This window comes from Erythrolamprus reginae, chromosome 2 (assembly GCF_031021105.1).
Source record: "Erythrolamprus reginae isolate rEryReg1 chromosome 2, rEryReg1.hap1, whole genome shotgun sequence".
Taxonomy (NCBI): domain Eukaryota; kingdom Metazoa; phylum Chordata; class Lepidosauria; order Squamata; family Dipsadidae; genus Erythrolamprus; species Erythrolamprus reginae.
In genome coordinates, this window is record NC_091951.1 from 201,680,019 (window position 1) to 201,744,040 (window position 64,022).

General features: G+C 42.0%; 1 protein-coding gene across 1 annotated transcript; it reads left to right on the forward strand.

Annotated features, from left to right (window-relative positions):
* Positions 1–19,468: 19,468 nt before the first annotated feature.
* Positions 19,469–59,650, forward strand: MAGIX (MAGI family member, X-linked). Its single transcript, XM_070736809.1, has 9 exons — positions 19,469–19,533; positions 19,645–19,721; positions 32,918–33,463; positions 39,431–39,751; positions 46,036–46,185; positions 46,382–46,464; positions 51,807–51,950; positions 54,501–54,639; positions 58,580–59,650. The coding sequence occupies exons 1-9, from the start codon at positions 19,469–19,471 to the stop codon at positions 59,068–59,070; spliced, it is 2,016 nt and encodes a 671-aa protein (XP_070592910.1). The 3' UTR covers positions 59,071–59,650.
* Positions 59,651–64,022: the final 4,372 nt, after the last annotated feature.

Below are 64,022 nucleotides of genomic sequence, written 5' to 3' on the forward strand. Positions count from 1 at the left end.
GCCACCACCTTCTCAACAACCTTCCCCATAAAGGGAAGGTTGGAGACTGGACGATAGTTGTTAAGTACGGCTGGGTCCAGGGAGGGCTTCTTGAGGAGGGGGCGCACAAGCGCTTCTTTATAGGGTGATGGAAAAACTCCCCTCCCCAAGGAAGCGTTGGTAATCTCCGCTGATGCAATCAAGGAGGCATGGTACGCTCATCTTGCCGCCTTGAGCGCCACTTTGTAAGTCTTAATAAAAGCTCTTACAAGTGTTCGATCAGATTCAGACCTACTCTTCCTCCATCGCTTCTCTAGACGTCTCTTTTGGCGTTTCAACTCCCGGAGCTCCTCGTTGAACCATGGGGCTCTACGGGGTCTAGCGCCACATCACGTTTCCCAACTTGTGGTGGGCCCAGTAGGCTTGTGTTTCACCCTCCCCAGGCTCCAAAGGCTTCCCCCGAGCCAGGGGAGGGTGAAAATGCCCCCCCATCCCCCTGGAGGCTCTCTGGAAGCCAAAAATACCCTGCCAGAGCCTCTACGTGAGCCAAAAATCAGCTGGTTGGCACACACATGCATGTTGGAGCTGAGCTAGCTTGTGTGCCAGCAGTTATGGCTCCATGTGCCACCTGTGGCACCCGTGCCATAGGTTCGCCTTCACTGCTCTGTTGTATTTGGCTGTGGACTGTGGGTTTGTGTAGTCCAGTGGTGGTTTCAGACCAGTTCGCCCAAACCAATATCAACCCGCTGGGGACATCACAATGATGTCATGGAATCGTCCCATGGGTGCCAGTCCATAGGTGCCGCCATCTTTTTTAGAATTTTTTTGGAATTTTTTTTTTCTTCTGAGCATGAATAGGTTGCCAAGTTTCCGGTACTGTGCATGCATCACCATCTTGTTTTTGGCTTTCTTTTTGGGGTTTTATTTGCCACTGCGCATGCATACGTGCATTTCACACGCATGTGCCCAACATGGCGTGGAAGGAAGTGAACCAGCAGTGAGGTAAGTTGGAAGCCACCCCTGGTGTTGTCCTTGCCATTTGAAGAGCATCTACAAAGAAATATAGAAATATAGAAGACTGACAGCAGAAAAAGACCTCCTGGTCCGTCTAGTCTGCCCTTATACTATTTCCTGTATTTTATCTTAGGATGGATATATGTTTATCTCAGGCATGTTTAAATTCAGTTACTGCGGATTTACCAATCACGTCTGCTGGAAGTTTGTTCCAACCTTCTACTACTCTTTCAGTAAAATAATATTTTCTCACGTTGCTTCTGATGTTTCCCCCAACTAACCTCAGATTGTGCCCCCTTATTCTTGTGTTCACTTTCCTATTAAAAACACTTCCCTCCTGAACCTTATTTAGTCATTTAACATATTTAAATGCTTCGATCATGTTCCCCCTTTCCCTTCTGTCCTCCAGACTATACAGATTGAGTTCATGAAGTCTTTCCTGATAAGTTTTATGCTTAGGACCTTCCACCATTTTTGTAGCCCATCTCTGGACCCGTTCAATTTTATCAATATCTTTTTGTAGGTGAGGTCTCCAGAACTGAACACAGTATTCCAAATGGGGTCTCACCAACACTCTATACAGCAGGATCTCAATCTCCCTCTTCCTGCTTGTTATACCTCTAGCTATGCAGCCAGGCATTCTACTCACTTTCCCTACCACCTGATCGCCCTGTTCACCCATTTTGAGACTGTCAGAAATCACTACTGCGTAGGGAAATATGCAATTTTCATGCCCAATTGGACTAGTTTTGGAGATCACATGTGGGAGGTTTTTTCATAGTTGCAGGTTGCAGAGTTTAGGAGCTATTTGGGGCTATTTTAAAGAATGTACCATACAGGATCTATCAAACTGTCATGAATGATAATTGCAAAATCATTGCAGGGATGTAAATCATGCTATGCTGGCCGGCTGAGTGGGTTTGGCTGTCATTTTTGCTCCTTTGGCTATTTGCAAACTGTGGACAATGGAGGAGTTGTTGAAAAATAATTGGAGGTAACTGACAATGAACAGTCCAAATTTTACATGTTAATTCTTTATTAAACAAACATGCAAATTTTGTCAGTCTCATGAGTAAGCGGTTAGACTACAAGGAAACATTATTGTGAAGCTTGGAGAGAAAAAAGCTAATTTTAAGGAAAGGATTCAGAAAGTGTCTGGTGACGTTATAAAAGTATACTGCAACTACTGTCAGTGCCAAATTTATGCTCATAGGATGGACTTGACATCTCACACCTCGACTGACAAGGACTGCCAAAATGCAGTATCTTTTTCTAGCATGAGAATTTTGTTTTTTTGATATGGGTTATCATCAGAGAGTTGTTAATAACAGTGTTAAAACTTCTGAACTTAAATTAGCTCTGCACATTGTTCAAGTGTATCAACAGTGGATCACCTGGGGGAATTAATACACGTTATCACAAAAAAGGCTTGGCAGCATATCATACAAAGTGCACTTCTCAAGATTCATTGCAATGTTTAAATGATATGCCAGGCTCATAGAATAGAATAGAATGGAATGGAATGGAATGGAATAGAATCTATCTATCTATCTATCTATCTATCTATCTATCTATCTATCTATCTATCTATCTATCTATCTATCTATCTATCTATCTATCAGATTTGTATGCCGCCCCTCTCCGTAGACTCGGGGCGGCTCACAACATACAATAAAACAATTCAAAATAATCTAATAAATTAAAAAAAAACATTAAAAAAACCCATTATTAAACCAGACATACACACAGACATACCATACACAAATTGTATAGGCCCGAGGGGGGGGGGGGGGATGCCTCAATTCCTCCATGCCTGACAGCAGAGGTGAGTTTTAAGGAGTTTACGGAAGGCAAGGAGGGCGGGGGCAGTTCTAATCTCTGAGGGGGGAGCTGGTTCCAGAGAGTCGGGGCCGCCAAAGAGAAGGCTCTTCCCCTGGGACCCGCCATATGACATTGTTTAGTCGACAGGACCCGGAGAAGGCCAACTCTGTGGGACCTAATCGGTCACTGGGATTCATGCAGCAGAAGGTTGTCCCGGAGATATTCTGGTCTGAAGGGCTTTATAGGTCATAACCAACACTTTGAATTGTGACCCGAAATGGATCGGCAACCAATGCAGACTGCGGAGTATTGGTGTAACATGGGCATACCTGGGGAAGCCCATGATAGCTCTCGCAGCTGCATTCTGCACGATCTGAAGTTTCCGAACACTTTTCAAAGGTAGCCCCATGTAGAGAGCATTACAGTAGTCGAACCTCAAGGTGATGAGGGCATGAGTGACTGTGAGCTGTGAGTCCTGGTCCAGATAGGGCCGCAACTGGTGCACAAGGCGAACCTGGGCAAATGTCCCCCTCGCCACAGCTGAAAGATGGAATGGAATGGAACGGAACAGAACAGAATATAAATAGAATAGAATAGAATTTTATTGGCCAAGTGTGATTGGACACACAAGGAATTTATCTCTGAAAAAAATCTGATTTAACAGCAGAGAAACAAGTCTGCATCATGGTTTGTTTCTATAGTTCTAGGATGTGTAAAGTTATGACATCTTTTCTTGGAATGATTTTGGTAAGGTTGGAACAGCAAAGGTTATTTTTACTGCATTAATTAAATTCCTGAATGATAAGACACTATCAGTTGAATAATGCACAAGGCTTGGAACTGATGGGTGTAACACAATGTGTGACAATACAGATTCAGTCATAACAGAACAATTCAATTATAATTTATCTCGTCATTTAAAAATATAAAAAAACCCATGGCAACCAACTGTAAAGATAAACCAATTGCCAAACACCCCAAAATGTGACTGTGTGACTATGAGTAGTCATCAGAACTCCAGAATTGATCGTAAGTAGTTTCTGGGGAAGGTCCATTGTAACTCTGATTGATTGTTAAGTAAGTACTACCTTAGTAAAAAAAAATGAGAAAAGAATTACACCGTGGAACCATTCCTTTGAATATACAGGTGGTCCTTGACTTATGGCCAAAATTGAGCCCAATGTTTATGTTGCTAATTGAGATGTTTGTTAAGTGAATTTTGATCTATTTTATGATTTCTCTTGCCACCGTTGTTAAGTGAATCATTGTGGTTGTTAGGTTAGTAACATGATTATAAAGTGAATCTGACTTCTTCACTGACTTGACTTGTCAGAAGGTCACAAAAATGATTACAGGACCCCAGGACACTACAACCGTCATAAATATGAGTAGTTGCCAAGCATCCGAGTCACATGGCTATGGAGGACTCTGCAACGGTTGTAAGTCTGAAAAACAATTGTAAATCACTTTTCTCAGTGCTGTTGCAACTTTGAACAGTCATTAAATGAATGGTTGTATGTTGAAAACTGTCTGATTCTTATCTAAATTCATATTTAATCCTAAATCACACGGTTGTTAAGTGAATCTGACTTTCCCCATGACTTTGCTTGTCAGAAGGTCACAAAAGGTGGTCACATGATCTCAGGACACTGCAACCGTCGTAAGTACAAGTCAGTTGCCAATCATCTGAATTTTGATCACATGACCATGATCAAATGGTCCTAAGTGTAAAAATGGTTATTACTCACTTTGTTTCCCCAGTGAAATTGTAACTTTGAACAGTCACTAAATGAATTGCTGTAACTTGAGGATTATCTGCACTGTACATCAGAAATCGGACTTTATATTTCTACAACCTATTCTGTTGTACTTGTCCAGAGTGCTGTTTGAACTTGGAAAAGGTAGTGTAGTTTTTGGAGTATAAGATGCACCGGAGTATAAGATGCACCTTAGTTTTGGGGGAGGAAAACAAGAGGAAAAAATTCTGCCTCTGCCTCCCAGCAAGCAGCAAATAGTACAGATTATATACACTGTTTGCTGTGTATTCCTGTGCATGTGCCTGATCCATAGAAATAGCAAAGAATTGGAGAAATGTACTTTATGGCAGTATATTAATACCAGCAAGTTTCCTTAAATGTAGTCACATTAACTCCTCCCAATTATTTAAATAGATCTACTCCAAACATGACTAAGTCAAGGTTTAACTCAGCTGCCTTAATACTAAACAGGACACTGTCACATTTCAAAGTATACTTGTACAGATGCTGTTAAAATCGATGTGGCTTTCTGGAAGTATACATTATTCTCTGCTATTTAAAAGAAGATACAAAAGCACTGGGCTTCTTCAGATCAAGCATTTATTTTTAAAACCTGTTTCACTTTGTTAAGTTGTCTAGAACAATAATAAAGCAGTATTAAAAAGCAAGTCTAATAATTTGAACATTCTACAGACATTCATAATTATTGGCTTCCTTCCTTCCATCATTTCAGCAGTCTTAGTAGCACATTAAAATATTCCCATGCCTCTATCTTTCAGCAATTTTCCTCCTTGCAGCTAGTTTTACTTTGAGTTTACCAGATGGCCTCAAATTACCTGAGGAAATCTGAAAATGAGTTGCTTGGATTAGCAGGCTCTATTCTGTTTGCTGCAAGGAGGTAAATTGCTGGGGGGCAGAGGCCAAAGGGTGGGGGTGGTTGGGTGGGCTACATTCAGTGTATAAGACACACCCAGGTTTTTACACCCATAAGGTGTGTTTTATACTCTGAAAAATATGATAGTTTGATTAAATTGATTGAAAAATCTATGGGCTTATATTCTGCCATAACGGATTGATAAGGCAGCTAACTGCTTTAATACATGTGCAGCAATACTATCTTACGGTATGTTCTCTCTGGGTCACTCCGGAAGCTATGACCAACCCAAAAAGATAAGCCAGACACACCGGTAGAATCCAAACACAGTTTTATAATGGTAAAGAGAAAAGAAGCCAACAGAAAATGTCCTTACAAATCAGGAAAACACTGGAACTCCAAATGGATACATGAAGGCAATTGTTCATACAGAAACACAGGATCCTTAATGCCAAGACGAGGCTGTAGATAACAGATATACACCTCCCACGGGTCTTCAAGACTCCTGGGCCACGAGCCAGGAACAGAAACGCTGAGAGACAATGCAGATAACAGCAACTCCACTCTGATAACACTCCACACTGCCGAAAGAGTTTGCCTGCCTTATAAACCCTTCCCTGCTAATGAGGACCACACCCAACCCCCTGGTGTTCCTCATTCAATGCTGATAATATTTCTTCAATTGATTCCTCCTTTGATCTATGCGTCTCTGTCGCATACTAATGATAGCTTGTGCTTCGTCATCCAATGACTCCAGAGACTCCAAGCTACTGGCTTGAGAGAGCCCCTCCCCAAGGCTCCCAGGCCGTTCTTCCTCGTCACGTTCCTGACTGTAATCTCCCCTGTCCAACTGCCCAGAACTCTCCTCTTCGCTCTCATCCTCCCCCGGGCATGGAGCCAGCAGCGACGCAGCTGGTCTTTCATCTGACTCAGGCTGAACCGCAACACGGTATCAACAACAAAGCCAATAAACTTCCAATCGGTGTAGTTAATTTAGGAATTGAATTTCATGTTATGTTCAGCAGACATGAATATGGAATGCTAGCAGAAGATATTAAGGTGTGGAACCTACCTGATTGAATTATTGGAGCAAATGCAGAAAAGGTGTCCAACAAATCTTTAGCTGATTTGAGGCCATCCATCATTCTCAGTACAAAAAAACCATATTTTTCTAACTTTTTTTGTTGTCATTGTTTACTTTTTAAAAAAAGTGGTGGTATTACTAGAACAACAATGGAATGAACTTCATTCAATGTCATAGTCATACACAGATAATTTGAATGTTGAACTATTCTGGTCGATGTCATCAATCATAAGGACACAGCAGGGGAGCATATGACTAATATGAAATATAGGTTATTTTGCATTATCACTCCTGACATTGTCTTTCAATAATGCAGCATTGAAAGAATGCTTCTCTCAGATGAACCTTATCAAACAAAAACTGAAAAAACAGAATGCAACAAGAACTACCTGGAGTCAATGTTAGTCATTTGTGCATATATGTCCAGAAACCATACCTACTATATACTATTGTATGGTTATACAATCTATGTTTACTTGTTTTACATCAAACACATACAATGTCAATAATGAACATGAAGCTGGATTTCTAGACTATATTAGCTTTGTTTATGATTTACTAATATTCATAGGTAATACATCTGCAGAAGCTTTTATGGGGTCAAGCCACCATAAAATATGATTATACATTGTCTCTTCTCAAGGCACATACCGGTATATTTACCAGCAGCATGTTAGTAAATATAGTCTGGAAAACAGCTATCATATCAGTGGTAACTGCTATGCTCCTTCCTGTTTTTTTGTGAATAATAATAATAATAATAATAATAATAACAACAACAACAACAACAACAACAACATGCAACAACAACACCATACCAGGTGACAGCTGAATTGATGAAAAACAACAAGAAAAACTTAGCCAATATCATGATCTTAAAATCGAACTACAATGACTCTAGCATAAACCAGTCCAGGTGCTCCCCGTTGTAATCGGCACACTGGATGCTGTGCCAAAAGACCTCAGCCGACATTTGAAAACAATAAACATTGACAACAACATGATCTGACAACCTGCCTTCCATTGAGAACCTGTCTACTGCACGAGTCAAAAAGAGGGCGGGGAAAATATTAACTGACCCCTCGCATCCTGGACACAAACTGTTTCAACGTCGCTACAGAGCACTGCACACCAAGACAAGTAGACACAAGAACAGTTTTCCCCTGAACGCCATCACTCTACTAAACAAATAATTCCCTCAACTCTGTCAGACTTTTGACTAAATCTGCACTTCTATTTCTACTAGTTTTTCTATCACCCTTTTCCTCCCACTTAGGACTGTATGACTGTAACTTGTTGCTTGTATCCTAAGATTTTTATTAATATTGATTGTTTCCTGATTGCTTATTTGACCCCTATGGCAATCATTAAGAGTTGTACCACATGATTCTTGACAAATGTATCTTTTTTTCTTTTATGTATGCTGAGAGCATATGCACCAAGACAAATTCCTTGTGTGTCCAATCACACTTGGCCAATAAAATTCTATTCTATTCTATCTGTCAGTTGCAAAAGACTACTGTATTTGGCTCTGTGCGCATCATACAAAAATACACCACACAGTCCTAGTGTTCGACTTGTAGATATTGTGATAGAGGGAAGGGATTCGGAAGTGGGAAAGTGTTCAACTTGTGATATTGTGATACGAAATCCAGAATATATATCTTGTTTGCTGTGTATTATAGTTTTTGTGAATAAAACAACAACAACAACAACAACAACAACAACAACAACAACAACAACAACAACAACAACAGAGTTGGAATGAACCTTGGAGGTCTTCTAGTCCAACCCCCTGCTTAGGCAGGAAACCCTAGGCTACTTCAGACAGATGGTTATCCAACATCATCTTAAAAACTTCCAGTGTTGGAGCATTCACAATTTCTGGAGGCAAGCTGTTCCACTGACCAAACATTCTGACTGTCAGGAAATTTCTCCTTAGTTCTAAGTTGCTTCTCCCCTTGTTTAGTTTCCACCCATTGCTTCTTATTCTACCCTCAGGTGCTTTGGAGAATAGGTTAACTCCTATTTACCGTACAGATACCTCAGTTCTGTCAATGAGGCGAAGAGCACACGCAGCAGGCTTTCAAAAATAGAAACGGAACGCGTGCTAATAATATAATCAGCCCATTATAATAATGTAATTAACTAATAATAAAGGGCTGCCACGGGAGGCACCAGTCCCGACGCGCGCGACAGCGGCCCCTAGGGGCCGGAAAGCGCGTGACATTGGTGGCGAAAGGGCTCCGTTAGGAAAAGAGCCCCCGGTCTTGCGGATTATCTGCCGGCCGCGAGGTCCCATTGGCCAGCCCGTCCGTCCTTCTCTCCTCTCCCCGTTTCCACGAGCCTTCTTTTTCCATCGGGGAGGATAAAGCAAGCGCCGTCGTCATGGCTACAGCCGATGGTCCCTCCCCTGCTCACTGCTGCTATTTAGGGCAGCTTCAGCAGCCCAGTTGCTCCTAGCCGCCCTGGATCCTCCCGCTGCCGCCGCGGCTGCCGGTGCCGTCCCCGTCCCATCTTGCAAGGCAGGAGATCCCAAACCGGCTTCAGCGCTGGCGGCGGGGACCGGGAAAGAGGTAAGGACGTCGGTCTCCTACGGCTGCTTCCTTTTCCTTGCATGGCCATAGCTGGAGGATGGATGCCCTGTCCGGGCTGGATTGCCCGGGCTGTCCTGGCTGCAGGGAGGGAGGCTGGAGGAGGGTGAGAAGCGAAAGATCCCGGGTGGAAGGAGAGAAAAAGGGGCTGCAGGATGTCGTGGGAAAGGAGAGAGGGAATTAGAGGAAGAACTGGATTATGGCATCCTGGAAAAGTGATGGGATTTGTCCAAGGGGGGGGGGGAGAGACGGGACAAGGCCAGGGTGAGGCGGCGGGTGGTGGGAGGCCAAGCAAACGCAGAAGCTATGGGGATAATTGTCCTTTTCTGTCAGCTTTTATCCCACATGGGCCGGCTGCAACGTTTTGGACCATGTTATCTAGGGTGGAGAGTAGTGGGGAGGAAGGATCAATTGGGACAAGCCATCCCTTGGGAACATGGCTTTAGCTCTGTCACGATCGCCAGGGCAGAGGCCTGCACATGAAATCAGGACACCTCATCCCCTTCTCCATCATCATCATCATCATCATCATCGGAAGTCTCCTGTGGTCCACAGCATTCCCCTAATGTCCCAGATTTTTTCAAAAAATAAACCATTTTCAGGGGTTCCCAGGACATTTGGACTATTGCCTAGTTTGTGAAAGTGGGGTGCTGATCTTTGTCCCAGAATGATGCATGTTATGACATCCAAAGGACTGCAGGGATGTCCCCCACTCAGACAGTAATTTTAGCCTGTGTAACGGTAATAGGCAAACCAAAATGAAATCATTTTCTTGTAGGCACCTAGTGATCTGATGGCTGATAAGCAAAAAACGTGGGAGTCACTCTGGAACTGATAACAAAGATACTGCAGTACAGTACTGATTATTGGAAACTCTAGAGGATTTTTGGAATTGGGGGTTAGTACTAAAAGTTATTACCACTTTGTTTCCAGGTATGAGGCATAGAAAACAAATGGTTAGTTACTTATCTTAAGTTTTATCTGCTTGCCTGAACCCTGTGACTAAATTATGCTGGTATTATTTACCCATATTCTATCTTTCACCAGTTTTTATATATTCATTCTCAAGAATTTTATATATAATTCATTTTCAACCATTCTTTCAATGCATTATTCCCTCCCCCTCCCCCCCAAAGTTAGGGGATTGTAGATGATCAAAACATGTAAGTGGTCCAAGGTTAATTGGTGGAACAGCATATGGTGAAAACTGAAGTATTTGGAAGAGGAAAGTGATCATAACACTTATTATTTTTGTAGTATTGAAAGCATTTCTTGCAGTTGCTTTAACACAAAAGCAAAGCATTCATGGCCATAGTGAGACTTCAATAAAATGAAATAGAGAATAGGATAAATTTTATCTGAAATATTTATTTCATCTTTTGGCCACCATGCTGTGTACCATGTCTCAGAAATGTTGGCTTAACTAAAGTTATTAGTGAATGTATCTTAGGATAATTTATTAAGGCACACACAAAATTATAAGCACTATGCTGGATGAGACGAGCAGTTGCTTGAGCTGGTTTTTCTTACATTCCATAAGATTTCAGCTCCTTTCACGTAGAAAATCTATTAATCAGAAAGATGACTAACTAAAAAGCTTTTCCCTGATACGTCAGCTTTCAATATGCAGGAGCTCAATTTTTTAGTGATAGAATTTGGATGTAGCTGCCTCATCTGCAGGCTGGAGCCGTCCAGTTCAGAAAAGGCTTTTCCACTTCATTCTACACATTGTATAATCCTTTTCAGATTTATTTGAACATGCAGAGATGAAGGAATGAGATTACAGCCGCTTGATCTCCATGTGTTCAGAGCAAGATCTAAAGAATTTTTTAAAAAAAACCCATACCAATTGTGAGATGGATGCTATGTAAATTTGGAAAGTAAATAAAAAAACATTTTAAGGCTTATGGATATAAGTAGAGAGGCCTAAATGTTGATAAATATTGCAGAAGTCTCCTTTAAGAATGGATACGAGGAAGTTGGGCACATGCAATATTACTGTCCACTATATCCACTTAATACCAGAAATGGTCTTCTAAAAGAGCAAGAAATTAGATTTTCTTGACTAATTTCCTAAATTCCTAACTAAATTCCTAAATTCCTAACTAAATTCCTAAATTCCTAACTAATTTCCTAAATTCCTAACTAAATTCCTAAATTCCTAACTAAATTCCTAAATTCCTAACTAATTTCCTAAATTCCTAACTAAATTCCTAAATTCCTAACTAAATTCCTAAATTCCTAACTAATTTCCTAAATTCCTAACTAAATTCCTAATGGGAGACCACAGAAATAATTTCCCACGTACTATGAGCAAGGATTAGGAATTTTCATTTTGTGAACGTACTTCATTTTTAAACATTGTTTTTCAGCTTCCAAGAGGGCATGGCAATAAAACAAATGTTACCTAAGGGGACAGAGTAAAAATGCCAGGCCTGGTTTAAAAAAAAAAATAGAGAATGGAATCACTCATAGTAGCTGTGCTTATTAGGGTTCTTTTGCTTAAAAGAGACTCAACATTGAATTTGGGGGCTACTCTAGGAGTTGCAAAAAAATTGATTAGGGCTTCCTAGAATTGGATGGCCATAAATGACCTTTCCCAAAGCCTTTGAATTTTTCAGGCTGCATTTTTCTTAGGTGCAAATCTTTTTTTCATTTGGTGGTATTAACAGCTGATTGGCATAGGAATGATCTCCAAACATTTTCCTAAGTGTTTTATTATAGTATTATTACAGAATTATCATCATTATTCTACTATTATGGCACAGCAGCCTTTATTGCTTGAATTGCAGAGTGCTTCAGATGTTTGTAACATTTAAACCAAATATTTTTACATTTTTTACACTTAGATTAAGCATGGAGGAATATTCTATCTATAGGGACTGAATCAGTTCCTTACCCATCATGGGCAGAAATTTTTAGTGTTCCAAATTGGTCCAAATTAAGTTGGTCCTTTTTAGAAAAGTGATCCATATCAAATCAGGTCTGAATGGCATCGGATTCATTTTCTGAGTTGATTCAGATGTTTTAATCTACCGTAATCTAAGTCAAATCGCCCACTTTTAATTTATATCTCCCCTGTGGCTGTCTATGCTCAGGAAGTCTTAATATTTCAACCGGCAGTTGGAAATGATGGCAAGGCAATTACAGGGTGCCCATCTGCCTAGGATCCAACTGCTATCTACCGACTAAATTCAAGTTGACTTCTCACTTGGTAGCTGAGTTTCAGAGCAATAGATTCTATCATAGGCCTTGGTCATTTTTTAAGTCTCCCCTTTCCACCTTAAAGTGATTGGGAAATTGGGTGGTTTTAAAATGTTGGGCTAATTGCTACCATCTCCAATTCCTTATTGATCAGTCAGAACTTGCCATCTATTTTAAATGCTGCGGTTTTTGCCACCAATACCAAATACAGTGGTACCTCTACTTAAGAACTTTATTCGTTCCGTGACCAGGTTCTTAAGTAGAAAAGTTTGTAAGAAGAAGCAATTTTTCCCGTAGGAATCAATGTAAAAGCAAATAATGCGTGCAAACCCATTAGGAAAGAAATAAAAGCTCGGAATTTGGGTGGGAGGAGGAGGAGGAAGAAGAGGAGGAAGACAATTGCTGTTGAGGGAAGAAGGTGAGGCGAGGGGAATTAAAAAAAATCCAAAACTTTAAGGCTTAAAGAAAAAAGAGGGACTCAGAGGCAGTGAGGAGGATCATGCGCCTCTCATACACCCGGTGTGAGGCTACCTCCCATACACTGCGCCAGAGAGAGAAACCGAGGGGGAATGGCAGGAAACTGGCTGGGCCTTCGTGCCCCTCTCAAATTTCCTGGGAAATTTTTCCGGGCTCGTGTTCTTAAGTAGAAAATGGTTCTTAAGAAGAGGCAAAAAATCTTGAACACCCGGTTCTTATCTAGAAAAGTTCTTAAGTAGAGGCGGTTCTTAGGTAGAGGTACCACTGTACTTGGTTGTATACTACTGGGGAGAGTATAAATAAATGGCAGTGGGAAGAATGTAAATAGCAATGAAGACAATGCTCCATATATTCTTCGCTACACTATCAGGTTGCTACCCGGTATGTGCCACATGGTGCACTGGTAGTGAAAATGGAGTTGTGTGTGCAGCTCTATGTTGCCGGCGTGCGCATATGTGCATCCCAGTGAGATTTTGCTTCTGTGCATGTGTAGAAGCAAAAAAATCACCAAAATCTTAAAATGTGCATGCGCCCTCTCGCAAGCGTTTACTTCCTGCGCATGCAATCTTGCTGGGGCATGCATGGGTGCATGCTGGTGACCCGAAGTTGCACATGCATCGCACCAATAGCAGCAGTAAATAGCAAGCCTCGCCTGCTTTGCTTTCTGTCTCAGGTAGGCATAGGGCAATTCTGTTTCCCATCTGCCTCCTCTAAGATACCTCGTCTTACAAACTTAATTGGTTCCAGGACAAGGTTCATAAGGTGAAATGTTGTAAGATGAAACAATGTTTCCCATAGGAATCAATGGAAAAGCGATTAATGCGTGCAAGCCCAAAACTCAGCCCTTTTGCCAGCCGAAGCGCCCGGTTTTGCGCTTCTGGGATTCCCCTGAGGCTCCCCTCCATGGGAAACCCTACCTCCAGACTTCCGTGTTTTTGTGATGCTGCAGGGGAATCCCAGAAGGGGAATCCCAGCAGTGCAAAAACAGGTGCTTCGCTGGCAACGGAAGTCCGGAGGCGGGGCATCCCAGTGGCGACGGCTTGGGTTTGTAAAGTGAAAATTGTTTGGAAGAAGAGGCAAAAAAATCTTAAACTCTGGATTTGTATCTCGAAAAGTTTGTATGATGAGGGGTTTGTAAGACGAGGTATCACTGTAGTTCTCTTCATGCTCTCTTTTTTCTTCATAATGATTGAGTAAGGCAGAGGTAGGCAAAGTTGGCTCTTCTATGACATGTGGACTTCAACTCCCAGAATTCCTCAGCTAGTGTGATTGGCTCAGGAATTCTGGGAGTTGAAGTCCATTTGTCATAGAAGAGCCAACTTTGCCTACCCCTGGACTAAGATAACAGTGACTGAAATTTGAACCCAGATTTTTCATTCCTGGTTCCAGATTTCTATCCAGGGTGCTATAATGACTCTTAAAACTAATTTCCTTTATCTGCATAGCCATGACATGAATGCTGCACCATAATTCAACAGGAAGACCACAGAATGTGGGACAAGTATATGTAGAAAGCAGGTGAGGGATATCTTGTATATGAGAAAAATACTTATTAGCATAATAGTGATATTGTTAATATAATTTAGGATGATCTGGAGACTTTTTGCTAAAAAATACTTATGTTAAGCTTTAATAGACAAGAAGAGATCTTTAGCAATAGCAAAATTTGAAGCTGTTTGCTAAACCATAGTTATATTTATCATGGATTCTGTCTTATATGACTGATAGAAGTTTCCATTGTTTTAGACGGAGAGCTGTTCTTCCCAGGGCTTTGGACTAGAAATGGAGTCCAAGTTCTTGTACCTGAAATTTCATTCTGTGTCAGTGATCTTAAACCATAATTGCACTTAGAGGGATTTATTTATTTATTTATTCATTCAATCATTCATTCGTTCATTTATTTGATTTTCTCTCACCCTTATTACTTTGTAAGTAACTCACAGGGGCAAACATAACCAATTCTCATTCCTCTTCCTCTTTTACCCATAACAACAACCCTGAGAGGCATAGTTCCCTCTAAGCTGAGCAGTGAGCAATCGCTCACTTAAAAATCATCATCAACTCAGAGTTTTCCAAACCTGCCCAGAAGCCGAGAGGGAAAGAGTGAGAGGGAAGGAGAGAGAGAGGAAGAGAGAGAAACAGATAGAAAAAAGAGAGGAAGGAAAAGAGAAAGAAAAAGAATGGGAGTAAGGAAGAGAGAAAGAAAATCAAAATCTAGTTTGAAACTAGCTCAACTATTTAAGTGGCATTTTGATATTGATAGAGTTGCCCTATTATGAGCTCACTGTTATAGACACACAGCATTTATTTATTTATTTATTTATTTATTTATTTATTTATTTATTTATTTATTTATTTATTTATTTATTTATTTATTTATTTATTTATTTATTTATTTATTTATTTATTTATTTATTTATTTATTATTTCTGTGCCGCCCAGTCCCAAAGGGACTGCTGCTCAGACACTATACTTTTCCGCCCACCCCAAAAAAAAATTAGAGAGAACACTGCTGAGAGGTAGATTGGACTGAGTGACTGACCCAAGGTCAGCCGGTCAGATCCCCTTTGGGAGGTGGAATAAGAAGAGGGAATGACTGTGTTATACTATATTGTACATAATTTGTAACAACACAGCTTTTATGCAATTAGTACTTTGGGTAGTTATCTTTTCGTACTATCAAGCTACTGCAAAGAGAGAAGCTGTAAATTCAGGACATGTTTTTATTTTATTTTATTTTATCCATTACATTTATGTGGCCTCCCAATTTATAGAATATAATCTTGGATGACTCACAATAGCAACATTACATAAATAACTTTTAATAAGAAAAGTAAAGCTCTTAAACACACACACATACCTCAGATGCTATAACACTCTTATCCCAAATATACATGTGTTGAATCCAACAATGGCTGTTTTTCTTTTCCCTCTAGTATCTTGTGCTTAGTGCTTATTGAAAAGTAAAATCTGAGACAGGACTTTATTAAATATTTGGAGCATACCAGAAAGATACCATCCTTCACACTGGCTGCATTCTAATATATAATGCCCTTTGTTTATGATTTACTGCAGGGGTGTCAGATTCAAGGCCCAGGGGCCAGATCCGGCTCATGGGGTACTTAGATCTGGCCCAAGGGGCCACCCTGGAAATGGCCTGTGGTGCTTCTGCCAGTGAAAAGTGAGCTTGGGATGGCTGCAGGAGAGTTACAGGAGGCCGCCGCAACTGGAAATGGAGCTCGGGAGCCTGTTTTTGTTGGCAGAGCACTAGGGCCACCATAAATGCCCCCGGCATGAGTGACATTGAACTAGCCATGCCCACCCAGTCCTCCGAGATCAAAAACAACCTCACTGAAATTGAGTTTGACATCTTTGATTTATTGCGATGTGTTGAAACTCCTTATTTATTGCAGAACACCAGTTTTTGGTCTTTTTTCTTTGCAAATATTTGGAGCTTTTTTTAGGCCACCTTAATGGCCCAATTTCTCACCATTTTGAGGCAGATATCATAGAAAAGCTGTAATATAAATCCTAAAATGAGATTAACATAGTTTAAGGAACAACAATGTTGTCTGTCCAGATCTCTTCCTCAAACAATCCCTATTTGATTTGTATCGCCCACTATAGTCACACACACACACACCTCCCAAGTCAGTGGTGGCTTCCAGTCCACCTACAACATTGTTGACTCATGGTTTCCAAATTATGAATAAAATAGCAATCACATTTATATTATTTATTTATTTTATTAATTTGATTTATATGCTGCCCACTCCACAAGGACTCTTATATTCAATTCAATTCAATTTATTAGATTTGTATGCCACCCCTCTCGGAAGACTTGGGGTGGCTCACAACAGTAATAAAACAATATTATAGCGAAACAAATCTAATATTAAAAGAAGCATATAAAACCCTATCATATTAAAAAGCAAACAGCACATACATACCAAACATAAATATAAAAATATAAAAAAGCCTGGGGGAAAAGTTGTCTCAACTCCCCCATGCCTGGCGGTATAGATGGGTCTTGAGTAATTTATATACCACTTTGTAGTGCTTTACAGCCCTCTCTGAATGGTTTACAGAGTCGACATATTGTTCTCCAACAATCTGGGTCCTCATTTTACTGACCTTGGAAGGATGGAAAGCTGAGTCATCCAGGAGTCAATAAAATTTTGGTTGTGCATTATTCCAGAATGTGGTTATAATCCAGTGCAGCTGTTAGTATGCAGCTGGAATACTGTGTTCAGTTCTGGAGACCTCATCTACCAAAAGATATTGACAAAATTGAACGGGTCCAAAGACGGGCTACAAGAATGGTGGAAGGTCTTAAGCATAAAACGTATCAGGAAAGACTTCATGAACTCAACCTGTATAGTCTGGAGGACAGAAGGGAAAGGGGGGACATGATCGAAACATTTAAATATGTTAAAGGGTTAAATAAGGTTCAGGAGGGAAGTGTTTTTAATAGGAAAGTGAACACAAGAGCAAGGGGGCACAATCTGAGGTTAGTTGGGGGAAAGATCAGAAGCAACGTGAGAAAATATTATTTTACTGAAAGAATAGTAGATGCTTGGAACAAACTTCCAACAGACATGGTTGGTAAATCCACAGTAACTGAATTTAAACAGTACCTGGGATAAACATATATCCATCCCAAGATAAAATACAGGAAATATTATAAGGGCGGACTAGATGGACCATGAGGTCTTTTTCTGCCATCAATCTTCTATGTTTCTATGTTAACCATACGCCGTTCCAGAGCAAGAGATGGTTGAATCTCCTGGTGTTTTGGTTGCCCACTTAAACTTGTGGTATCCTTTACACTCCATGTTTTCTTTTTTACTTGTCAGAGGTTTTAAATGTATCCCAATGAACAGTGGAAGAAGTAATGTCCACTGATATATGTACGTATCATATATACTGTATATAATTATGGGTATACTTTAACTGCATAGAAATACAAATAATGTTGACAATTGGGAATATGCCGGTTGGGCAGGTTTATGGTGAGGGACAGGAGAATATGTAAAGCTCTGCGCTTCCAGCAAACTTTCTTTCTTTCTTCTTTGTTTGCTTGTGATTTTCATGGGCTAAGCGGTGGCGAGGGGATAGTCAAACAAACAGCAGACCACAATTGTGAATCCTGTTGCACAGGTTTAACAAGTCTGAGTCTTTCGGTTAGAGTGTATGAGCTATTTTGGAGTACACTGTCTCCATTCATAGAGTTGGAAGGGGCCTTAGAGGTCATTATTACTAGACTGTCTCTCATAGATGGCCATTTTTCCTTTGTGAAGACTTTTGGCAAATAAGAACTTGATAGTTCATGTGGCAGTCATTTCCCTTGACAGACAAATAGAAAGAAAGAACTTTCTGATCTCTAGGCTAAATCTGCTTTCCCCAGATTTTAACTCACCGGTTCTGGTCCCACCCTTTGAGATAATAGGCAATAACTTCTTTTGTACAAAACCTCTAAATACATCTGAGCATGTATTTCACACAACTGTCCTATAGGCAAAGGTATTCTGACCAGGGCTGGGTTCTAACTTAACCTTGTTGCCGATTCGTTTTCTCCCGCGCCACGTGTACATGCACAGCACTAAAAATTCACTAAAAAAGCAAAAACAAGCTGGCAGCACATGTGCCCTGCCAGAAACGTGGCTTCTACACATGTGCAGAAGGAAAAAAAAATCAGAAAAAAGGTCCCCCCAAAATTAATAAAAAAGATGGCAATGTCCACAGACCAGCACCGACAGAAACAGTTCAATGGCATCATTGTGACGTCACTAGTGGTTTGCTACTGGTGTAGGTGAATCGATCCTAAACGAATCTGATTCAGTTCTGGAGACCTCACCTACCAAAAGATATTGACAAAATTGAACGGGTCCAAAGACGGGCTACAAAAATGGTGGAAGGTCTTAAACATAAAACGTATCAGGAAAGACTTCATGAACTCAATCTGTATAGTCTGGAGGACAGAATGGAAAGGGGGGACATGATCAAAACATTTAAATATGTTAAAGGGTTAAATAAGGTTCAGGAGGGAAGTTTTTTTTAATAGGACACAAGGACAAGGGGGCACAATCTGAAGTTAGTTGGGAGAAAGATCAGAAGCAACAGGAGAAAATATTATTTTACTGAAAGAGTTGTAGATGCTTGGAACAAACTCCCAGCAGACGTGGTTGGTAAATCCACAGTAACTGAATGTAAACATGACTGGGATAAAAATATATCCATCCTAAGATAAAATACAGGAAATCGTATAAGGGCAGACTAGATGGACCATGAGGTCTTTTTCAATCTTCTATGTTTCTATGTAAGTCTTGGCTTACAGTTTCTTCACCATCCTCTGAATTTGCTTCAACTGGTCATTGTTGTCTTGGAACTGTGGTGTCCAGACTGGATCCACCACACCAAATAGCCTCTGACCAAGACAGAACTGAGCAAAACCGTCATTTCCCCCTCACCTGGACTCTGTGCCTCTGTTAATGCATCTGAAAACAGCATCCCTGTGAAGTATCTTTTGAATCATGTCAGTTTCTCCTCACAGGACAAAGTAAAGCAACCTCTGGGGGCCCTGCGAAGCCCCCCAGCTGGATGTGGGGGGCTCAACCTGGGTCCCCGAAGTGAGATCCCTGGTTGTGCTGACTGTGGCGCCGTCATGGGGGGTGCTGGCCCCCATGTCCATGACTGGAGGTCCGAACGGATTGAACCCTGTGGCATTAGGTGAGTGCAACTCAGTGGGCAGGTGAACAAAGGCCGGATTTTGAATGAGAGGGGAGATGGAAGAGAAGCTCACATAATATTCATGCCTTCTTAATGTCTTCTTTCCCAAAGCTGCAGCACACGTCAAAGCCCCCAGGTGACTTGTGAAACACGCATCCCTGCCACAGAAACCACCCCAGCTGCGGGAGGTAAGTTGTGTAGGTACACAAAGGGCAGATACTGAGGAGGTGTAGGGTAGACCGTTGCTTGGCAATTAGTTTTTAACATGAGGCTCACAAAGGATCAACAACTTTGGCTAATTTCCACCAAATTAAAATTGGAGGCAAAAGGCAAATATGGACATGGATATTACAAACAACTGTAGATGTGGGCTGGTTGCTGAATGAATCAAACGCAGTCACATGATCCAGGAGAGGCAGCTTTCAGAACTTTGGAACTGGGTCATGAGTACTCCCAGGGAGGTCCATTGTAACTTCAAACAATAACTAAACAACAGGTCGTAAGTCGAGGGCTGCTTGTACTATTCTTATTATAGTAGCAAATTCATTGGTAAACCAGTTACTACTGATATGTATAAAATATAAAATAGATTTTTCCCTTCTTAGCTCAAATCACAGAGTTTGTTAAAGCCATAAAGTAAAATCTCCAATAATAGAACTATTATGTACATCTCTTTCTAAAAAAACAAGAACAGGTATACTAAAATAAAATTAATTTATTATTATTATTATTATTATTATTATTAAAAGAAAAGAATAATCGATTAGCCAAGTTTAGTTAATGGTGTGGTTTGTTGTGTAGATGGAAGTAGAAAATACTTTGGGAGGATATTTTTGAGCCCTTATTCAAAAAGAAATACGTAATAGTCAGTTGAAATCCCTGCCTGGAAACTTCTTCAAGATCAAATAAATGATTTGATTTCCCTTGGAAGCCAATGCTTTTTTCTTCTTCTTTCCCTTTGTGTTTTTCTCCCTCCTCCCTTATTTTCCTACTCTTTTCTTTTGTATTTTATATTATAAACTAACAAACAAATTGTGAAAAAAAATGATAAGACGAATGAAGTCTGTCTAGAGGCCTTGTATAGAGAACAGCATTGGCTTAGAGTTTCTATGAAACCAATAACACATGGACTTAAGCCAAGATACATAGAAGTACTGTACCCTTAAAATATTCAAAATCAACTGCTGAGGGCAGTGCATCCAGCCTGCCTAAAGTGAAAACCTTATGAAATTATAATAAATATAAAGGACTCTTGCCAAAATCGCATGTCTACTGCAAAATTGCATGTCTACTGCAGAAGCGGATGGAAATCTTGAGAGGGGAAGACTGGCCTTGCCTGTACGTCTTCAGTTAATTAAGATCTATTTCGGCCTTATTTTGGCCTCATCAGCTAGCCATACCCTCACTGGGACTTGAACCTGCAACCTTTGCCTTGTAAGGCAGAGAATTAACCTCTAGGCTACAGTATCCAATCCTTTCAGCTCTGTACCAGGGAAGGGTTACATTTTGTGTCGAATCACCCTGGTATATTGAAGGAACATCACAGCTCCTTTTTTGCCTCTTGGCCCAACCCAGGGCCATTTCCAAGGCAGTTAATTTTATTGATAGCCGACAATTCTATCTGTATGTGTCACATGTTTTTTTGCTGAATTTGAAAATTAAGGGAGACTAGGATAGATCTATTTCGGCCTTATTTTGGCCTCATCAGCTAGCCATATCCACTGGGACTTGAACCTGCAACCTTTGCCTTGTAATATATTATATATATATATATATATATATATATATATATATATATATATGATGGTCTTGGTATATTCGGGTTTCTTCCCGTGTAGGATTTGGAAATTTCTGGCGACGTTTCGATGAGGTCCCACTCATCATCTTCAGGCTGGTGTTTCTCTCCTTGATCTCAAGTGAGCACTGCGAGACCTGAGCTGCATTCCTTCTATAAATACTGGTGGCTGGGTGTGGTTTGATGGCTCAGCAATTGCCTGCTGTGTAGAAACTTCCTGGTGAGTCAGAGGGGTAACAATTGGGGTCGTTGATGTAGCTGAGGTATGCTGATTTGTTAATGGTTGTAGATTAGGCGTGATGTCCTGAGTAGTTGGGACTTGCAGGTTACTTGATTGCTTTACAATGTGTGTCCTGAGTCTGGTTTCTGTGGCTGGGATACGTTTGAGGGCTGGTTTCCAAATGTCTGGTAAGCGAGAGGTATCATCTCGCTTGTTCATATTTTGGGGATGTTTTTCTATCTCGATGGCTTCCATGATTATTCTTTTGCTGTAGTGTTCTGTTTTGGAAATTAATTTGGTACTGTCAAAATCAATTTCATGTCCTGTGGTTTTGAAGTGTTGGAAAAGGGAGGAGGTTTTTTCTTTTTTCTTTAATGCATTCTTATGTTCTGCAACACGTGCATTTACTCTCCTGTTTGTTTGTCCAATATATGTGGCTGGGCAGATTTTACATGGTATTTGATAAACTCCCTGGTTTTCAAGTTGGATATTGTCTTTCGGGTTTCTTAGGATGTTGGCTATTTTTTTATCTGTACCAAAGGCTGTCTTGATGTTGTGTTTGCGGAGAATTTTACTGATTTTATCTGTGGTGCCTTTGATGTAAGGGAGGAGGGCGATGCCATTGTCCTGCTCTGTGTCTTGGTTCCTGGGGGTTGTCTCTTTTTGGATTAAGTTGTTGATAGCCTCTCTTTGGAATCCATTGGAAATTAATACATTAGTGAGACTGTGTAATTCAGGTTCCAGGTGGTCTTTGTCGGCTAGGCGTTTGGTTCTGGAAATGAGGGTCTTGGCTACGGAATTGATCTGTGCGGGGTGGTGGTGGGATTTTGCGTTCAAGTAGCGGTTGGTGTGTGTCTTCTTCTGGTAGACGGTGTGTCCTAGGGAGCCATCGGGTTTTTTGTAGATTAGGACGTCCAGGAAGGGAAGTTTGTTGTTGGTTTCTATTTCCATGGTGAATTGTATTTTGGGGTGTAGGCTGTTGAGATGTATGAGAAAGCTGTCTAGTTTTTCTTTCCCATGTGGCCAAATTACGAAGGTGTCATCTACATATCTAAGCCAGAGTTTGGGTTTGTATTCAGATTTGTCCAAGGCATTGGTTTCAAAATATTCCATGTATAAGTTTGCGATGACAGGTGACAGGGGTGATCCCATGGGGGCTCCTTCTATCTGTTTGTATCTTTGTCCATTGTGGATGAAGTATGTATTCATCAGGCAGTGGTTGGTCAGATCTAAGATGTGCTTCGGGGGGTTGTATTTGTTTTGGATGGCTGTCAGGGCTTCTTTGATAGGCACTTGGGTGAAGAGAGATATGACATCGAAGCTTACGAGAAGGTCACTGGGTTGTAGGTTTTGTTCCTTTATGATTTCTATGAAGTGGAATGAGTTTTGTACATGAGACATGATGGATTCTGCATAGGGCTGGAGTTGTTTGGCGAGAAATTTGGCAAGATTCTGTAGGGGTGAGCCTATGGAGCTGACTATGGGTCTGAGTGGTGTTCCTTCTTTGTGTATCTTGGGGAGGCCATAGAGCTTGGGGCATCTGGATGATTTTTCTCTGGGGATGATTCTTTGCTGGATTTCTTGACTGATGGGAGAAGCTTTTATTTTGGATTTGGTGGTTTTTTCCAGGTAGGTGGTAGGATCTGTGCTTAGAGGTTTGTAGGCGGGGTCTTGGAGTAGGTTGGATAGCTTGTCTTGGTAGTCAGATGTGTTCATCACCACAGTGGCATTGCCTTTGTCTGCTGGGAGGATGATTATGTTATTGTCTTTCCTCAAGTTGGTGAGTGCTTTTTGTTCATCTTTATGTAAGTTGCTTCTGGGTGGAATGCTGGGTGGAACCTGAATTACACAGTCTCACTAATGTATTAATTTCCAATGGATTCCAAAGAGAGGCTATCAACAACTTAATCCAAAAAGAGACAACCCCCAGGAACCAAGACACAGAGCAGGACAATGGCATCGCCCTCCTCCCTTACATCAAAGGCACCACAGATAAAATCAGTAAAATTCTCCGCAAACACAACATCAAGACAGCCTTTGGTACAGATAAAAAAATAGCCAACATCCTAAGAAACCCGAAAGACAATATCCAACTTGAAAACCAGGGAGTTTATCAAATACCATGTAAAATCTGCCCAGCCACATATATTGGACAAACAAACAGGAGAGTAAATGCACGTGTTGCAGAACATAAGAATGCATTAAAGAAAAAAGAAAAAACCTCCTCCCTTTTCCAACACTTCAAAACCACAGGACATGAAATTGATTTTGACAGTACCAAATTAATTTCCAAAACAGAACACTACAGCAAAAGAATAATCATGGAAGCCATCGAGATAGAAAAACATCCCCAAAATATGAACAAGCGAGATGATACCTCTCGCTTACCAGACATTTGGAAACCAGCCCTCAAACGTATCCCAGCCACAGAAACCAGACTCAGGACACACATTGTAAAGCAATCAAGTAACCTGCAAGTCCCAACTACTCAGGACATCACGCCTAATCTACAACCATTAACAAATCAGCATACCTCAGCTACATCAACGACCCCAATTGTTACCCCTCTGACTCACCAGGAAGTTTCTACACAGCAGGCAATTGCTGAGCCATCAAACCACACCCAGCCACCAGTATTTATAGAAGGAATGCAGCTCAGGTCTCGCAGTGCTCACTTGAGATCAAGGAGAGAAACACCAGCCTGAAGATGATGAGTGGGACCTCATCGAAACGTCGCCAGAAATTTCCAAATCCTACACGGGAAGAAACCCGAATATACCAAGACCATCATACCTGTACCCGTGAAAATCTACGAAAACAAATATCTTACCTCTACGGGGAGGATACCTTCTTGCTGACCAGGACCTACGAGAAACTCGAGGTTCAAAGAGCTACCATCCTATGTGACCTCAAATTTCTACGCAACTGCCGAGACAGAAACTTGATCCCCAAATGCTGCCAACTAAAATTCCATTCTAAAACCCCATCCACTGAACGGATCCTGAAAAGAACTGAATTAGCCCTAATTAGAAATGAACTCCACAGAAAAAGATTCCTACTAGACCAAACCAACAAAGACCTACTCAGTCTTCACCTCAAACTCAGCAACAGAATCCACCCAATACTCTGGGACAAATCCAAACAACTAGCCTTCTGGAGAGCTGAAACAGAAACCTCCCTCAATACAGACATACACACCAGGAAACTCCACAATTTGGAAAAACACCAGAAGTCAAAACCTTTTCCACAGCAACTCATGAAGAATACAGTACATAATATATCGGACAGGACCCTCACCACAGCAGAAACCAACGTCCTCTCCAAAGGATTCAACTTTGCAGTCGCCCCCAAACGCATTCCCACTGAAAATATCATATGCGGAGTTGAAGCCACCCTAACTAAAATCAACCAAGATGAAGCCAACAAAATCAGACTCGAAGTCACCAATGTCCTCTGCTCCAGCATTCCACCCAGAAGCAACTTACATAAAGATGAACAAAAAGCACTCACCAACTTGAGGAAAGACAATAACATAATCATCCTCCCAGCAGACAAAGGCAATGCCACTGTGGTGATGAACACATCTGACTACCAAGACAAGCTATCCAACCTACTCCAAGACCCCGCCTACAAACCTCTAAGCACAGATCCTACCACCTACCTGGAAAAAACCACCAAATCCAAAATAAAAGCTTCTCCCATCAGTCAAGAAATCCAGCAAAGAATCATCCCCAGAGAAAAATCATCCAGATGCCCCAAGCTCTATGGCCTCCCCAAGATACACAAAGAAGGAACACCACTCAGACCCATAGTCAGCTCCATAGGCTCACCCCTACAGAATCTTGCCAAATTTCTCGCCAAACAACTCCAGCCCTATGCAGAATCCATCATGTCTCATGTACAAAACTCATTCCACTTCATAGAAATCATAAAGGAACAAAACCTACAACCCAGTGACCTTCTCGTAAGCTTCGATGTCATATCTCTCTTCACCCAAGTGCCTATCAAAGAAGCCCTGACAGCCATCCAAAACAAATACAACCCCCCGAAGCACATCTTAGATCTGACCAACCACTGCCTGATGAATACATACTTCATCCACAATGGACAAAGATACAAACAGATAGAAGGAGCCCCCATGGGATCACCCCTGTCACCTGTCATCGCAAACTTATACATGGAATATTTTGAAACCAATGCCTTGGACAAATCTGAATACAAACCCAAACTCTGGCTTAGATATGTAGATGACACCTTCGTAATTTGGCCACATGGGAAAGAAAAACTAGACAGCTTTCTCATACATCTCAACAGCCTACACCCCAAAATACAATTCACCATGGAAATAGAAACCAACAACAAACTTCCCTTCCTGGACGTCCTAATCTACAAAAAACCCGATGGCTCCCTAGGACACACCGTCTACCAGAAGAAGACACACACCAACCGCTACTTGAACGCAAAATCCCACCACCACCCCGCACAGATCAATTCCGTAGCCAAGACCCTCATTTCCAGAACCAAACGCCTAGCCGACAAAGACCACCTGGAACCTGAATTACACAGTCTCACTAATGTATTAATTTCCAATGGATTCCAAAGAGAGGCTATCAACAACTTAATCCAAAAAGAGACAACCCCCAGGAACCAAGACACAGAGCAGGACAATGGCATCGCCCTCCTCCCTTACATCAAAGGCACCACAGATAAAATCAGTAAAATTCTCCGCAAACACAACATCAAGACAGCCTTTGGTACAGATAAAAAAATAGCCAACATCCTAAGAAACCCGAAAGACAATATCCAACTTGAAAACCAGGGAGTTTATCAAATACCATGTAAAATCTGCCCAGCCACATATATTGGACAAACAAACAGGAGAGTAAATGCACGTGTTGCAGAACATAAGAATGCATTAAAGAAAAAAGAAAAAACCTCCTCCCTTTTCCAACACTTCAAAACCACAGGACATGAAATTGATTTTGACAGTACCAAATTAATTTCCAAAACAGAACACTACAGCAAAAGAATAATCATGGAAGCCATCGAGATAGAAAAACATCCCCAAAATATGAACAAGCGAGATGATACCTCTCGCTTACCAGACATTTGGAAACCAGCCCTCAAACGTATCCCAGCCACAGAAACCAGACTCAGGACACACATTGTAAAGCAATCAAGTAACCTGCAAGTCCCAACTACTCAGGACATCACGCCTAATCTACAACCATTAACAAATCAGCATACCTCAGCTACATCAACGACCCCAATTGTTACCCCTCTGACTCACCAGGAAGTTTCTACACAGCAGGCAATTGCTGAGCCATCAAACCACACCCAGCCACCAGTATTTATAGAAGGAATGCAGCTCAGGTCTCGCAGTGCTCACTTGAGATCAAGGAGAGAAACACCAGCCTGAAGATGATGAGTGGGACCTCATCGAAACGTCGCCAGAAATTTCCAAATCCTACACGGGAAGAAACCCGAATATACCAAGACCATCATACCTGTACCCGTGAAAATCTACGAAAACATATATATATATATATATATATATATAATATATTATATATATATATATGTAGATTGTTCTGAGTTTGGGTTTTGCCCTGTGTAATATTTTGCATGTCTATGCGACGTTTCGGTGAAATCACATTCACCATCATCAGGCTGAAGTTTCAAGCTTCGTGCTGTTGTAAAATGAAATGTTTGCAACTGTCATTTCTTCTTAGTATATAGTGTGGGGGTGGAGATTTGGTTTGAATGTAGCAAATAGATTGGGTGATTATGTTTTAGTGATCTGATTGGTTGGTGGAATCATAATTATTAGAAGGATTGACATGGTGATTTTTATGAAGTGTTCATAAAAAACACTTCATAAAAACACTTCATAAAAATCACCATGTCAATCCTTCTAATAATTATGATTCCACCAACCAATCAGATCACTAAAACATAATCACCCAATCTATTTGCTACATTCAAACCAAATCTCCACCCCCACACTATATACTAAGAAGAAATGACAGTTGCAAACATTCCATTTTACAACAGCACGAAGCTTGAAACTTCAGCCTGATGATGGTGAATGTGATTTCACCGAAACGTCGCATAGACATGCAAAATATTACACAGGGCAAAACCCGAACTCAGAACAATCTACATACATATACCCGTGAAAATCTACGAAAACAAATATACGAAATATATACATATATCTATGGTATATGGTATATAAAAAACCTAGCTGTTCCAAAGGGTTAGTGTTTTCTGCTTTTTTAATTATTATTATTATTACTTTTTTGACATCCCAGGAGTGGCAGCCCAACTAAAAGGGATCTGTTTATAACTTTGGCAAGAGAACTCTGTCTCAGCAGTTCATTTGGGGTAAAAGAAGAACGTACGTGAAAGAGCAGAAAGGGACAAAGCAGGGCAGCTCCTGTGAAGAGGGAGATGAAAGTATAAAGGCATATAAATCCAATAAATAAATAAACTGCTGGTGGGGGGACAACAGCGCCAAAATGGGGTGTGCATAAGTGCACTAAGGGGTGTGCATAAGCGCACCATTGTGCCTACCATCCATGTCCTTCTGTCCTATTATCCTTTTTGTCACTTCTTTATACTTTGTTATGTTAAATACAAACTATAATTCTATACTTGTTTGACAAATATAATAAGTAAATAAATAATAAATAATATGAGTACTATGGCCGGTGATCAAATCCTCTTTTAGTCTACATAAAAAAGGGGAGGCCTTTCATAGCTCAGTCACTGTCATTTTGATGTCATCCCCACCCCTCCTCCCCATGAACCTCGCTGGTTTCAAGTACAGTGTTTCCTCTATTTTCGCGGGTTCAAACTTCGCGAAAAGTCTATACCACGGTTTTTCAAAAATATTAATTAAAAAATACTTCGCGGTTTTCCCCCCTATACCATGGTTTTTCCCACCCAATAACGTCATATGTCATCACCAAACTTTCATCCACCTTTAATAAATATTTTTTTAAATAAACTTTAATAAATAAACATGGCGAGTAATAATCTAAATGGTTGCTAAGGGAATGGGAAATAGCAATTTAGGGGTTTAAAATGTTAAGGGAAGGCTTGGGATACTTTTCATAGCCAAAAATGGTGCATTTACTTCCGCATCTCTACTTCGCGGAAATTCAACTTTCACGGGCGGTCTCAGAATGCATCCCTCGCAAAAATGGAGGGAACACTGTAATAGGTTTTGAGTGTCATGCAAAAGCAGCAAGTACAGGTAGTCCTTGACTTATGACTGGTTGCTTAGTGACCATTTAAAGTTACGATAGACTTCCTCGGGCCTTCTCTTGACCCAGATGCATCTGATGGCTGCCTCTCCCACATGGTCACATGGTCATGTTTTGGGCGCTTGACAGCTGGCCTACATTATTGGCCATTTGCAGCCTCCCTCTGTCACATGACTGTGATTTGCAATGTTTTTGCTGAAAACTGGCATTTAGTTCCAACGTCCAGGGGGGGGGGAAACCTTTGCAGGCAATTGTGGATTTGCTTAATGACTGCTTCTAAAAAGGTCATAAAATTGGGAGATAGTCACATGGTGACTCACTTAACAACCAGCATAACTTACGACCGTAGTTTTGGGCTCAATTAGGGACATAAATTGAGGATTGCCTGTTAGCTTTTCCCAGAAATAAGAATTTCCTGTAAGGTTTTCTGCAGCACTAAAACATTCCAGAAGAGAATAACTGAGTTGGAAGGGACTTTGGAGGTCTTCTAGCCCAGTGTTTCCCAACCTTGGCAACTTGGAGATATTTGGACTTCAACTCCCAGAATTCCCCAGCCAGCATTCGCTGGCTGGGGAATTCTGGGAGTTGAAGTCCAAATATCTCCAAGTTGCCAAGGTTGGGAAACACTGTTCTAGCTCAACCCCGTTCAGTCAAGAAACCCTATACCAGTGACGGCGAACCTTTTTGGGTTCGTGTGCCAAAAGTTTGTGTGTTGGTGTGCTAGCTTGCGTGCACATGTCCACACCCCTTCCCTCCCCCTGTGCATGCGCAACCCCCCCGGGCATGTACACAATCACCTCCTGTCCCCACACATGCGCACTTGCCTCACTGAAGCCTGGAATGTGAAAAAACGGGCAAACCAGAAGTTCAGAAAAATGGACTTCCGGTTTGCCCATTGTGCTGCTTTTTGCACTCCGGAGGGTTCAGGAAACTTCCAGAAGCCCCAGAGTGTGAAAAAAACAGCACAACAGGCAAACCGGAAGTGCATTTTCCATACTTCTGGTTTCTCTGCTGGGCTGTTTTTTGCACTCTGGAAGTGCAGGAAGCTACCCTGAAGTGTCCAGAGGACGAAACGGCCTTCCCCAAGGTCGAAAATCAGCTTGCAAGTACGCACACGTGCGCTGGAGCTGACATGGGGCAATGTCTCGCCTGCCGTCTAATATGGCTTCACGTGCTACCTGTGGTATGCATGCCATAAGTTCGCCATCACGACCCTATGCCATTTCAGAAAAATGGTTGTCCAATCTCTTCATGGTGGGCTTAGAATTCTGTACCTTGGTGTAGGTAGTTGAGGGACCTAATTTTCTTTCTTTTTTAGGCAGTAAAAGTGTTAGATCAGGAGACAGAAAGAGAGATAGGTTGGTCCTTGTTCTGTCGAGCTCTCTGGTAGAATCCTCCCGAAAATGAACAGATACAATTTCAGACACACACACCTTTGAAAATTCAAAACAATGTTCTTTATGCAAATAAACGAAGGCCTCTTTTGGTATAGCAAAGAGCACTTGTCTCCAAACAAACTGGTAATTTGTACAAGTCCCTTATCAGTTCTGTGATACTTAGCTTGCAGCTGTGAGGTAATTCACAGTCCTTCTTCTTTCACAAAGTGAAACACTCTTTGCCCTGGTTTAGTTTCAAAGCGGGGAAAAATCAGCACCCAAAAAGTCAGTCAGTAAAGCAGTCACGAAACACAAAGATCAGATAATCCTCCACAATGGCCAAACCCACAGCCTGCTATTTATAGCAGCCTCACTAATTACCACAGCCCCACCCAACCACAGGTGGCCTCATTTTCTTTGATAATAATCTCTCAGTTGTTGTTGCCTGTGCATCGCTCTCCGTATGCGTGGCTGTATCATTAACTCTTGTTCTGAATCCAAGGAGGAGCTAGATAATTGATCTCCTTCTGAGCTGTCTGCCACACTCTCCTCCTCCCTGTCACTCATGTCTTCTTGGTCAGAGGAGCCTTCATCAGCAGATTCCACCAGGAGCAAAACAGGCCTGCTGCATGTGGATGTCTCCCCCACATCCACAGTCCTTGGGACAGGAGCTGGGCCAGAGCTAATCACAACAGTCCTACTCATGCTTATATGTGTCCATCACTGGACTGGATTATTTCTGCCTATGGCCAATGTATAGTCCCTCAGGAACACAGCTCTTGAGAGACATAATTTTCACATCCCGTCTCTGTGACACCGTCCCATTTATCTTCTCAGCTTTCATTACAGATTTCTCTGGTACCCCTGAGGATAGGAGGAACTGACTTAAGACAGTTGTAGCAAAAGACGTTTATCGGATCCAGATCTGATATCAAATATAGGCTGCAATCTTATGCTTGTTATTAACTCAAGAGGGAATGTCTCCCTCAGGAAATTTCAAGGCACCTGGGATGATCTCACCTCTGCCACACCAGAAGCAGTTAGATGGTTAGCTTCCTCAGATATCGAATTATAACATCTATTGCAGGAGTGTCAGATTTGTGGCCCACAGGCCTTCCGCAAGGCCTAAAACCAGCCAGATGCATCATGTCTTGGCCACGCCCAATTTAGCAAAGGGGAAAAAGCTTTGATGTGTCACATAACAATTCAATTCAATTCAATTTATTAGATTTGTATGCCACCCCTCTCCGAAGACTCGGGGCGGCTCACAACAATAATAAAAACAACATTCCAGCGAAAACAAATCTAATATTAAAAAGCACATAAAACCCTATCATATTTTAAAAAGCAAACAACATATACATACCCAAACATAAATATAAAAAAGCCTGGGGGAAAGGTGTCTCAATGGTTTTGTCTTAATTTAATATATTATCTTCTAAATTGTATTGCCCACATATCTTACACACATACACACAGATATACACACACATATATACAGTACACTGCTCAACAAAAATAAAGGGAACACTTAAACAACACAATATAACTCCAAGTAAATCAAACTTCTGTGAAATCAAACTGTCCGCTTAGGAAGCAACACTGATTGACAATCGATTTCACATGCTGTTGTGCACATTCAACTTTGTACAGAACAAAGTATTCAATGAGAATATTTCATTCATTCAGATCTAGGATGTGTTGTTTGAGTGTTCCCTTTATTTTTTTTGAGCAGTATATGTTCTGACGCTTTATTTAAACTACGTTTGTATATCAGTGTTTGCCTGACCTCTATAAATGCCATATACACTAAATAAATAAACTTGATGGAGGGAAGCCCATCCAAATTCACTGAGGCTTATTTTCTGCGCTGGACAAGATTACCCTTTTCAAACTCAAGCAGATGAATGGCTAGTTTGTAATCATTTTATAGCCTTGCATTCCATAGCAATGACTATTCTTGGGTCAAGTTGATCTGGATACTTGAAATTCATTGAAATGTTCTATTTTACCCATTTAAATGTGACTTTGACTATGACCTTTTGCCTTAGATGTCAACTGTTTTAGTATCTTGTGTTAGTTAGCAAGCATTTGCTTATTTATTTATTTTCACATGTATACCCCACTTAAACCAGTGCTGCACACTGGGTTACTAAAGCTGCTCATAACATGCATCAATCATAAACCTATATGAAATTTCATATCTATTACAAATACTTTCAAATAACAAATGCTATGATATACCACCAGTTAAGTACTGTACTTGCTTCCTCAGGTACTAAGTCTCATTGCTTATAAGCTTTTAAATAATATGGAAAACTAGAAATGGTTGCCTGTCCTTTATTAAACCTGTTACATAAAACAGGTCATGTACCGTGCTGTACTGCTGATTGACTCATTTGTCAAATGATTTGTCAATCATTTGACAAATGATTTTGTATGGAGAAAATGTGATACAAAAATTGGAGTGAGATATTTCGCTTTCATTTGGTCTTCACCTTGACTTAAACCAGAATTAAGCAACCGAGTAACACGTGGAGGTTTATATGTCACCTCTATATGTCACCCTTGCCAGCCTGGCTGGTGGCAAGATCTTGGGTGAAGTGTGGCTCCAAACAGCTGGAAGAGCCCACGTTGCCCTCCCTTTGGGCAAAAGATGCTGTGTTGTTGCCTGTCGTGCATAGACCAAGATAGCTCTCTTTGTTTTCCTTCCACCTTGCAGTGAATGTCGTAGTAGTAGTTGACGGGAACTGTATCCTCCAATATACCCATCGCCAGTCACCTTGTTCCTGCCTTTCTGACGGGCAGCCTCTCTTGCCCCGACGCCCTCCACCAACTTACGGTGCTGTACCCCCCAGTCCCATTATCCCCAGAGGCCCAGCATGCGGCCAAGAAGCTGGACCGGCCCCACCACGCAGGACCCGTGGACTCAGCGTCCGCTGTTGCACCAAAGCCTGTCTGGGCGACGAAGAGGAACATGCGGAGCGGCACCTCCACCGGGGGCCACCCTGCAGCCACCTTACCCCCGTGCCCTTGCCCTGCAGCCCTTCTGGGCCCTGGTTTGGAGTAGGATCCCTCAGAGGAGGCAGGCGAGGGGCTCGGGTGGTGAAGATCTGGGACCGGCAGCGGTGTCCTTTGCTGGAAGAAGGAGATGTCATCGCCAAGGTGAACGGGGCTGACGTCCGAGACCTGAGCCCCGGAGAAGTGGAGAGTGTGTTGCAGGAGCATATGCGAACGGGAGATGTGATCCTTCTGGTGGAAAGGAAAGGTGAGCGACATCAGCTCTAAGGACACGGGCTGTGTGGCTTTCTCCCCCAAGGCTCTTGGCTTAGCTCCGCCGGGCTGGGTTGGCATTTTGCTTCTGCTTGCCTTTTACGCCTGGGTTGATCCTGACAGCTGCAAGCAACCAGGAGGGAGAGCTCTGATCACTGCTTGGGAGGGGGGGTGACAAAGCAGAGTTCAAATTATCTGCCAGAGAAGATGCACTAGTATATAATTCTCAGACAAGGAATTCACATTGACATGAAAGTAAGCTAATGCAAACAGTTTGCCAAATGGCTGTAAGCATGGGGCCATTATTATTAATAACAATGCCCTCATGTCTCACTTTAGTCACAGTTGGAATCTGACCTTAAACGCACACCTGCATTAAAATCTTGCTTTAGCCACAGTTTTCATAAGAGCTGTTTAGTGCAGATGCAGCAGCATTTCCTACAATGAATGATGCATGAAAGGGAGAAACATTTCTTAAAACATCCATGTACAGTGGTACCTCTACCTAAGAACGCCTCTACTTACAAACTTTTGTAGATAAGGACCGGGTGTTCAAGATTTTTTTGCCTCTTCTCAAAATTTTCCACTTACAAACCCGAGCCTCCGAAACTGTAACCGGAAAAGGCAGGGAGAAGCCTCTGTGGGGCCTCTCTAGGAATCTCCTGGGAGGAAACAGGGCCGAAAAAGGTGGGGAGAAGCCTCTCTGGGGCCTGTCTAGGAATCTCCTGGGAGGAAACAGGGCCGGAAGAGGCAGGGAGAAGCCTCTGTGGGGCCTCTCTAGGAATCTCCTGGGAGGAAACAGGGCCTCCACTCTCCCTGTGGTTTCCCCAATTGCATGCATTATTTGCTTTTACATTGATTCCTATGGGAAAAATTGCTTCTTCTTACAAACTTTTCTACTTAAGAACCTGGTCATGGAACGAATTAGGTTCGTAGGTAGAGGTACCACTGTATGTGCATTGGAGAGCTGAGGTCTAATAGGAATTTCCAGAGTGTTTAGTTCTGGTGATTGAAGATGCGTATCTCGTATAATTCACATTGCATTCTTGCATCAGGAGGCACCAAAAACATTCCTGTGTCCAAGGCTATCCCAAGGCACTTTGATGCTAAGGCCAAGGTTGAGAAGCTGCCTTCTTCCACCCCATATGCAGAAACCTGCCAACATTTACTTCAACACTGGCAATGGTCCATCACCACACCTGAGAACAGTTAAAAGGTGTACTCTTGGTCCTTGCATCAAAGGGAAATGAAGAAAGAGCTTAGAAACACCTGCAGTATCTGCTGCCTGAAATGCTTGCTCCAGTTACTCAATGATGGGACTAGTCTTCCTGGATTCAATTGCGGTCCCATTATTATATGTAGGGGACACAACTCTAAAACGATTTGGTGTGTGGTGGTGGTGATGGCGGCTTTGAGTCAGTGTTGACTCAACTACGTGAACAATTCCATGCCATTTTTCGTAGCAAGGTTTTTCAGAAGTTTTCTTTCTTCTTAGCATTGAGGAAGAACATAACTAGCCCAAGTCACTCAACTGGCTTCATACCTAAAGTAGAACTAGAAGTCATGGTCTCCCAGTTTCTAGTTTAGTGCCTAAACCACTATACCAAACTAGCAATCAAATGATCTTAAGAGTAGCCATTATGCTTGGCCATTATGCATGCGAGCTTAGACAACCATTTCAACACATTAATGCTTTGCTGATACTCAGTGCCTTGCAACAGAAGAAACCTTGAAACAAGAATATCACGTCAGTCATTGGTTCTTGGAAAGAAGCGTTTAGATTGCCCAGTGCAGCTTTCATCCACGCACAATATTCAACACTTCTGGTTCAGATCAGAAGCTGCCGTATTTTATCATAATTGCTGATATGCTGGATGTGTCTTCCAACTGGGGTATAAATGTTGAAAATAGGTAAATGGCTTGCCTGTGACACGCATGCCACTTCATTCCACAAGCGAGTTGTAATGAGTAGTGCTGTATTCACAGAGTTAGAAAAAGATATTCCGAGAGCTGAGAAAATGGGGCAGTAGCCCAGTTCTATTACTCTCTTGAGGGAAGACTTGTAGAAGGCAATGAAAGAGTTGTATGTAAAAATTGTGTTATCTTTTTTTTTAATGAAATTTCAGATTGTGCAACACTGATTTTGATTCTTCTCCATCATCTCTTATTTCCCAAGCATTTGAACGTTAACAGTCAGACTGTTGGAATATGCGTGCATGGTTTTTGTTTCACCTGTTCAGAGGGGAAATTTGGGCAGTTGTACAAGCAGTTCTCACTTACCAACTGCCTTGTGCACCAGTCATTTAAAGTTACAACAATGCTAGGGGGCAGAAAAAAGCATTCCTCAGTCGCTGATCACCATTTTCATACTTTGCAACCGGCTTGCAATATAGAAGGTAGAAGTAAAAACATTAGCCACAGGCACGTGATTTTTCAATTAGGGACTGTATTGCTTTACTTAATGACCAAAGGGGAATTGAAAGTCGTAAGCCCAGTTATGGTGACATGATTTTCCTCTTAGAGTTGCTAAGTTGCCAGTCCCCAACTAGGGCTGTTAAGTGAGGACAAGCTGTGCATTGCATCTGATGTTCATCAAATTAGAAAAGGATGGATTAAATAGTAATGTTAGTATACAGTTAACTAAATGCTTTTATATATGAGCACTTTAAAAGCCATAAGTACAGGCAGTCTTCAAATTACAACCGCAATTGAGCCCACAATGTCTGTTTCTAAGCAAGAGTTTTGCCCCATTTTTTATGACCTACCTTGCTACAGTTTTTAAGTGAATCATTGAAGTCGTTAAGTTAATAACACGGTTGCAGATTGAATCTGGCTTTATTGATTTTACTTGTCAAAGAAATCATAAAGCGTGATTGCAGGACCCCTGGAAACTACAACCATCATAAATATGAGTTAGTTGCCAAGCGTGCCAGTCACATGACTATGGGGGAACACTGCAATGTTTGTAAGTCTGAAAAACAACCGTAAGCCGCTTTTTTTCAGTGCTGTTTTAACTTCGAACAGTCCTAAAATGAATGGTTGTAAGTTGAGGACTACCTGTATTCATATTTAATACCAAATCATGGTTTTCAGCCTTTCAAAAGCTAACTGTGGACTACATTGATATTCACATTTTTCTTCTCTTTTGAAATAGCATTTAGACATAAATCACATTTAGACTTATATACCTCTTCATAGTGCTTTTACAGCCCTCTCTAAATGGTTTACAGAGTCACAGTATATTGTCCTCAACAATCTGGGTCCTCATTTTACCCAGAAGGATGGAAGGCTGAGTCAACCTTGAACCGGTGGTGAGATTTGAACTGCTGAACTACAGCTAGCAGTTAGCTGAAGTAGCCTGCAGTCTAACCATTGTGTCACCCCGGCTCTTATTTCAACATTGGCAATCACAAGGAGGAAATCAGAAAGTTTCTATCTGGAATTAAAAAGTAAAGTCTTCTTCCAGATGAGCTTAACTTCTGCAGAATTTAAGGACATATCCATGTAAGTTTTTTGACAGCAGAATCGATCTGTCATTTCAGCTGTAGCCCTATATTCCCTGGAGATGTAGATGCTTAGTTCAATAGGTTGTCGGATGCTATTGATGCCTAAATATGGTGTGAGAACCGGTTTGATGCAGGGGCGAAATGCTCCCAGCTGCCATTTGGGTTCTTTTACCCTCTGCACATGTGCAGAATGCTTTGCACATGTGCAGAGAGTAAAAGAACCCAAATGGTGGGATCTGGGTAGGTGGGCAAATGCTCGTGCTGCCATCGCTACCAGTTCTCTGACCACCAGCAGGCACACCTGGACTGGGAGCATTTCACTCCTAGTTTGATGTAGTGTTTAGTCACCAGGTTAAAAATCTGAAAACCATGAATTCTGCTTTGGACATGAAGCCAGCTGGGTGACTTTGGTTCAGTAACATCTTCTGAGCCCTAGGAAGAAGGTTAGGGCAACTTCTTCTGAAAGACCTTGCCAAGAAAACTGCAGGGAGTAGTGATTACCAAAATTGGGTTATAGTGAATTACAAGCTAACAATAATCATTTATTTGAAAACTGACTTTTCTGTACAGCCATCTTTAGCTTGCTTTCATAAATAAAAGTGAATAATAGTTTGTCCAGACCTGGAAAATATAACAAGCTACACAAATGGACAACTAGGAAAATGTGTAAGCTTTAGGAAAGAAGAGATTTAGTTTCATGAACTGAATCAGCCTCCTGTCACTATTAATTGCTATGTGTAAAATGCATCCACTTTCCTGCATTGGTAATTACAAAATTGGTATTGCATTACAAAGCCATTATAAAATTGCTATTTTGTGTTGGCTTCTAAAAATTTACAGTTAACTCTGAGATTAGAGAAGTTGCTGCATAATGAGGGCCAATCCAGACTAGTAAATTTTCACATAGCTTCATTTATTCTATTTAGGCACTGCCAGGATCAAAATGATTTTGAGCATCTCACAATATAACTCCAAAAATTTAAATACAACAGCAGTTCAAAATAGAACCAAAGAAACCAATACAATAAGTACATACATATGCAGAAGACAGCCGCATCGCTAAATCGAAGTGTATCCCCCGACAGCATCCAGATGGAAGACAAGCATTTCACCTTATGCTCTGTTGAAGAAAGGCAGGATATCAGTGATGCAGAGCAGATTTTTGCCACAATTTGTCTGGTGCAAATTTATTCACCAGCTAATGGTGGAAAAAATATATATTTCAAAGTAATAACTAAATATAGCAAATACTATTTTGAGTGGTGGTTTTCATTTGCAAAAATCTGTCAGATTGATTTATAACTGTACCCTCTCACTCACATCAAGTATTGACTCAAAGGTAAAACTTGTAATGATTTGCTATGTTTGTATTCCACCTTTCCTCCAGGAGTTCAGAGGACACACATAATACCCCTCCTCTAATTTTATCTTCACATCAGTCATATCACATGGAGTAAGTTAGGCTTGTCCATAGTTTCTTAGTGAGCTTCATGACTGAGTGGAAATTTAACTTGTCATAGTCTCAATCCAGTCATTTAACCAGTAGACCACGCTGGCTTGAAGAATCAGAACCTGAAGACATAAATACTAGATATTAGGCATACCAAGGTTGAGATGTGCCAAATACAGTAATACTTCATCTTACAAACTTAATTGGTTCCAGGACGAGGTTTGTAAGGTGAAAAGTTTGTAAGATGAAACAGTGTTTCCCATAGAAATCAATGGAAAAGTGATTAATGCGTGCAAGCCCAAAACTCACCCCTTTTGCCAGCCCGTTTTTGCACTGCTGGGATTCCTCTGAGGCTCCCCTCCATGGGAAACCCCACCTCCAGACTTCCGTGTTTTTGTGATGCTGCAGGGGAATTCCAGCAGGGGAATCCCAGCAGCACAAAAATGGGTGCTTCACTGCCAACGGAAATCCGGAGGTGGGGTTTCCCAGCAAGGGGAGCCTCAGCGAAATTGCAGCATCGCAAAAACACGGAACTCCTTGAAGCCCCACCTCCAGACATCCATGTTTTTAGGATGCTGTGATTTCGCTGAGGCTCCCCTTGCTGAGAAACCCCACCTCCGAACTTCCGTTGCCAGCAAAACACCCGTTTTTGCGCTGCTGGGATTCCCCTGCAGCATCACAAAAACACGGAAGTCCGGAGGTGGGGTTTCCCATGGAGGGGAGCCTCAGAGGAATCCCAGCAATGCAAAAATGCGCACTTCGGCTGGCAAAAGGGGTGAGTTTTGGGCTTGCACGCATTAATCGCTTTTTCATTGATTCCTATGGGAAACATTGTTTCGTCTTACAAACTTTTCACCTTACAAACCTCGTCCCAGAACCAATTAAGTTCGTAAGACAAGGTATCACTGTACTTCAATCACTGCTGAGAATATACGTTATGCCACTTGGTTCTGCAGTTGGCCATCCCCCTAATGAAATTTTCCCTTCGCCCTTCTTGTTCTTACAGGTCATCACTCCCATAGGCATCCTCAGGAAAACTGCTCTGTTAGACAAGAACATTGCTTGCCCAACTCCACTCATAACAAAAGTGGTCCTCATGATCTTTCTAACCCTTGGGGGGGTCCCCCAGGGGACACTTTGACTGTGACCAGTTTTGTGGGTCCTGAACCTCGAAATGTACTTGTGTGTCCTGCTCGTTGCTCCCAGAGGCTGAGGAGGCCTCGCCCAGCAGGAGGGGCTGGGGAACCCATAAATGTGGATGGTCCAAAAGAACCACATGGATGTAGCATGGCACCGTCAACGGATGGAGTTGCAGCTGGAAGAGCTGGTAAGGATGGGAAATATTGGGAATTTTAGTCTGCACCCATGTCCTGCCAAAATTCCAATTATTGTACTCACACTCTTTGAACCAATTCCAAATATTTGCTGAACATACCTTTGTATGTACCGTAGTTTGTTTCTGTTGTTGATGCAACTTCCTTAGTAATGAAAACAAATGAGCTGGCACTTAAAGAAAATACAAAATAGACAATTGCACAATTTTTGTATAATGCAATGTTATGAAAGAGTTCAAGTTTCTGGGTTATCTGAAATCCCAAATGAGGACAGGTAATACAAAAAAAGCAAAGAAAAGGAATTAGGTCAAATGTGATCATCAGGTCTATTTTAACATTGTGAAGATTTTGTTGGTACATTGAATATATTTTTCAGTAGTAGTTTGCAGGTAACATATTATGTCTGGCATTCTGAGCAAGGAATGATTAAACACACACTTTCCCCCAAAATAAATGAGAATCCAGATAAATCTTTTTAAATCTTAAATTATAGGGGAAGGTACTGATAGTTCAGCGGAGAACAGAATGGTGAAATACAACCATTTTTATATCAGACAAGCTGAAATTATTTAATCAATAAAGTTGTTAAAGACAAATTTAGAAATTGGAAGGAGTATAACCTTCAAAATAACCTTCAAACATAACCTTCAAAATGAATCTTTGTCACATCAAACATCTCAGGCTGACATCATTATACTACAATCATTGTTCAGTTTCAAGAATAGCTACGTATGTTGCTACAAAAACACCAGTTGTGCAACATTTTAAAAAATTGCTTATGTATGATTATAGGATTCAAGTCCATGAGGACATACAGTAATAAATATATTAATTTTGAAGTATCACTTGATTATTTTTTTTTTGCGTTTGAGGAAATCTATTTCCTTTCTTCGTGGCATGACAAAATGTACATTACTCTAAATTTTGTGTGCACACGTACTGGGGGCAGGAAAGAAGAATTAAAAGAACACCAAGAAGCAATGCAGCATAGTATTTAAACAAAGGTGAAGTCAGTGTAATGTTGTAAACAATCTTCTTGGTCTTTTGATTGAATAGTAGAATGGGAAAAGCAAATGCAATTGATTTCTGATCGTTTGAGAAAGCACCTGTCTCTCACCTTGTGTTTAGAGAATTACAAGCCTTAATTTTATTTCCATGTGAGAGTAAATAGCCAGGGTTCAACTCTTTTAAAAATACACACCCACACGCACTGAGCAACTTGTTCCTCCCGGTTCTGAACAGGTTAAGCGTCAGCTACTCCGTTCCCTCCCCTGAAAGTTCTTGGTTTATCAGGCGAAGGGAAAAATTCCTGAGAGGGGGTGCAGAGAAGAACAGAGAGCAAAGAGGAGCAGCCACGAGAGAGGACCAGCTCCCTGTTTTAGCTTCTTCCCTGATTGTTTCACCACCCTCTCTACCTGAAAATGTTTGAGCAAGTTCAGACCTTCCTACGCCACATCCAGGACTTCAAACGTAAATATCCACTGTCTACCATTTTGTTTGTAGTTGATTTTGGGGGGGGGGGGAAGGAGAGAGAGAAAGGGGTGAGGGAGTCCAGCTTATTTAAGGCTAAAACTGAAAGAGGAGGAAGAGGATCAAAAGAAGTGTTTCCTTGTAACTGCATGTTGTTTAAAAATCCTTATGGGATGGTTTACTATCAATGATCAGAAAGGCAATTGTTTTATTAGCATAGAGATCGTTCAGGTTGTTTGAAAGTTCGGATGCACTGGAGATCTTAGGAAGGTAAAGATCTTTTGTAAGATCAGAGGGTATTGAGCTGTAAATGAACAGCAAGTGGGGGTAACGTTCATTGGGATTTGGGACATATTGCCGGACAACTGACCAAATATCAGCAATAGCAGATATACTATAGTTTTACCCCACTACAAACCACCAAACAGGTACCAAAAAGAAGAAAACCTGGAACTGATTTTTTACTTTTAAAAAACTGAGTTTAGTTATGAATTTGAAAACAAGTAGGAATGCAAGTGCACCTGACTGCTCCTCCCCCTCATACACACCTGAAGTTTTCTTTAAGTGTTGCATTTTTGGGTTGTTGGGGGTTTTTTACATCTGCTTTTGGCTGGTAGATTCCGAGATTCAAGTGAATCAACAAATCAGTTTCTGGAGTTTGATATCTTCTGACCCTTGGGAAGCACATGAGGAAGGACAGTGTTTCTGCAAGATATCTAAGCATTTTCCCCCCAGGTAACGCTGAATAGCTTTTCAGGTGGAGAGTTCTTAAGCTTATTGATCAAAAGAAAATAAGGAATTCTGCAACCATTCTCTTGTTTTCCCTTTATACAGTTTTTCTTTGGAAAGAGAAATATGAAAATGATAAAAGGTGGGGGGTTTGCAAAAGGAGGACATGGCAATATGTATCTTTTTTTTAAAAAGCCTCATCTGGAACAATCCTTAAATCTTTTTGGAAACGGGTGGTTTTCTACAGTTTTTTTTTTAATCTTTTGATCACGAAGCCAAACTTGTTTTATAAAGTGCAAGTTCAATTCAACCATGATCTTTTTTTTTTTTTTTTTGCAGTAAGACTTAGGGGCATTCTAGACAAATGGGTTACAGGAAGCACCACCAAGGTAGCTGCTGTGTACATGGGAACATAGTCTAAAACAGTGTTTCCCAAACTTGGCAACTTGAAGATATTTGGACTTCAACTCCCAGAATTCCCCAGCCAGCATTTGCTGGCTGGGGAATTCTGGAAGTTGAAGTCCAAACATCTTCAAGTTGCCAAGGTGGGGAAACACTGGTCTAAACAACTGTCAGGAAATAATTTGGGGTTTCAACTTGAGCTGGGTTTGCACAAGAATAAATAAAAATGAGATCCAGGTACTGCGAGGATATATTTATTCCTAAAAGCAGTTTGCCTTTAGAGGCAGTTGCAGAGAAATGGGGTAAAATGGTAAACTTTATAAGAGGGGCTTGTCTAGGGTGCGGAATAGCCGCGGGTTGCTCCTGATTCAGACCAGTTCTAAGAACCGGTAGCACTCTGCCCATTCGCCCAGGACCTGTAAAGGGTTTTAGAACCCACTACTGGTATGGAAATGTTGCTGATTCTAGGGCAGTGATGGCGAACCTATGGCACGGGTGCCACAGGTGGCATGCAGAGCCATATCTGCTGGCACACGAGCTGTTGCCCTAGCACAGCTCCAATGTGCATGTGTTTGCCAGCCAGCTGATTTTTGGCTCACACAGAGGCTGTGGGAAGGTATTTTTGGCTTCCAGAGAACCTCTGGGGGGATGGAGGAGAACATTTTTACCTCCAGGGAAGTCTTTGGAGCCTGGGGAGGACAAAACACGAGCCTACTGGGTTCACCAGAAGTTGGGAAAGAGGCCATTTCTGGCCTCCAGGGGGCAGGGGAAGCTGTTTTTGCCCTCCCCTGGTATTGAATTATGGGTATGGGCACTCACGCATGCACAATAGCGCACGGCCACTCACTTTCGGCACCTGAAGAAAGAAAGGTTCGCCATCACTGTTCTAGGGTAACACTTGATGTGTGTGTGTGTGTGTGTGTGTGTGAGAGAGAGAGAGAGAGTTCTTTGTGAACATGCAGTTTTGAGAGACATAATTAACTACATTTGTGTTTGCAGACTTTATCCTTTGATATGTGGACTAGGGCTAGGTAAACTATTTGGGAGTTTGAGGAAGTCTGGGTAAAAGGATTTTCTCTCATTTGTTTGATTAAATTAGTTTCAGCTTGGCTGTCAATTATCTAGTGGAGACATTGATTCTCAAAGCTTTGTGGATTCTGTTGATGTTTTAAAGGAAGATAGAAACAGTATAAAGAATAAAATTATTTGGATATAAAACTTCTCACACAGCTCTGGAGGATCTCATGGTTCTGAGGCTACTACGAGGTATATTTTCATTCACAAAAGTGAATGAAAATATATAGATCAAGGGGATCTTTTTTTCCAGATAGAATATTTCAGCAGCAATATGTGGATGTGGCAATCTCCCATCTAACAAAGTTAAATATTCAGGTTTGGGCAGGTAAGCATAGACACCTATGCAGGTACCTGATTCCCTCATTATGTGACAAAAGGAATTATATTCTGGATATACTTGTTCCCCTTTCAAGAGTTGCACTGCTGTTCAATATATTTGGAAGGAAGGTTTTGATTTTTTTGTTAAAAAATTACACAGCTCATAGTGGCATTATTTAGGCTTTTTCTTGACTATGGAGAGCAGAATATCCAGGCAGCAGTGCAGAAGTTGTCAGGGTGGAGAATATTTGTGAAATTACAGTATATCTAAGCACAGGAACATGGCATGGGATTTGGCAAGGATCCCAAACAGATGGATTGGGGATGGACTGAGTCCGAAGAATAGGGCGGCATAGAAATCTAATAAAACAAACAAACAAATATCTTTATTTATTCATTCATTTTTTATGCCACCCTTCTCCGTAGACTCAGGGCGGCTTACAACATGTTAGCAATAGCACTATTTAACAGAGCCAGCCTATTGCCCCCACAATCTGGGTCTTCATTTTACCCACCTCGGAAGGAGGGAAGGCTGAGTCAATCTTGAGCTGGTGATGAGATCTTAACCGCTGACCTACAGTCAGCTTCAGTGGCCTGCAGTACCGCACTCTACCTGCTGCGCCACCCTGGCTCATTTCTTGGTCTGCGCAGGCTGATTTAAAGCAAAAGCAAAAATATAAAATTTAACCTGTAGAATGTACAGATAAAATGCACATCTGCTGACAGGACTCTTAATTATTCCTTGTTCCCACCCCTGAATACGCACTTAATTAGAAGGGGACATAAAGCAATTTTGCAGTCTCATGAGAGTGCTCTTTTACTCCAGGCTTCAGTTTACAAGTAGCAGAAGAGGTGTAGAATATGTGATGTTCCTATGCCTAGAGCTGAGGTGTGGGCTAAATATCAGGACTTAGCATGGTATGCCTCAGGGAGAAACTGGCTGGTGTTGTGGTGAAGGTTAGAGAGGAGCATCCTCATATCGTTTCCCTCCAAGTACAAAGTAGGTGCTGTAATATGCTACCTGAATGTTAAAGGCATGAATGCTGCTACGATGGGTGCCCAAGATTTTTCTTGCTCATTGCTGAATTTTGAATTTTTGGGCTGAAAGAGAATGGGTAGGGCACCATTGCATTGACTGATATTTGCTCTCTAGACTACGGTGGAAAGCCCAAGTTTCATCTCCTGTCACTAAACAGTTGAGAAAAGCTTCACCTTCAATCACGAAACGGTCAAGAAATTCTCGGGTGGCAACGATTCTGTCGATTTTGTGCGCTTCAATAAGCATTTTGGGCACCCATTGCTGCAGCGTTCATGCCATTAACGTATTACAGCACTTCGCACTTGGAGGGAAACAGAATGAGGACGCTCCTCTCTAACCTTCACCACAATGCCAGCTGATGATCTACTGACCACTGGCCCTGCTCTTTCTGTTCCTCTGGCTTCCCGCTACACGATAGTAATGCCAACTTCCTCTGTGAACATTCCTCACGAGAGCTACGTGCCTTGTAACCTTACTTTCCTGATAACCCTCTTAATTAAGAACATACACTGCTCATAAAAAGGAACACTCAAAGAACACATCCTAGATCTGAAGGAATGAAATATTCATATTGAATATTTTGTTCTGTACAAAGCTGAATGTGCTGACAACATGTGAAATTAATTGTCAATCAGTGTTGCTTCCTAAGTGGACAGTTTGATTTCACAGAAGTTTGATTTACTTGGGGTTGCTTTGTTTAAGTGTTCCCTTTATTTTTTTGAGCAGTATAAAGTGCCCAAATCTTTAGTAATTGTTGTTTAAAAATACAAAAAGAAAAAAACCCCTACTAAAAACATTGTAAGTTAAATGTTAAATGTTCTATATGTTAAAGGGTTAATTAAGTTCCAGGAGGGAAGTGTTTTTAATAGGAAAGTGAACACAAGAACAAGGGGACACAATCTGAAGTTAGTTGGGGGAAAGATCAAAAGCAACATGAGAAAATATTATTTTACTGAAAGAGAAGTAGATCCTTGGAACAAACTTCCAGCAGATGTGGTTGATAAATCCACAGTAATTGAATTTAAACATGCCTGGGATAAACATATATCCACCCTAAGATAAAATACAGAAAATAGTATAAGGGCAGACTAGATGGATCATGAGGTCTTTTTCTGCTGTCAGTCTTCTATGTTTCTATGTTAGCTTGTATTTTCCCCTTGATCGTCCACAATTTATTTGGAAACAAACGGTGTGGGTGTTGCCATCCTCCCTTACTCATCCATCTGCTCTCTCTCCTCTCAGCCACTTCCTTGGGGCCCCATCACAAAGAGAGCCCCTCCAATCAGGAAGACACGGGTCTCTTAGCTCGGCTGAGCCATAGCGAGGTTGGGAGTGTCTTCCGGCAGGCCGGGAACCGCGTACGCATGAAAATCCGGAATCGCAAGGAGGCAGGTGAGTGATCACAGGGAAGAATTGGGTGGTGGGGAAAGGGGGACACTGGGTGGGAAAGTGGAAGCCGAGGCCCAAGAAAGGAGGAAGAGGAGTTGGAATGGCGCTGGTGGAGCTGACGGGCTGGAGTAAAGACAGAAGAAAACACGGGGTGGCAGAGAGTCCTTTCCCGAAATTGATTCTGTCCGTTTGCTTCTAGGCGTTTCCAGTGATTTAAACTCTGCTGATATCGAAGTGGGGGAATGTCCATGGAGTCCCAACTCTCGCCTCACTCAGCCTCAGGTATTGGAGAGCCACAAGCCAGCATGGTGACGAGGGTGTAGCCAAGGAAGGTTGGCGTATTAAATTGGCAAAGAACAGGAGGAAAATAAGGGTTGCAGGAGGAGTCAACTAGCATTTTCTGCGATATTTCATTAAACGGCATGAGCTTTCATGAGCTGTTTTTCTCTTCATGAACATTTGCAAAACATGTTTTCTCCAATATACATCTTACAAATGCCTCGTCATACAAACTTTTTGAGATACAAACCTGGGGTTTAAGATTTTTTTGCCTCTTCTTTCAAACTTTTTTCACCTTCCAAACCCAAGCTGCTGCCACTGGGATGCCCCGCCTCCGGGCTTCTGTTGCCAGCGAAGCGCCCGTTTTTGCACTGCTGGGATTCCCCTGAGGCTCCCCTCCATGGGAAACCCCACCTCCGGACTTCCATGTTTTTGCAATGCTCCAGGGGAATCCCAGCAGCGCAAAAACGGGCGCTTCGCTGGCAACGGAACTCCAGAGATGGGGTTTCCCAGCGAGGGGAGCCTCAGCGAAATTGCAGCATCACAAAATCACAGAAGTCCGGAGGTGGGGTTTCCCATGAAGGGGAGCCTCAGGGCACTTTGGCTGGCAAAAGGAGTGAGTTTTGGGCTTGCTCATGCCGCTTAATGAAATATCACAGAAAATGCTAGTTGACTCCTCCTGCAACCCTTATTTCACATGTTTTGAATCCACTATTCCTGAGAGTTTTGGTATTCCCAATCTATCTGAAAGCATACATGAAAGCTTACATTAAGGCTAAAACAACTTATAGACATTTTATTTATTTATTTATTGATTGATTGATTGATTGATTGATTTTGTCCATTACACAATGAGGGTTTTAGTTGGTATACACATAGTAAAATACATAATGGAGGTTATAGAGGATATACAGTGTTCTCTTGATTTTCGCGGAGGATGCGTTCCGAGACCGCCTGCAAAAGTCGAATTTCCGCAAAGTAGAGATACGGAAGTAAATACACTATTTTTGGCTATGAACAGTATCACAAGCCTTCCCTTAACACTTTAATCCCCTAAATTGCAATTTCCCATTCCCTTAGCAACCATTTAGATTATTACTCACCATGTTTATTTACTAAAGTTTATTTTAAAAAATTATTAAAGGCAGATGAAAGTTTGGCGATGACATCATCGGGCGGGAAAAAACGTGCTATAGGGAAAAAACCCGCAAAGTATTTTTTAATTAATATTTTTGAAAAACCGTGGTATAGACTTTTCGCAAAGTTTGAACCCGCAAAAATCGAGGGAACACTGTACTCATAGTAAAATATATCTAAGAAAGAAGAGAAGAGAAGATATATACAGGCATGGAGGCTTACTGGCTGCTGATGGTCAGGCAGCAAGATGTTAGCAATGGCTCTATAGTCCGTCAGACACAATTCATTTCCCTGGTTGGTGTTTGTGGTCTCCAGTTAATTGTAAGGAATGCTTGCTCCTTTATTTGCGGTGGGCCAGAATGTGTCTTTAAGGGCTCAACCACTTCCTTGTTACATTGGTTGAATATTGGCTTCCTCCTGCACGAGACAGAGAAGTAAATGAGTGTAATTTAATAAAGGGTATTAAGGTTGCTATCTTGCACTTCAGATCAGATTTTATTCAAGGCGAGGGAACTCATGGTAGTTTATGTACAATTGTAATCCAGCTCTGATGCCTTAGTATTGTTCACACATGGCTGCACGCTGCAGCATTAAATGTTGATTGGCAGTGCATCTCAACCGATCTAGAATCTTTTATTTGGGGATCCAAGTATCAACAAGGTGTATAACAGTTAAGGAAGATAACTATATAAAATTAAAGAAACAATAAAGACTTAGACAAATGGAAAAACCTTCAGTTATCACTGATGGGCAGAATAGCCCCGATTAAAATGAACATATTACCCTGCCTACTGTTTTTATTTTTGAAAATTCCAATAAAAATAGAGAAAACGTATTTTAAAGAAATTAATAGAATGATTTTGAAATTTGTCTTGCAAATGAAGAGAGACAGAGCATAAGTCCAAAACTGCTCCAAGATGCTAGGACTAGAGGTGGATTTGGACTTCCGAATTGGGAGATTTATTACCGTATTGACATGGATGGGAGAATGGATTTTATTAAGGAATCAAAAAAGTTTGATACTTGAAGGACATGACATGTAGATAGGCTGACGTGCATTTATATGGTATGGGAGAAATAAAATACATAATTATTTCCAGAGACATTATATAAGGAACTTGTTATATTTAGTATGGGAAAAAATTGAAGGGAAATATTATATGAGCATACCCAGCTGGATAGCCATAATGGAAGCATTAGCTCATCCAAACAGGGTGAATTGGCAGAATATATCATGATATAAGGATATTTTGACAGATGAAGGGAAGCTGAAATCAGCTCAAGAATTAGAGGAACAAGGAATTATAATGGACTGGTTTATGAGACTACAAATTCAGACGAGATATGAAAAAGATAGTAAGACAGAGAATATTATGTTGGAAAATCCTAAATTAGATGAAATATTAATAGGCGTAGACGAGAATTTGATCAAGAAACTAATAATTACTTATTACGTGTCAAGTTGGAATTTGAACAAGTTATGGTTAAGTGGGCACAAAACTTTTGGTATATAATAGAATTAGATAAATGGAAACACCTTTGGGAAAGGAATTATAAATTGACTATGGAAAGAGCCTATGAAGAAAATTTATATAAAATGTTTTACAGATGGCACATGTTACCAGAAAGAATTCCTAAAATCTTTAAGGCAAAACTATGAAATGTTGGGAATGTCAGCACATACCAGGATCCTTTTATCATATGTGGAGGACATGTGCAGAAGCAAAAATATTTTGGATTTGAATACAGACTGACAAACTTATTAATATGATAGAGATGCAGATAAGGAAATATAAGTGATTAGATAGAATTATGTAACTGTACTGTATGTTATTGATATTTTTTAAAAAGGTATATGCATTGATATATGTATGGCTGTATATAGCAGTAACTTTAGAAACAGATTTTTAAAATTTTATTTTGAAAGATATAACTACTGGCACCTCCGTGATTATTTCTTGAGTGGAGTCAGCGTGTCCTTACCTATATTGAATGTTCTTTTGAATGTACAGATTGCAGATTATTATTATTATTATTATTATTATTATTATTATTATTATTATTATTATTATTATATTTGTATGCCGCCCCTTTCCGTAGAACCACTTTAGGGGTTTCCATTGCAAGAGATAGTTTGGGCCAACGGTCCCCAAACTACGGCCCGTGGGCCGGATGCGGTCCGCTGAGGCCATTTACCCGGCCCGCAGCAGCGTACGAGAGTTTACCATCTATATACTAAGCTCCCGAATCTCCCCTCCACTCTGCTGCTGAGCGTCTGCCGGTGGCAAGGAAGAGGAAGAAAGCCAGGGGGCGGGGAGGAAAGCACCCTATGGCAGAGCAGCAACAGTTCCTCTCCCTAAAGGCGAGAAAGAAATTGGCCAATTGCTTTCCTTCCCGCCCCCTGGCTTTCCGCCTCCTCCTCCTCCAGACGCTCAGCTGCAGACCATCTTGGTCCCTCCAGTGCCGCTTTTTTTTTTTTTGCACCGGTGAGGTTTGCGTGCGTTTGGGCACTTTTGGCATTGGGGGGGGGGGGGGTCTGCTGCGGAGAGGGAGAGAGAGAGAGAGAGAGAGAGAGAAAGAGGGAGACATAGAAAGGGAGTGAGTGAGAGAGAGAGAAATAACACAAGAAAGAGAGGGAGAGAGAGAGCGGGAGAGTGCTGCTTTTTTGCTTCTTCGCTGCCCGCGGAGAGTCTGGAAGCCCTGCAAGAGCGTCTGGAGGGGGCAGTAAACAAGCCATCAGGACCCCCCGCGCACTAACTTGTTAACGGCCACGCTGTCCCGGATCGCAGGGAGGGAAGCTTTTCCCTAGCCAGGCGACGGCGAGGCCCTCCCGATGCTTGCCCACCGCCCTGGCCCCGCGCTTGGAACTGGGGGTGACAGGCCTAGCCTCAGCTTACTTGGCCCCGGTGCAGCCGAAGCGCAGGGCAGATTAAGCGGTGGCGGTGGCTGCTGCTTCAGGCCCGCCCCCGAGCTTCCTTTGGCTTCCTCCGAGGCAAAGCTGCAAAGCTCACCTGCCGCCTCGAAGGAAGCCAAAGGAAGCTCAGCTCAATGAGGACCGGCTGCTGGTCCCTTGAAGCTGCCGCCGCCACCCACTGCGGAGATCCCTTCGCCCGAATGGAGGCAGTGGCGGTGGGTTCAAGGGACCAAGAGCTGATCTTTCTCGGCGCTGAATTGTTGCAGCCTCTGAGGCCGCCTCCGGGCGAAGGGATCTCCTCAGTGGGCGGCCTCGGAGGTTGCAGCAACGCAGCCTCGAAAAGGACCGGCTGTTGGTCCCTTGAATCCGCCGCCGCTGCCACCTCTGTTTGGGCGGAGGGATCTCTGCAGTGGGCGGCGGCAGCTTCAAGGGACCAACAGCCGGTCCTCGTTGAGCTGAGCTTCCTTTGGCTTCCTTCCTTTCTCCACCAAGGAGATCCCTTCGCCCGGAGGCAGAGGTGGCCTCAGAGGCTGCAACAATTCAGCCCGGAGAAAGACCGGCTCTTGGTCCCTTGAACCCACCACCGCTGCCGCCTCCGTTCGGGCAAAGGGATCTCCGCAGTGGGCGAAGGGATCTTCGCAGTGGGTGGCGGCGGCGGCAGCTTCACGGGACCAACAGCCATCTAATTTTCCCTGAATAAACTGTGGTATTTTGTCAGTAACTAATATCAATCATCAAAAAAGTTGCAAAAGGTTTTTTTCTAATGTTGTCATCCAGGTACATACTTTTCTTTTAATTAAATTCCCTCCTTAATGTTCCTTCAAAAAGTACAACACCAATTATATTTCTAACTTATTAGCCATTATGCCAAAGTGCTTCCTTCTTTCTTTATATATTTTTCTATAAACATTTCTATACATTTTTCTATAAACCAAGAAAACCTTGTATAGCCAATCAGATGTTAACAAAAGAAAATTAAAAACAAAACATAAACATGTATGAATTTCAGACTTCTCCCCCCCCTCTAAATAGTACATTCTCATTTTGTTTTTTACGTTAAAATAAGGTATGTGCAGTGTGCATAGGGATTTGTTCATAGTTTTTTTTTTATAGTCCGGCCCTCCAACAGTCGGAGGGACAGTAAACTGGCCCCCTATGTAAAAAGTTTGGGGACCCCTGGTTTGGCCCCTAAAATGATTTTCTTATTCACATTGTTTTTCTGTGGTTGCTGTTGTTAAGAAAAGATGTTGGATCAGCTGCCTTCTCTGGATTGTGATCTCTCCCTGCTCCACAGGAGTCTGGCCAATATTCAGTGGAGCTGCTTCGTGGGCCCAGCGGCTACGGATTCAGTCTAAGGGGCGGAAGTGAATATAATATGGACATCTATGTCTTAGCTCTTATGGAAGGTGGGCCAGCCCAGCAATGTGGCAAGATTCAGGTATGTGATGTTTTCAGGAAATGAGCACCAATGCAAAGTTGCTGAGGCCAGGCAGACGTGGATTGATTTTAGGAGACTTGTTGAGACTTGCAGATGAAAGTGACTTTCTCTCTCTCTCTCTCTCTCACTCACTCTCTCTCTCTCTCTCACACACACACACACATGCCTGAAACCTTAGCTGTTCTACAATCTAGCCTTCTAGAACATAGGCTCGATCGAGCATAGCAGACAGCCTGGTCCTATATTACTTGGCAAGGGAACATATATGTATAGTATCTCATTCAAAATAATGTAAGTTATGATACATGAGTCTTCCCTTGTGCCCTCCATTTATATATGTGTGTGTGTGTGTCTGTGTGTGTGTATGTGCATATGTATATATTTGATTTTTATGCCGCCCTTCTCCTTAGACTCAAGGCGGCTTACAACATGTTAGCAATAGCACTTTTTAATAGAACCAGTATATTGCCTCCACAATCCGGGTCCTCATTTTACCCACCTTGGAAGGATGGAAGGCTGAGTCAATCTTGAGCCGGTGATGAGATTTGAACTGCTGACCTATAGATCTACAGTCAGTTTTAGTGGCCTGCAGTACAGCACTCTACCTGCTGTGCCACCTCGGCTCAATACCTCTTCTTACAAACTTAATTTGTTCCACGACCAGGTTCTTAAGTAGAAAAGTTTGTAAGAAGAATAAATTTTTCCCATAGGAATCAATGTAAAAGCAAATAATGTGTGCGACTGGGGAAACCACAGGGAGGGTGGAGGACCTGTTTCCTCCCAGGAGATTCCTAGAGAGGCCCCACAGAGGCTTCTCCCTACCTTTTCTGGTTATAGTTTTGGAGGCTTGGGTTTGTAAGTGGAAAATGGTTCTTGAGAAGAGGCAAAAAAAAATTGAACACCCGGTTCTTATCAAGAAATGTTCGTAAGTAGAGGCCTTGTTAGGTAGAGCTACCACTGTATACATACATACATACATACATACATACATACATACATACATACATACATACATATACATACATACACTGCTTAAAAAAAACAAAGGGAACACTTAAACAATACAATATAACTCCAAGTAAATCAAACTTCTGTGAAATCAAACTGTCCGCTTAGGAAGCAACACTGATTGACAATCAATTTCACATGCTGTTGTGCACATTCAACTTTGTACAGAACAAAGTATTCAATGAGAATATTTCATTCATTCAGATCTAGGATGTGTTATTTGAGTGTTCCCTTTATTTTTTTGAGGTGTATATTGTACTTATAATCCAGAATTTTCCATCCAGCTGAGCCATTATAGATTATTCTGGGAGTTAAAGTTCATACATCCAGAGGATGCGAAAAATTGGGGAAGATATAAATGGTATGGCATCATACAATAAAATTCTCCTTTTCCACCCCTCCTCCCATTTTCCTTTTCTCCATTCATCCAAAAGACACATGTAAGATAGCTAGCTATTTTAGCCATATTCATTCAACACACCCAACCCTAACGACCAAGCTCAGACACCACCAAGGATGCCATATATTCAACTCACTTACCTGAGCTTCAATATCTTTTCACCCCATTAGTTCTTCTTCAGGATGTTGGATAATCATTTGTCTGAAGTGGTGTAGGGTTTCCTGCCTAAGCAGGGGGTTGGACTAGAAGACCTCCAAGGTCCCTTCCAACTCTGTTATTCTATTCTGTTCTATTCTATTCTATTCTACTCTACTCTACTCTACTCTACTCTACTCTATTCTATTCTGAGATCTGCCCATTTGTAGAAACACCGGAACAGTTTACAGCGCCCATATAACATCTGTGCTTATACACCAGCATATTTCCCAATTTTCTTCCAACACAAGGGGATGTCAAAGATAGGAATTCCTGTCTCTGATGTGGATTATGAGCAGAACATCTTTGTTGAGGATTATCACTATGACCCTCCATATCACACCCAGAAGCATGGAAGTCCTTGAAGTTAATTTGGATTTTTAAAAACTTATATTTTTCTTTTAATAGATGGAATATATACTACTGGGTACCTGGAAATGAATAAATATATAACCATTTACCCAATTCATGTTTCACTCACTTTTTGTTATAATTTCTAACACAACAGTCAGCAACCAAATACAAGAGCTGGCTTTTGGGCCCTTCCTAGCAACAACAGCAATAGCCCCCAAAGACCTACTCTGTTTTCCCCCAAAAAATAAGACAACCCCTGATAATAAGCCCAATCGGGCTTTTGAGTGCATGGCAATAAGGCCAAGGACTTATTTTAGGGTTCCAAAAATATAACACAGTGTCTTATTTTGGGGGAAACACGGTATCAGATGATTGATATGACTTGATCAGATTCTCTTCTTTTATGGTTCAATAATCCATGTGTATGTTTAATGGCATAATCTGAAGTTTCACCTTAATATGATTTGTGAGTCAGTTTCTTTCATTTGTGACTCAAAGCTTGAAAATATATGGAAATGCTTTGAGAAAGCTCAGACACACCTGCAACCTCTTTGTGGGGATGGTGGCTTTTTCATGCTAAAACACTGTGACAGGTGAGCGACCAGCTGGTGGAAATCAACGGGGAGTCCACAGCAGGAATGACGCATGCCCAGGCCGTGGAGCACATCCGCAGCGGTGGTAGCCGAATACGACTGTTGCTGAAGAGGGGCAATGGATTCATTCCCGACTATGGTATGTCCATGTCTCGCCTGGCCTCTCCTCCTCTCTTCCCTCCCTTCTTTAAATAAGAAATCATCTGCTTTGCACTAAATATCCTGCTCTAATGCAGGGGTGGGGAACAATGGCCCTTTTATCATTTGTGGACCAACTCCCAGAATTCTTGAGCTTGGCTGGCTCAGGAATGCTGGGAGTTGAAGTCCACAAGTCGTAAAGGGGCCATCGCTCCCCATCTTTGGGCTAAAGCCACAGATGAACAAGGCATAGGGTCCAGTCCAAAGGGGTTCACCTACAATGAACCTTATTCTTTTTTTGAATGGCAGGATATTCCGGTGACTCTTGCCCCAGAAGTAAACAGAGGGAGAAGAGGGCATTAGCCTTCTCCTCTGACTTAAGAGAGGAGTTTATTTTTATTTTATTTTTATTTATTAGATTTGTGTGCCGCCCCTCTCCGAAGACTCGGAGCGGCATACAAATCTAGGAGACTCGGAGTTGCAACTTAGAGTAATAAATCATGCAATTAGTGTCTTTCCCAAAAGCCCCCTTGAGCTGCCTTTATTTTTCCTTTGAAGGGCCTTTGCAGGAGCAGATTTTGGGTCTTCAATATTCACCCCTCTCTTCTCTTCTTTTTTTCTTCCCTGCCCCGTTGCCCTTCGTATGTCCAACCCTCCATGCACTAACCCAACCCGCACATGATACTGTCTGGTATTCCCTCTTCCCACCTAATCTGTGCCAACTTCATCTTAACCTTTCTGGTCTGTGATTGGCTTCATACCCCCCACCACCCACCACCCCCCTGCCTCCCTGATCTGTGCTGGCCTTGTGATTTCCCTGCCACTTCCTCATCCGCCCCCCCAAGTCTCTATCTGTCTCCGCCCCACAGGGCAGCTGCTGGCCAGCCTGGCTCTCTGCGTGACCAACTCCCCCCGGGGGGAACCCTGCTTCTGCCTCGTGGGACGGGTCGAACATAAATGGTGGGTGCCCAGCCCCCCCAGTGGGACCAACCCTACCACTCAGCCACTCCCCTATCTCTTCCTTGGTTTCCCGGGGAATCACATCTCTTATCTCTTTTGGTTTTGGGAAGATGATCCTATTGAAGCCAACCCTCATTCCCCTGTCCCCTTCCCCCATTTAATATCCGCCCTTAGTTTCCCTGATTCCTTTCCTACCCCAACGCTTGTGTAGTTTGCATAGCAATAGAAAGGGAGCAATAGCCACTTAAGCCACTTGAGAAGACAGATGTGGTATTTTTAGGCAGTGAGTTTATTTAGAAAAAAAACCCATGGATTGCAGTCTGATTAAACTTATTTCCCCTCTTTCAGGGCAGAGCTTTACAAATACAGTGATACCTCGTCTTACAAACGCCTCATCTTACAAACTTTTCAAGATACAAACCCGGGGTTTAAGATTTTTTTGCCTCTTCTTACAAACTATTTTCACCTTACAAACCCACTGCCGGCCGCTGGGATGCCCCACTTCCGGACTTCCGTTGCCAGCAAAGCACCCGTTTTTGTGCTGCTGGGATTCCCCTGAGGCTCTCCTCCATGGGAAACCCCACCTTCGGACTTCCGTTGCCAGCGAAGCACTCGTTTTTGCGATGCTGGGATTCCCCTGCAGCACCGCAAAAACACAGAAGTCCAGAGGTGAGGTTTCCCATGGAGGGGAGCCTCAGGGGAATCCCAGCAGCGCAAAAACAGGTGCTTCGGCTGGCAAAAGGGTTGAATTTTGGGCTTGCAGCATTAATCACTTTTCCATTGATTCCTATGGAAAACATTGTTTCGTCTTACAAACTTTTCACCTTAAGAACCTCATCCTGGAACCAATTAAGTTTGTAAGACAAGGTATCACTGTATCAGCTTTGCATGTAAGCTAAAAGTAGCTAAAATTTACCATGGTAAAAACCACGATTGCCCAGGCTTCTGTGCTGAAATAAATGTTTAGAATAAATTTGCCATCCGTTCTAGTGTTTGCTCTCTTTAAAAGCGGCTATCTAATTAGAACGGTGGAGATCAGATTTAAAGTTTGGGGTCAATAATAATAATAATTAATAATAATAATTTATTAGATTTGTATGCCGCCCCTCTCCGAAGACTCGGGGCGGCTCACAATAGTAGATAACACCTTCAAAAATAGAGAATAGGATTTGAAGGACTTGGGACAACGGTGATCAGCAGTGTCAGAGTGCAACCAGTGTGACTATTTTGAGGCAACTCAGGAGCAAAATACAGTAAACAAAGGATTGTCTTTCAAATAGTGGTTTATCTACAGCAGTGTTTCCCAATCTTGGCCACTTGAAGATATTTGGACTTCAACTCCCAGAATTCCCCAGCCAGCGAATGCATACACATACTAGGCAAAATCAGGCAATCAATCATCAACTAGAGCACGAAGCACACATGGAGAGATGGACGCCCTCACAGGGCCTCTCTTATATCTACAGCCTCTTAAAGTGATAACAGTTTTAACCCTGCTGACTCATTTTCATTGCATCATCATTTCAGTATTACAGCATTACATCATTACAGCAGCTGGTCAGCTATTAAATCACCATTACCCTGACAAATAGAATCAATTAAGTTTTTATAGTGCAGAAGCTAGATATTTTATACTGTGCCCCATAGCTATCATTGCTTGTAATTACTCGTTTTCAATTTTTCACTTATTTATTTGGAATGCATGTTAGGAAGTATAATCCTATTTCTTCATACACATCAAAATGTGCTATGTCCATTAAAAATCTCAATATCTAGAAATCTCTGCAAACTCACCTAAAGCAGACATGATCTGAAAGGCAGACATCTGTTATAATACTCTCCTGAAGTGCCAACAACCAGAAGGCAGCTGCGATTTTTTGATATACTGTATTGTCCACCATCATATTGAAGGACTCTCGATCAGGGAAATAATTTCCAAAGATCAAATTCCTATCCTGACAGAAATTAAGTTTCTAGAGACAAGTATTCTGGAAATCAGAGAGCAAGTGGTCTTTTAGAATAGTCCAGGAAACAGTTGTTCCCCCTGAGCATTAAGAGGAAAGGCATTCCTTAGTAACATCTTGAATAGTCTAGACTTGTAAGTACAATGTTCCCTTGACTTTCGCGGGGGATGCGTTCCAAGACCACCTGCGAAAGTCAAATTTCCGCGAAGTAGAGATGCGGAAGTAATTACACTATTTTTGGCTATGAACAGTATCGCAGGACATCCCCTAACACTTTAAACCCCTAAATTACAATTTTCCATTCCCTTAACAACCTTTAGATTATTACTCACCATTATTACTGGTACTCACCATTGAAGAAGATACTTAATGATCCTGATATTTATTAACATAATTATTTATCAACAATAATTTGGCAATGACGTATGATGCCACGGGCTGGAAAAACCATGGTGTAGAAAAAACCCCCACGAAGTATTTTTTAATTAATATTTTTTGAAAAACCGTGGTATAGACTTTTTGCGAATGTCAGACCCGCGAAAGTCAAGGGAACAATGTAGTTAGATATGGTGGTCAACTATTGAACATTTGAGTCTGTTTGTTCAGCCAATAAACTCTATTCTTCCAGAAAAGTAATCCTAAGGTACCTAAAAATCTAGTAAAATCCATCTTGCCATGGCTTCACCCTACCAATAGCTCCCTATCCTGGTTCCACTTTTATTGGGTCTTGACTGGAATGTCATTGTTTCTATAATATAATGCAGTATTTCCCAAGCTTGGCAACTTGAAGATATTTGGACTTCAACTCCCAGAATTCCCCAGCCAGCATTCGCTGACTGGGGAATTCTGGGAGTTGAAGTCCAAATATCTTCAAGTTGCCAAGCTTGGGAAACACAGATCTAATGTCAACCAATACTTAGACACAGTAGAGAGCTTGCAATAGCGTTTGGTTCTTTGGGCTCTTTCTTTAAACCGAATCTCTTTTGTTCTACTCACCGGATCTCCTGCTTTTCCTAGATCGCGTGTTCAGCCAGAACTCCACCAAGACCCAGCCGGTGCTAGAGGCTGAGGACAAAGCGAGGCACCGGCACAGGAAACCAAACCGGTCCATGGTCTCCCAGCATGTGGGACAGAACCTTGGCGATGGAGATGACAGAGAAGCAGCCCTCTGCAACGTCAGGCAACATCTCCCTAAAGCCCACCAGTCTGGCCCGTTGCACCAGACCTCCAGCAAGGCTCAGGGAGAGGAAGAAGAGGACGGAGAACAGGGTTGGAGGCTTCATAAGCAGGGGATGAATGGGGAGAGCGAGAGTGACAGCCACAAGCTACTTTCTCCCCGGCCTAGCAGGAAATTGCGGTCAGACCTGGTCCCTGGGCCTTGGCTAGTACCCAGTAAGGAACGGCTGTCCCGGGCCCTCTGGGGGGTCTGTATGGGCCAAGGAGTGGAAGAAGTACAAAAGGGCAACGCAGTGAGAGGAAAGGGCTTGGAGGTAAAGAGGCGGAGTTAAGCCAAGCAACGTTGGGCTCAGTACAATCATGGTTAAGAACTATACAGTGCCTGGCAGTGGTTAGTGGCACTGGCCATCTCCATCTGGATTAGGCCATATTCTCCTTTCCAGTGTTCGTTTTTGTTCAGGGTCTTCTCCCCCACTCACACTATGCAAAGGCATCTTTCATTGTGCTCTCCCCTTCCCACTTCCTCACAACCACACTATGCAACGATCGCTTCCAGAAGCCACTCCATGCAGTTCTCCTGGAATTGGGCAGCAGAGTTTTCAATTCTCTGGCCGTCGTTCCCTTTTCCCAAGAATTGTGATGGTGTTTCCCTTGCTACAATTTCCGACACTTTGTGGTCTGCAGCTTTCTATGTTCTGCTTGATGAAAGTGTTCTGAAAGGACATTTGTAAGAAACCCTGGGCTCCTGAGGTTTATTAGGCACTTTCCCAATAAGAAAGAGGACCACTGTTGGCAGGTGAGTTACCTGTGGAGCAGTTTATTGCTCATTTTGTTCTGCCCAAGGTGGATTTTGGAACATCTGCAGAATATTCTGTAGCCCAGTGTTTCCCAACCTTGGCAACTTGAAGATATTTGGACTTCAACTCCCAGAATTCCCCAGCCAGCAAATGCTGGCTGGGGAATTCTGGGAGTTGAAGTCCAGATATCTTCAACTTGCCAAGGTTAGGAAACACTGCTGTAGCCTACAGAGATTCCACTATCCAGTGATTTTACATGGAACTGGGCTTAATAGTTACTCTATCCTATAAACATGCCCTAGATTCGCCTGTAGCAGCCTTCTGCAGCAGGGGTAGGCAAAGTTGGCTCTTCTATGACATGTGGACTTCAACTCCCAGAATTCCTGAGCTAGCATGACTGGCTCAGGAATTCTGGGAGTTGAAGCCCACAAGTCATAGAAGAGCTAATTTGGCCTATCCCTGTTCTGGAGGGAAGCTGAGTTGGTGTGCATTTTGCTGCTGTATATTTTCACTGATTAATCATTTTCTGATTTCTCAGGAAGTCTGTGGAGCAGCCTTATCTAATCTGGTATTTTCCAAATGTGTCAGAACATGAGAATCCCTAATGGTGGGCAATTCTGGAAGTAGAAAACTTTAAACATCTAGCAGGCACCAGTAAAGGAAGGTTTCTCTACAGTAGAGCAGTGTTTCCCAACCTTGGCCACTTGAAGATATCTGGACTTCAACTCCCAGAATTCCCCAGCCAGCATGGCTGGGGAATTCTCGGAGTTGAAGTCCAAATATCTTCAAGTGGCCAAGGTTGGGAAACACTGCTCTAGAGCATTAAAATCACTGTTCAGGTGTCTTTCCCTCCCTTATCTTTCATGGACATGCAGTAGAGAGGCTGCAGTTGCTACTACCACCACCCACCCATCACCCTCTCTCCATTCAATATAGCACAATCAGTGTTTTTTTGCTGTGGCGGCCAACAACCCTTTTTGTCCATTCTGCTCCGCTGGTCACTCAAGCTGAGAACTACAAAGGCTGTGGAACGTTTTTATCCTCTGCCACCCAGAAGGCAAGTAACGTTCTCTACTCTGCTACAGGCAGCCATAGCCAAATGAATGGGCATGGAACCTCCTGTGTGCATACAGCAAACTTTGCGTGCTGGAGGGGATTCCTACCAACCTGCGCCTCTCTGGTTCGGTTGCCAGCCACAAGTCAGTTTCAGCATGTCTCAGCCACTCACAGATGTATTATGGCCCTGCTAGTCAGCATGGTTTGTTTGGCTTTTGTTTGCTGTGGGTTTCTGTGCTGAAAATGCATAGCAGGTGTGGAGTTTCTCTTGGCAAAGGATGGTGGCAAGAGGAAGTTAGAAAAAAAGCATCTCTAACATCTCCTGAACAGGAAGTACAGCGTCAGTAAAAGCAGGAGGGAGGGGGGAGCTTTGACCTAAATTACTTGATTGACAGTCCTTTGCTTCTCATCAGATCTATTGTTCACCACTCGGTCCCTTCCTTTGATGTTGAAGACTCATCGCAGTGTACTGGGGAGGTTGGATGTTGGCCCAGGCTTTAGACATGCAGACATATAATTCTCCCTTGTGCTCTTTCTCTCTCTTGGGATGTGGGAGATGTCATGTGCATTGCATGTAGCGTGCAGTCATGACCCAATGGGAAATGTGCATGTGTCTGCAAGATGCATATAGATGAACATTTGGCTTGGCTTGTGCTTCCCAAAAATTCAGGAATCAGTCATGAGTACATGCAGATCCATGTTGCTTTGCATGCCAAAGCCATGAAGCATCTAAGAACCCAAACCAAATTGCATTCGGAAGGCACACCATGCAAGGTTTCAGAAGCTAGCTATCGTGCAATACTGCCACCCACCCTTCCTGTGCAAAGAAATGCTAGTTTACCAATCTGGAGGGAAACCACATCCCTCAACCCCAATAGGGTCTGATTCGGTGGTGCATTTACAGAGGTTGACTGTTTTTGATGGAAGGACGAGTCTGAAATTCACCCACAGAGCGAAGTGATGAGAAACACGGGCTTGGTTGCCCATCCTTAGATGTTCTTCTGGAATGAAACGTTGAAGCTGGTTCTTCTGCTGGTTGTAGACACACAAGTGACTTGACAAGGGTCAAACAGGGTCAAGGTTTCTAAGTAACTCTGCAGGTGCCTTTTTGGCTTTTTAACCGGAGATGTAAAAACAGTGAGGAAGCAGCTTTAGTGCAGTTATGGAAAGCAAATTATTTTTTAAAGTAAATCTTATAATAATAATTATACATTAAAAGATTCTGATTTTTAAAAGTGCTTTCGTTGGCTTACTTTTGCTTCCACGAGCTACATGTTCTTTATTGGCAAACATTCTCTTTAAGGTTTGAAAATCAGTAACTTGCTTCTAGTGAACTTGTAGCATGGGCTGGACGGGGCCAAGTGGATAAGATGTCCCGCACGGATGAAAATAAAATATAGTTCTTTGGTGTTCAATCAACTAACGGGACCATGTCGGGACTATTGATCCTGCTGCATGTGGGAATGTGCATTTGCATTAATTGCATTCGCAGAAAACTGTTTTGCGGCGTAGATTTCTGGATGATTCAGATTAACTGGGACTCCTATTGCACACATGCATCCTATCTGGATATCTACTGTGTTAATTTTTCTGCTTGATGAAAATGAACCCCTAACAAGGTTTGAATGATAACCTCTATACATTGAGGCAATCATTCCCCAAGATTTAGACCAGTGTTTCCCAACCTTGGCAACTTAAAGATATCTGGACTTCAACTCCCAGAATTCCCCAGCCAGCATTCACTGGCTGGGGAATTCTGGGAGTTGAAGTCCAAATATCTTCAAGTATCGAAGGTTGGGAAACACTGATTTAGACTATCATAGGGTAGAAATATGCAGCATCTTGCTACTACCTGTTTCAAAGAAGTGCAAAGCCCAGCCCTTGAAACTGTAAAGAGGACCCTAGAGTCTAAACATCATACAGATATGGACAAAAGTAAAAGGACAGTATTGTACAGGATTTCAATTAGGGATGGATGAAGTTTCTTTCTGCCTGCACAATTCTCAATAGAAGAAGCAAAATGCATCAAGCACAATAAAAAGAATACCTACTAATTTGCCTGTGAAAGGGCTTATTTTATACCTGGACATACACATTCCAAAGTCTTGGCACAAAATCTAGGCAGCAGAGTTGGTGTACAGATGCATCCTGAAGATTTTCCTCTATCCCTGTGTAGTGAAAGATGCCCGGTCAAGATGCTGGAGTGCAGAGATGCTTTTCTTTAGGAAGAGATGGAAATGTCTTGGCTCTCACAGCTTTGGAGACTGACGTCACATCCCAGCTGCAAAGTCTAAAAATCAACTTATATACATAGGGCTTATGTCCTATGCTGCCCTATGCAAATAAAGAGTTTCCTTCCTCTGGGAGTATGCCTGTGCAATTATTAACTTAGCTTTCAGTGCTAGCCTTTGGCAGGTTATCTTTTCTTCCTGGACTCATGGGAAACACTTCTGGGTTCTTGGCATCTTTCCCTTTAGGTGCAGGACCCAATGCCATGGGTAGTCCACAGGGGAATGAAGGCTCTGTGTGTTTATTCATTGAAATAGAAGGAAATTCAACCAGAGGAAAAAGTAACTAATATACTGTACCTCCACGCACCTCTCAAAAAACAGAAAACATTTCTCCAGGATGTTTGCTTAATTTAAGTTACTTAATTTAAGTTTAAGTGGAAGCCTGAGAGTTGTGTTATAGGCTTCTGTGGGCATATGAAGTCTAAAATGAAGTCAACAACATGTGAGGTGCCAATGAAGTAAGCAGCCACAATTTTGAGAGGTTCGGAAGGATCTTTCCAGAATCTGAAGTGATTCCACTGATTAGAGTTTTGAATATTATGCCCAAATTGCTGTTCCTGAGATGTAAATGGAACACGAGTTTCATATTGCCCAGCCAGCAGCTGGTATATTCTACCAACAGTATATCATCTTAAGAAAGCAATCGACCTGCTATTTCAAGTCCCAATGCTGAGAATCTCCTAGCTGGTGGATTTGTTATGGGAAAGTCTTCAGAGATTGGTTCATCCAGCATAGATTTGCATGAAGGGTGGGGGCAATGTATACATTTCCGGAAACTGTGACCCAAGTCAGGAGAATTTCTGAAAGAGCTTAAAGGGAGTGTCATCTCAAGGCTCTTTGCCGATGTGGATCCTTGATGGATATATTTCTACTGCTTCATCCTTATGACTTGCCCTTTTAAGAAGGGTGTAGAGCAGTGTTCCCCAAATAGTAGGGCAAGCCTCTCTAGGGGGTGCAGAGTGATGCAGGGGGGGCATGTCCCCGGGGAACGTAGGGGTGTTTTTCACTGAAAAATAGCACACAGCACAGAGCAGGAAATATGAAGTACATATAACAAACCCTTAAAAGACACCATGGGAAAATATTTAACAGGAATGAAAAGAAAGGAGGAGAGAGACGGAGATAATGAGACAAACATAA

Bases quoted from the DNA above. Each gene is read 5' to 3' on its own strand.
- MAGIX (XM_070736809.1), top strand. From the start codon at position 19,469: ATGGGGGGTGCTGGCCCCCATGTCCATGACTGGAGGTCCGAACGGATT. The intron at 33,464-39,430 runs GTGAGCGACATC...TTGTTCTTACAG, and splicing joins CCTTCTGGTGGAAAGGAAAG to GTCATCACTCCCATAGGCAT. The intron at 46,186-46,381 runs GTGAGTGATCAC...GTTTGCTTCTAG, and splicing joins CCGGAATCGCAAGGAGGCAG to GCGTTTCCAGTGATTTAAAC.